This window comes from Camellia sinensis, chromosome 5, assembly GCF_055761805.1.
Source record: "Camellia sinensis isolate YWXY chromosome 5, ASM5576180v1, whole genome shotgun sequence".
Lineage (NCBI taxonomy): Eukaryota > Viridiplantae > Streptophyta > Magnoliopsida > Ericales > Theaceae > Camellia > Camellia sinensis.
In genome coordinates, this window is record NC_138965.1 from 137,732,151 (window position 1) to 137,804,239 (window position 72,089).

A 72,089-nucleotide genomic window follows, 5' to 3' on the forward strand; every position below is an offset into this window, starting at 1 on the left:
TCTTGACTCCTGTAGTTCACTTTTGCCGACTGTTTATCATTAACTCATATTGAATTTATAAGTATCAACTATTCCAAAAATATTAATAAATTTATTATTCCAACACTAATAACCTTTTTTTCAAGGATCAGCCAGTGTGGCAAGGATCTCACCGTGGAACCTATGTCTACTTAAATGACTTTGACAAAACATTGAAGGGTCAAGATTTGGCAGGCATTGTAAGTTGAATTTGTAACTCATTTAAGTAACATTTTAGTGTTTGATTTATATTAATTCCTTGTTTTGTTTTTTGTTTTCAACACAGGTAATAGATGCATATGCAGAACACTTGCTTACACAAAAACAAGGAACAACATCATTCGTATTCATTTCAAGTTGCCATGTAAGTAACTAGTTTGCTTAACTGAGGAACAACACTTGTTTTGTTTTTTATCAGTATATAACCTCTGTTTGCTTAACTGAGTAACTAGTTTCAAACATATGACACTACCTTCCCTCTTCAATTAGCCCTGTTTCCTAATTCAAAGCTTGACATGTGAAACAAAAAGTCAAGCAAAACAAACCAGAATTTCTAACTCAAATTTTGTAATCACTGTTATATATTTTGACCTTGTTATTGTGGCGCCACAGTATGAGTAAATCCCAGACTTTGATTACAAATTCTGGACACTTTTTTGGGTTTTCAAAACTACTGCATATGAGATTGAGAACTTCAACAAATATTGAGATGTGTTGAAATTGAAATAGCTTGATTATATGCTATGATGTTGCAGGACATAGTTCACTTTCATTTTGTTAGTGGTGAAGCCGCATAGAGCTCTTGTTTGATGTAATTTATTAAATAACGGACAACTTTCATTACAACAATGGAATGGAGAGAATCATGATATATATATATATATATATATTAGTAGATGTGCACGCTCACATGAGTGTACTTGAAATAAGCAGTATCGATATATAGCCTGTTACAGATCATCTATGAATATTTACAGAATGAAAGAGAAGCATAGTATAGATATATTAGGGGATATAAAGATCCATTTCACATGGAGGAGAAAAAAAGGCCTCAACACACGAATAGATGTGTTCCCTTTATATGTAGTATAGATGAATTTTGCATTGCACTAATAAATTTTGATATGGATTAATAAAATTTTGATCACAGCGACAAAAAGTTTCATACTCACCACCTATTTAATCTGAAAAAGTTTAAAGTTAAATTAACATTATTTTTTTTATTTATATTTGTTAGCACTTGTTCACTACAAAAGATGAGGAAGCAAGAAAGAGAATGCTGAACAAAATGATGCCTGGAGCCATGAAAGCAAGATACCTTCTCTTCCCAATCCACCAAAATTTTCACTGGACAATACTTGCCCTTGACATTGAAGAAGCTTCATGGAAATTCTACAATTCAATGAGACCAAGGGGAACAATGGCTAAAGATCCACACTTCAATGCCGCAAATGAAGTGGTAAAAATCTTTTCACTATCAAACTTACCATTAATCCAATACATAAATCCTGATCCATGCTTAATTATACATAAAAAATTTATACAGTAATATGTTTATCATTCTTTAAATCCATGGTTTCTCATTAATTGTTTCAACTGACTTTCTAAGAACAATTATACAAATGTATATGTTGCTGAGAGAGATTATTGAAAAATACATAAAGGATGAGAAGCCAACTCTCAGTCACCCTGATAAATTTTGATAGCAGACAGAGAACGTCATCAACAGCCCACAACAAGAAGACACATCGTAAGTTTATCAATAACAAAACACTGTTATTAAAAAAAAAAAAAAAAAGCAACAAAACCAAATTATAATATTTTGTTTTCAAAATGTTTTTGCAGGCTTGATTGTAGAATCCTTGTTTGCTATATCATCAGGCAATATGTTTCTAATAACAACATAATGCCTACATTTTCCAAGGAAGAATGCAATCAACTGAGAGCTGATATGTTAACTATCTTCTTGACTGACCAACAAGTTGCTCAACGACAAATACCTGATGAAAACATTGATGACTTGCCTCTACAATAATCAACAGATCTGGAATAGAAGAAAACAAAAGGAAACACTGATCGATTTGGTTGTTAAAATGTCAATACTTCATACATTTTGCTTCTTTGCTTGTTACAGTGTTACCTATATTTTGATGATTTTGGTTCTTACTTTCCTGCAATGAGTATTACAATGCTTCGTTGTTACAATGTCAAAGTTATGGACAGTGCTTGCTTGTTACAATGTCAAAGTTATGGACAATGCTTGGTTGTTACAATCTCAAATTTGCTTCAATGAAACATTCAATCTTTTTTAGCCATATCGCTACCAGATCTGGCTTTTGATATCTGTCTTGTTATCCAAATTTCATTCAAAACAATGATTCTAATCTAAGTATTTGTGTTGAATTTAAAGGTTAATAATAGGTTTGAAGTCACTATATTGATAAATTTATTTTTTATAGTGTTTTGTTTACCCTGATAAATTTATCACTGTTTCAAAAAATTTATCACTGTGAACACTCATAATTTTATCACTGTTCAATCAAAAAAAAAAGCGACTCTCTCTCTCTCTCTCTCTCACATTCTTTTTCCCCAATTCAAGTAAACAAAATGCTATAAAAAATAATAAAAAATTTACCTAATTGAAAATTAAAACACAAGCACTATTACATTGTCCAAATTGGAAATTAAAATAATGTTACAATTTGTAGATATTCCCAACTTTGAGAATGAATGTAAAAATATATCATCCTTGCTGATTTCTGAATAATCAAAACCATTTGATACTTCAGTTAAACAACTCAAACATCCAAAGCTAGCTTCTGAGTGACCACAAAACAGTATGTAGACTGAGAACTTGTTGCTAAACCAGATAAACATGGTAGTTGATCCAAATTTTTTTGCTTTTTAAAGCAGTTAACACAGCAGATATGCAATTATGTATTCTAGAGATTTGATCTACACCTTTGTACTGTGGAAATTTTTCATGGGAAAACTAAATAACTCCAGACAATGATAAATTTATCACTGTAGAAAAGAATATTTGCTTGGATATGACAGTGATAAATTTATCAACCACTGATATAAATGTAATAAACCATCAACTCTTCCCATAATTTATCATTCTTCAAAATAACAAAATACAAGAACCACATTAATGGTAAATTTATCATTCTTACAAAAAAATAATCCATCAACTTGTCCAAACCAACCAGTGATAAATTTATCACTTTATAAAACACCAAAAATAGCAACTACATTTAACCTAAATCAAATAATATAAATTTATAAAACTTAATCCTGTAAAAATATCAGCAAAAAATATAATTTCTGATCAACAAATTCCTCAATCATTCAATGCGAGTACCAAAATGATACATCTTTCAAAAAATACTCAATCATTCAATGCAAGTAACACCTCTCAAACAAAGTAATTCAATTAAAATCAATACAACTAAAGCAAAGTTTCTTTACATGTCTTCCGATTATAAGTTCCCATCTTTCCACACCTACTGTATCTAATTCTCTTGATTTCGCCCTTAGAAGGTATTCTCTCCGTTCTTGGACGTCCAGCTGGTCTCTTACAAAGAGGAGGTAAAACAACGTCATCATCAACAACTACATTTGGCTTCCACATACTAGGAACTGGATAGACAGAATGTGAATAAGAATCACAATAACTACTAACACGGTAATAATCATCAAGAAAGCAATTCAGATCCTTCCCACTCCTCTTTATAGCACAAAAACCATGTTTGCAAGGAAAAGAATCAATTTCCCACTATCAACAAGAACAACAACATTTCCCAATATCAACCATAACTGAATGATCCAATTGGATTTCATAAATGTCATCGCTACATTTCTTAACTAACCATGCTTTTGTATCATTAAAGGCTTCTTCCAACTTTTTCTCTGCAAAAGGACAAACAATATGATTCCACTTATTCCCAACTTTTCTCCTTCTTGAAAATTGCTCCATTAGTTTCACCCGTATAGCATCAACAAGACTAGTTGAAAACAAATGGCGTTCATCCCTAATCCATGAATTAAAAGATTTCGCAACATTTGTGCACATTTCACCATACCTCTTGCCTTGAAAATAAGCGTTACACCAACACTCATTAGGCAAATCCTCAAGAAACTTCTCAACACTACGACCACAAAAACCCTTAAATTCTTCAAATAGCTCATTAAACAACTCAATAGTAGGAGCATATGCACATCTACTAAAAAGCGTAAGCAAATACTCTTTAGATTCATGACTCTTCACTGACAAATAAGTCTTCAAGTTTGTCTTCAAATGCATTAGACAAAAAGAATGAGAAGAAAACAGAAAGACCTCAGCTAAAGCTTTCAACAAACCTCCATGTCGATCAGTAACAAACGCAATATCCCTTTCTGGAGTCATAATACCTAATAACTTTGACAAGAACCAACGCCAACTGTCATAACTTTCACTATCAACAATCGCAAAACATAACGGATATAAACCTACAAAAAAATATATATATGCACGTTATCAATAACAAATAAAAAAATTACAAAAAGAAAATCAAAACACAAAGTATATAACATATAACACTAGCCATAGATAAATTTATCATTATATAAATATAAAAATTTAACAAAAGTATACAGTATAAATTTATCACTAATAGATTGATCATACTCAATAATTAGCACTCTCTAGTAACAAAAATGATAGAATTATCACTGTTTCAATAATAATAACAAAGAGACACAAAATATACCTTGGTTACCATCTTTTGCCGTAGCAGCCAATAAACAACCTTTGTGTCTTCCTTTCAAGAAAGTTCCATCAAGCATCAACACAGGCCTACAATACTTGAAACCATGAATACATGCCTCAAAAGCGAAAAACAAGCATTTGAAATGTCTTCTTTTACTATCAATATCAAATTCCATATCAAAAACACTCCCCGGATTACAAGCATTAGCGGCATCAATATACCAACGAAGATCGTCAAATGATGATGAACAGTCACCAAAAACAAGACCCCTTGCTTTTTCAACACCCATCCAAGCTCGTCGATAAGAAACTTATGTTCCATAATAGTCCTTAAAATCACAAACCACCTCACTAACCGATGTCAAGCCTTATTACGAATACCACTTGAAATTAGCCCACCAATCATACTTGAGTCATCCTAGCATGTTTAATTGTACAAAAAGAAGATCCACAAGTATGTACATCATCAAATTGTTTAATAACAAAAGCTTTACTATAATTTTCCACTCTAGCATGCACGCTCCATAAACATCCCAAATCAGCCCTTCTCTTACAATGACCAGTGACACGATCCTTATCATTCTTAACAAAATCAAAATTAAAATCGGAATGAGTAGTATACTTTGACAGCGCATCTTGAAATTCAACAACTCCTTGAGCAAACCTTTGTCCCACTCCTTTCATACAATTAACCCACCCATCGGAGAGTCAAGGTTTCCGTTGATTTGAATAAAAATGAAGGCAAAAAATCAGTTTCACAAACAACACTACTACTACTACTACTACTACTACTACTACTAGCTTCACCATCACAAATCATATAACCTTCACCCAAAGAACAACACTTTACAAAAACATCAATACGATGAATATCACAAGAAAGTGCCAGTCCAACCATAACCTCCAAATCCTCTTCACTTTGTAGACCACAAGAAGAATGTCTAGGCATTGAATACGATATATTCAAAGAACTACCAACTAACTTACTCCACTTTGCACACAATTTATATACTAAATCTTTGAAATTAAATCCATCATTATACTTGATAACCAATGTCACACCTCTAAACTTGCACATAAGAAACAAACAATTCTCCATCACTATAAATCCTGCAAGAAACAACAATTAACATTTCAGCAAACAACTCAAACATCATAAAACAAAATCAAATACAGTGACAACATTATCAACCAACTCAAACACATCCAAAAACCAACACTGATAACTTTAACAGTTAACACCACCAAAAACCAAAAACAGTGAATAAGGCTTACACTTATTAGACATGGTAGCTCGATTTGAATCTTACTATTACATTATGCAACCTTTTCATCTCCTATTCCCATACTCACTCATAAATTTATCACTGTTGAAAAAGTTAATCCAACATCACCCCCAAAATACACAGTGATAAAATTATCACTGTATAAAATAACAAACCAACACCTGTGTTCAATCAACACAATTTCGTAACCAAAAAAAATAAAAATCTAAAATTCAATCAACATATACATATCTCAAAACTTTCAATATCATGATCAAAACACAAATTCAATCACAACAGAAACAACAAAGTAACAACACTATCACCACAAAATCAAAATCACCAACTCAAACTAAAAAGAACCAAAACATTGAAATTGAAATCAAAATCAAACATACCAGTCAACCTAACACCACAACATCGCAAATCAAAAAATATAACTATACACCAAACGCGAAATTGCAAATAGGAAGAATCACCAATGTCACGACCCAAACCCGGCCCTATGGGTTTAGCACCGTAACCGGCCAGTAATCCGAGATTACCGAAGGCCTGCAGAACAGTAATACAGTAAAACAGAGTACAGGGCCTGGCGGAAGCCAATACAGTAAATAAATAGTGTCCATTGAGCTGTGACAGTCTGTATGCAAAAGGCTTTTCATACATTTTCACATAAACAGTACAGAACAGTAAGTACAATATTTGCATCCATTCAAACTAGGGACTCAACCCTACAGAACAGTACAGAAAACATTCCGTCTGTACAAAACAGTACGGTCTATACAAAACAGTAAAAGAGTACAGAAGGGGGAAAAACAGACAAAACACCCCCAAGCCATAGCATGGCAACTCGGAACCTCGCAGTGAGGCACAAAGGCTGGCTTGACAAAACTGGAGTAACCCTGACGCCTCTAGCTGCGGTCTGGTGCCTGTACACCTACATATATATATGAGCAGTGAGCTAAAGCCCAGTGAATAACACAATATGTAAAGAGTTTAAGAATGAATGTCCTTACAGTATGAAAACAGTTCATTTCAATCAGTCATTCAGTTGTTCAGTACAGTAAACAGTCATATGTGGTACATCCATTAGCATAACAGTAACAGTAGGTCTTAAAAGACCGAACAGTAATGATGGCCATCAGTCAGTAAACAGTAGTGGTTCCACAAGGAAACCGACAGAGATCTCTGTGACAGTAACAGTAACAGTAAACCGTAGATACTAAGGATGCCACAGTACAGTTCAGAAATAAAGGACATACATTCATTCAGTAAATAATACCAGTTCAGTAAACAGTTCAGTTCAGTATTCAGAAGATAATCAGTTGAACATATCTTTACACAATTGTTACTCACAGAGTTCTGGGCTACAGTGTGCTAGAGCGTGTCTCCCCAGTTGCCAACCCTACACAGTTCACAGGTTGAACACACACTAAGCTACACAGTTGGGAAATCTTATAACTTAATCCCTAATTTGCCTTGGTGTGTTCTACAATGATATCCTCATCTAAATGTCTTAAACTAGGCCTAAGAATGCCTAGGATGGGATGAGGATGCAAAAATACACTTAGAAAACATTTTGCAAACTTTGCTGAAAATAGGGGCTTCGCTCGAGCGAGACTTTCTACGCTCGAGCGTAATTCCAAAATCAAAGGCTTCGCTCGAGCGAGGAATCCTTCGCTCGAGCGGTCTGCAAAACAGTAAAAGTACTGGATGCTGAAATTTTACGCGCGATCGTCGCTCGATGGTCGCTCGAGCGGAGCCCTGGACAAAGGTGCTCGCTCGAGCGGGGAATCCTTCGCTCGAGCGAGGAAGCCAAATCTGGAATTTCCAGATCTGCCTCCCAAGCTCAAACCAAGCATTCAACCACTCCAAACTCGACCTCTTGGGCCCAAATTCTGGAAAACATCATTAAATTCAATGTATAACAAGTTTCAAAGCTCAATTTATGAATTCAAGCCCCAAAGGTGAGTCAATTAAAACCATATTCAAACCCATTTTCAAGAACAACATTCAAACATGTCATGCATGAGTTTTAAACCAAATTAAAGCTCCAAAGCTTGATCAAATGAGCTCATTTCTTTTCAAATCAGATGGAAACATGGTCTATAACAACAATATGAGCATGCATGCACTAATGTCCATGTAATCAACCTCAAATTGCAACAATACCAACATGCATGCAAGAAATGATCTTCAATCCATCATTTATGGACCAAATCATGACTTAACTCTACAAATTAACATGAACCATGCAAGAACTAGCTCAAACACATCAATAAAGGTTGAGTTCTCTTACCTAGAGCCTCAATTACAAGTGTAGGACCACAAAGCAACAATCAACCTTCAATTCTCTAAGTTGTTTAAGCCAAATCTCAAGAACTACACAAACTCTCACTCTCTCTCTCTCTAAGTCGGCAAAGCAAGGAGAAAGGCTGATGAAATGTTTTGCTTCAATGTGTGCAAGGCTCTAGCATCACTAGGTAGTGTGCCACTAAGGGTGGCAATATGGTAAATAAACCGAACTCTTTAATTAGCTTATTTTAATCTAATTTAATCATACCTAATCAATTTTCAGATACTTATACCATAAAATCACATTAAATATGAGGGTCACGGAACATCAATCGGTTTCTAATTCGGCCGCCGATAAGGCCTTCAATTAGCAGTTTAAACATATAAACATGAACAGATAATCAGACAATCAAACAGATAGAATGCAATTAACCATCATATACTCAGTTAATTCAGATTCCAATTTCAATCAGTTAGTTCAGTACTTTACTCAGTTCAATTATCAGTCAGTTATCAGTCATTATCCGTTTCGTTTAACAGTAATCGGTGATTATCGGTAATCAATCAGTCCTTAATCAGTAAACAGTATGAGGGTCGTTACAGTCTCCCCTCCTTATAAAGAGTTTAGTCCTCTAAACTCGAGTTACCTTCATTCTGGAAGAAAACAGGATTCAGTGGAAACAGTTCAGGATATCGTTTAGCCATGTCATCTTCCCTTTCCCAAGTGGCATACACGCCACCATGGTTCTGCCAGTCAACTTTCACTAACGGGATCTCTTTGTTCCTCAGTTTCTTGATCCGTCGGTTTACAATCTGTATAGGCCGTTCCTCGTAAGTGTAGTCATCACTCAACACTACGTGGGTAGGCTCTATTACATGGAAGGGATCCCGGAGATAGTCTCTCAACATAGAAATGTGGAAGACGTTATGCATATGCTCCATTTCAGGAGGAAGCGCAACTTGATACACCACCGGATTGATTTTCTCAATGATCTCATATGGTCCGACGTATCTCGGTGCTAACTTGCCTTTGACTCCAAAACGAGCCTGGCCTTTCATTGGTGTCACTTTCACAAAAACATGATCACCCACTTCATACTCTCTGTCCCGTCTTCTGACATCTGCATAACTTTTCTGTCTACTCTGTGCAGTTTTCAGTCTTTGCTGTATCAGTTTCACTTTTTCAGTTGTTTCATACACAATCTCGGGCCCAAGCAACGGCCCATCTCCAACTTCTGCCCAGCAAATTGGAGATCTACATTTTCTGCCATACAATGCCTCAAAATGCGCCATACCAATACTCGAATGGTAGCTGTTGTTGTAGGCGAATTCAACTAAGGGCAAGTGACTTTCCCAGTTTCCCTGATAATCAAGGACACACATTCTCAATAAATCCTCCAGAGTTTGGATGGTCCTTTCTGATTGGCCATCTGTCTGAGGATGATAGGCACTACTCAGTCTCAGTTCAGTACCCAGTGCAGTTTGTAGGCTTTTCCAAAACCTCGATGTAAACTTCGAATCCCTGTCAGAAACAATAGACACAGGCACTCCATGCAGTCTTACAATTTCATCAATATAGATAACAGCCAATTTGTCCGCATTATAGATTGTCTTGACAGGTAAGAAGTGAGCAGATTTGGTTAGTCTATCAACAATAACCCAAATTGAATCCATACCTTTTCTGGAGCGAGGTAAACCAACGATAAAATCCATCGTGATATGCTCCCATTTCCACTCTGGTATGGGTAAGGGTTGCAGTAATCCGACAGGTCGTTGATGTTCAGCTTTGACCTGTTGGCAATGAAGACATTTGGATACAAAATCAGCAATTTCTTTCTTCATTCCCGGCCACCAGAAATTCTGTTTCAGATCTTGGTACATTTTCGTATTCCCCGGGTGGATAGACAATTTCGAATTGTGGCCCTCTTGCAGAACTCTTCTTTTCAGTTCAGTATCATTTGGTACACACAGTCTTTCATGAAATTTCAGTACATTATTCTCACATTTGAATCCCGGTCTCGGTTTAGATTCTCTTTCTTCGATGATCTTTTTCAAGAAGTCATCCAGTTGCTGTTTCTCTTTAATCTCCTCGATCAGTGCCGGTTGAGCAGAAATAGCAGCTAAGATTCTACCTTGTCCTCTCAAAACAATTTCTATTTCAGATTTTTCCAGGTCACAAAGCAACTCTTTCTGCCCTGTAAGCAAACAGGCTAAGTTTCCAATCGATTTCCGGCTCAATGCATCGGCAACGGTATTGGCTTTTCCCGGATGGTACAGTATCTGTAGGTCATAATCTTTAATCAGTTCTAGCCATCTCCGCTGTCTCATGTTCAGTTCTTTCTGTGTGAAGAAATACTTTAAACTCTTATGGTCGGTGTATACTTCACATGTCACCCCGTACAGGTAGTGACGCCAAATTTTCAGTGCAAATACTACTGCAGCAAGTTCCAGATCATGGGTCGGGTAATTCTTTTCATGTGGTCTCAGTTGTCGGGAAGCATAAGCTATAACCTTCCCATTCTGCATTAAAACACATCCCAAACCCTTATGAGAAGCATCACTAAATACAGTATAACCATCCGTACCTGAGGGTAAAGTCAAAACTGGTGCAGTCACGAGTCGAGTTTTCAACTCCTGGAAAGCAGATTCTCTTTGGTCAGTCCAGTCAAATGATGTCCCCTTTTGAGTTAACTGAGTCAATGGTAGGGCAATTTTGGAGAAATCTTTGACAAATCTTCTGTAATATCCAGCCAATCCCAAAAAGCTTCGGACTTCAGTCACATTTGTTGGTCTAGGCCAGTTCACCACAGCTTCAATTTTCTGCGGATCAACAGAAATTCCATCTTTGCTAACAACATGCCCCAAAAACATAACATGGTCAAGCCAAAATTCACATTTAGACAGCTTAGCATACAGTTTCTGTTCTCTTAAGGTTTGTAGGGCAAGTCTCAGATGATGTTCATGCTGTTCTATGCTTTTGGAGTAAATCAATATGTCATCGATAAATACAACAATGAAGTCATCAAGGTACGGTTTAAAAATTCTGTTCATGAGGTCCATAAAAGCAGCTGGTGCATTCGTGACTCCAAAAGGCATAACCAAAAATTCATAATGTCCATACCTCGTTCTAAAAGCAGTTTTATCAATGTCTTCCGGTTTAACCTTCAGTTGATGATACCCCGATCTGAGATCAATCTTAGAAAACACTTGTGCACCCTGTAACTGATCAAATAAATCATCAATGCGTGGCAAAGGGTATTTGTTCTTTACAGTTACCTTATTCAGTTCACGGTAGTCAATGCACAGTCTCAGTGAGCCATCTTTCTTCTTGACAAACAAAACAGGAGCACCCCATGGCGAAGTGCTAGGTCTGATGAACTTTTTATCTAACAGTTCTTGCAATTGCACTTTCAGTTCCTTCAGTTCAGTTGGAGCCATTCTGTAAGGAGCTTTAGAAACTGGTTGTGTTCCGGAAATCACATCAACGGTAAATTCAATCTCCCTGTCAGTCAAGTCTCCTGGAAGATTATCTGGAAAAACATCTGGAAATTCCCTGACTATAGGAATACAATTCACATCAGTTTTAACACTATCATCAGTAGACACAGTCAGTACAGAACACAGATATCCTTTACACCCCTTTCTAATTAATTTAACAGCTTTCACTGACGAAATCAAATACGGAGGAGGTACTACTCCACTCCCATTAAACACAAATTCAGGCAAACCAGGTGGACGGAAAACAACTTGCTTGGTCACACAGTCAATAGTGGCATGATATTTTTGTAACCAATCCATCCCCAATATTACGTCAAAATGATCAATGCTCAATGGCAGTAAATCAATAAACAGATGCATATCCCCAACAATAATTTCACATGCGGGGTACATATAAGCACATGTCATGGATCCCCCTACGGGTGATGATACGGCTAGCAGATAGTTCATGGGTTCTAAGGGTCTATCCAATTTCCGTGAAAAAGCATATGATACATAAGAATGCGTAGACCCCGAATCAATCAGTACATATGCATTTTGAGTACAGATAGAGAGAATACCTGACACAACGGTCTCGGTATTCTGCACATCTCCCGGTACTAGTGCGAACACTCGGCCTTGCCTCATAGGCTCTTTCCCGGTAGCTCTGGGGTTAGGCTTTGGTGCTACAGTTGATACTGCTGCGCTTGGTGCAGCTTTACTACTGGCTTGTGGAGCAGAGGGGCAGTCTTTAACCATGTGGCCCACCTTGCCACACCTGTAACAGGCTCCAGATATTCTGTAGCAAACCCCTTTGTGCTTCTTGCCACATTCAGAACAGGGTGGTATGAAACCACTCCCTTGGCTGGGGCTAGTTGTCAACCCCGTATTCTGTTTCTTGTTGGCTGGGTTGTGCTTGCCTTTCTTAAATTTGAAACTCTGCCTTTTTCCATGCCATTCAGTCGTTGGTGTTTCAGATTGTTTCACCGCTGCAATGTTCGACTCGGCCATCAATGCCCGGTCGAGAACACCCACAAAAGTCGGTAACTTCAAAACATTTATCCGGTCAAGTATTGCCACATTAAGGCCACCTTCAAATTTTCTGGCCTTCTTATATTCAGTATCCACCATGTGCGGTGCATAACGGGCAAGTTCAGTAAATTTCGTCTCGTATTCTGCAACGGACATTGTGCCCTGCTTCAGCTGTTCAAACTCAGTTACTTTCCTATCCCTGACACACTGAGGGAAGTACTTTTCAAAGAAGGACTCCTTGAACTGAGCCCAAGTCATAACAGTATTTGTATCACGGATTAACATCCACCACCTTCTAGCTTCTTCTTGTAAGGTGAAGGTAGCTAACAGTACTTTGTTTGCTTCTGAGCACGGAAACACTTCGAACAATTTTTCCGTTTCCAGAACCCAAGCTTCAGCTTTTAATGGTTCAAGGCCTCCCTGAAAGGATGGCGGTTTCATCTTGCTGAATTTATGGGTGAGAGCAATAATATCCCCATCATCCACATTAACATTAGGTTCCGGCTGTACCGGAGGAGGAGGAGGTGGGGGCGGTTGGTTCTGTTGTTGTTCCAGTCTAGCAGTTATCAGTTCTATCATTCTTTCCATTCTTTCCATTCTTGCCTCGGTAGACGAGGATTCAGGTTCATTTGCATTATCCATTTCACTATAAGCAGTTATAACAGTTTTAAACATAAGCAGTCATTTGTTTACCAGTTTAACACATTAACAGATATTCAGTCATAACATAACCACACACTTATTATGCTCATGAGATGCCCTAATCACTTTTCTAGGACACCCTATAGCTCATTTGGACACGTGTGTGCGGTATAACTCGTGGTTAAGTATCGCTCTGATACCACTCTGTCACGACCCAAACCCGGCCCTATGGGTTTAGCACCGTAACCGGCCAGTAATCCGAGATTACCGAAGGCCTGCAGAACAGTAATACAGTAAAACAGAGTACAGGGCCTGGCGGAAGCCAATACAGTAAATAAATAGTGTCCATTGAGCTGTGACAGTCTGTATGCAAAAGGCTTTTCATACATTTTCACATAAACAGTACAGAACAGTAAGTACAATATTTGCATCCATTCAAACTAGGGACTCAACCCTACAGAACAGTACAGAAAACATTCCGTCTGTACAAAACAGTACGGTCTATACAAAACAGTAAAAGAGTACAGAAGGGGGAAAAACAGACAAAACACCCCCAAGCCATAGCATGGCAACTCGGAACCTCGCAGTGAGGCACAAAGGCTGGCTTGACAAAACTGGAGTAACCCTGACGCCTCTAGCTGCGGTCTGGTGCCTGTACACCTACATATATATATGAGCAGTGAGCTAAAGCCCAGTGAATAACACAATATGTAAAGAGTTTAAGAATGAATGTCCTTACAGTATGAAAACAGTTCATTTCAATCAGTCATTCAGTTGTTCAGTACAGTAAACAGTCATATGTGGTACATCCATTAGCATAACAGTAACAGTAGGTCTTAAAAGACCGAACAGTAATGATGGCCATCAGTCAGTAAACAGTAGTGGTTCCACAAGGAAACCGACAGAGATCTCTGTGACAGTAACAGTAACAGTAAACCGTAGATACTAAGGATGCCACAGTACAGTTCAGAAATAAAGGACATACATTCATTCAGTAAATAATACCAGTTCAGTAAACAGTTCAGTTCAGTATTCAGAAGATAATCAGTTGAACATATCTTTACACAATTGTTACTCACAGAGTTCTGGGCTACAGTGTGCTAGAGCGTGTCTCCCCAGTTGCCAACCCTACACAGTTCACAGGTTGAACACACACTAAGCTACACAGTTGGGAAATCTTATAACTTAATCCCTAATTTGCCTTGGTGTGTTCTACAATGATATCCTCATCTAAATGTCTTAAACTAGGCCTAAGAATGCCTAGGATGGGATGAGGATGCAAAAATACACTTAGAAAACATTTTGCAAACTTTGCTGAAAATAGGGGCTTCGCTCGAGCGAGACTTTCTACGCTCGAGCGTAATTCCAAAATCAAAGGCTTCGCTCGAGCGAGGAATCCTTCGCTCGAGCGGTCTGCAAAACAGTAAAAGTACTGGATGCTGAAATTTTACGCGCGATCGTCGCTCGATGGTCGCTCGAGCGGAGCCCTGGACAAAGGTGCTCGCTCGAGCGGGGAATCCTTCGCTCGAGCGAGGAAGCCAAATCTGGAATTTCCAGATCTGCCTCCCAAGCTCAAACCAAGCATTCAACCACTCCAAACTCGACCTCTTGGGCCCAAATTCTGGAAAACATCATTAAATTCAATGTATAACAAGTTTCAAAGCTCAATTTATGAATTCAAGCCCCAAAGGTGAGTCAATTAAAACCATATTCAAACCCATTTTCAAGAACAACATTCAAACATGTCATGCATGAGTTTTAAACCAAATTAAAGCTCCAAAGCTTGATCAAATGAGCTCATTTCTTTTCAAATCAGATGGAAACATGGTCTATAACAACAATATGAGCATGCATGCACTAATGTCCATGTAATCAACCTCAAATTGCAACAATACCAACATGCATGCAAGAAATGATCTTCAATCCATCATTTATGGACCAAATCATGACTTAACTCTACAAATTAACATGAACCATGCAAGAACTAGCTCAAACACATCAATAAAGGTTGAGTTCTCTTACCTAGAGCCTCAATTACAAGTGTAGGACCACAAAGCAACAATCAACCTTCAATTCTCTAAGTTGTTTAAGCCAAATCTCAAGAACTACACAAACTCTCACTCTCTCTCTCTCTAAGTCGGCAAAGCAAGGAGAAAGGCTGATGAAATGTTTTGCTTCAATGTGTGCAAGGCTCTAGCATCACTAGGTAGTGTGCCACTAAGGGTGGCAATATGGTAAATAAACCGAACTCTTTAATTAGCTTATTTTAATCTAATTTAATCATACCTAATCAATTTTCAGATACTTATACCATAAAATCACATTAAATATGAGGGTCACGGAACATCAATCGGTTTCTAATTCGGCCGCCGATAAGGCCTTCAATTAGCAGTTTAAACATATAAACATGAACAGATAATCAGACAATCAAACAGATAGAATGCAATTAACCATCATATACTCAGTTAATTCAGATTCCAATTTCAATCAGTTAGTTCAGTACTTTACTCAGTTCAATTATCAGTCAGTTATCAGTCATTATCCGTTTCGTTTAACAGTAATCGGTGATTATCGGTAATCAATCAGTCCTTAATCAGTAAACAGTATGAGGGTCGTTACAGTCTCCCCTCCTTATAAAGAGTTTAGTCCTCTAAACTCGAGTTACCTTCATTCTGGAAGAAAACAGGATTCAGTGGAAACAGTTCAGGATATCGTTTAGCCATGTCATCTTCCCTTTCCCAAGTGGCATACACGCCACCATGGTTCTGCCAGTCAACTTTCACTAACGGGATCTCTTTGTTCCTCAGTTTCTTGATCCGTCGGTTTACAATCTGTATAGGCCGTTCCTCGTAAGTGTAGTCATCACTCAACACTACGTGGGTAGGCTCTATTACATGGAAGGGATCCCGGAGATAGTCTCTCAACATAGAAATGTGGAAGACGTTATGCATATGCTCCATTTCAGGAGGAAGCGCAACTTGATACGCCACCGGATTGATTTTCTCAATGATCTCATATGGTCCGACGTATCTCGGTGCTAACTTGCCTTTGACTCCAAAACGAGCCTGGCCTTTCATTGGTGTCACTTTCACAAAAACATGATCACCCACTTCATACTCTCTGTCCCGTCTTCTGACATCTGCATAACTTTTCTGTCTACTCTGTGCAGTTTTCAGTCTTTGCTGTATCAGTTTCACTTTTTCAGTTGTTTCATACACAATCTCGGGCCCAAGCAACGGCCCATCTCCAACTTCTGCCCAGCAAATTGGAGATCTACATTTTCTGCCATACAATGCCTCAAAATGCGCCATACCAATACTCGAATGGTAGCTGTTGTTGTAGGCGAATTCAACTAAGGGCAAGTGACTTTCCCAGTTTCCCTGATAATCAAGGACACACATTCTCAATAAATCCTCCAGAGTTTGGATGGTCCTTTCTGATTGGCCATCTGTCTGAGGATGATAGGCACTACTCAGTCTCAGTTCAGTACCCAGTGCAGTTTGTAGGCTTTTCCAAAACCTCGATGTAAACTTCGAATCCCTGTCAGAAACAATAGACACAGGCACTCCATGCAGTCTTACAATTTCATCAATATAGATAACAGCCAATTTGTCCGCATTATAGATTGTCTTGACAGGTAAGAAGTGAGCAGATTTGGTTAGTCTATCAACAATAACCCAAATTGAATCCATACCTTTTCTGGAGCGAGGTAAACCAACGATAAAATCCATCGTGATATGCTCCCATTTCCACTCTGGTATGGGTAAGGGTTGCAGTAATCCGACAGGTCGTTGATGTTCAGCTTTGACCTGTTGGCAATGAAGACATTTGGATACAAAATCAGCAATTTCTTTCTTCATTCCCGGCCACCAGAAATTCTGTTTCAGATCTTGGTACATTTTCGTATTCCCCGGGTGGATAGACAATTTCGAATTGTGGCCCTCTTGCAGAACTCTTCTTTTCAGTTCAGTATCATTTGGTACACACAGTCTTTCATGAAATTTCAGTACATTATTCTCACATTTGAATCCCGGTCTCGGTTTAGATTCTCTTTCTTCGATGATCTTTTTCAAGAAGTCATCCAGTTGCTGTTTCTCTTTAATCTCCTCGATCAGTGCCGGTTGAGCAGAAATAGCAGCTAAGATTCTACCTTGTCCTCTCAAAACAATTTCTATTTCAGATTTTTCCAGGTCACAAAGCAACTCTTTCTGCCCTGTAAGCAAACAGGCTAAGTTTCCAATCGATTTCCGGCTCAATGCATCGGCAACGGTATTGGCTTTTCCCGGATGGTACAGTATCTGTAGGTCATAATCTTTAATCAGTTCTAGCCATCTCCGCTGTCTCATGTTCAGTTCTTTCTGTGTGAAGAAATACTTTAAACTCTTATGGTCGGTGTATACTTCACATGTCACCCCGTACAGGTAGTGACGCCAAATTTTCAGTGCAAATACTACTGCAGCAAGTTCCAGATCATGGGTCGGGTAATTCTTTTCATGTGGTCTCAGTTGTCGGGAAGCATAAGCTATAACCTTCCCATTCTGCATTAAAACACATCCCAAACCCTTATGAGAAGCATCACTAAATACAGTATAACCATCCGTACCTGAGGGTAAAGTCAAAACTGGTGCAGTCACGAGTCGAGTTTTCAACTCCTGGAAAGCAGATTCTCTTTGGTCAGTCCAGTCAAATGATGTCCCCTTTTGAGTTAACTGAGTCAATGGTAGGGCAATTTTGGAGAAATCTTTGACAAATCTTCTGTAATATCCAGCCAATCCCAAAAAGCTTCGGACTTCAGTCACATTTGTTGGTCTAGGCCAGTTCACCACAGCTTCAATTTTCTGCGGATCAACAGAAATTCCATCTTTGCTAACAACATGCCCCAAAAACATAACATGGTCAAGCCAAAATTCACATTTAGACAGCTTAGCATACAGTTTCTGTTCTCTTAAGGTTTGTAGGGCAAGTCTCAGATGATGTTCATGCTGTTCTATGCTTTTGGAGTAAATCAATATGTCATCGATAAATACAACAATGAAGTCATCAAGGTACGGTTTAAAAATTCTGTTCATGAGGTCCATAAAAGCAGCTGGTGCATTCGTGACTCCAAAAGGCATAACCAAAAATTCATAATGTCCATACCTCGTTCTAAAAGCAGTTTTATCAATGTCTTCCGGTTTAACCTTCAGTTGATGATACCCCGATCTGAGATCAATCTTAGAAAACACTTGTGCACCCTGTAACTGATCAAATAAATCATCAATGCGTGGCAAAGGGTATTTGTTCTTTACAGTTACCTTATTCAGTTCACGGTAGTCAATGCACAGTCTCAGTGAGCCATCTTTCTTCTTGACAAACAAAACAGGAGCACCCCATGGCGAAGTGCTAGGTCTGATGAACTTTTTATCTAACAGTTCTTGCAATTGCACTTTCAGTTCCTTCAGTTCAGTTGGAGCCATTCTGTAAGGAGCTTTAGAAACTGGTTGTGTTCCGGGAATCACATCAACGGTAAATTCAATCTCCCTGTCAGTCAAGTCTCCTGGAAGATTATCTGGAAAAACATCTGGAAATTCCCTGACTATAGGAATACAATTCACATCAGTTTTAACACTATCATCAGTAGACACAGTCAGTACAGAACACAGATATCCTTTACACCCCTTTCTAATTAATTTAACAGCTTTCACTGACGAAATCAAATACGGAGGAGGTACTACTCCACTCCCATTAAACACAAATTCAGGCAAACCAGGTGGACGGAAAACAACTTGCTTGGTCACACAGTCAATAGTGGCATGATATTTTTGTAACCAATCCATCCCCAATATTACGTCAAAATGATCAATGCTCAATGGCAGTAAATCAATAAACAGATGCATATCCCCAACAATAATTTCACATGCGGGGTACATATAAGCACATGTCATGGATCCCCCTACGGGTGATGATACGGCTAGCAGATAGTTCATGGGTTCTAAGGGTCTATCCAATTTCCGTGAAAAAGCATATGATACATAAGAATGCGTAGACCCCGAATCAATCAGTACATATGCATTTTGAGTACAGATAGAGAGAATACCTGACACAACGGTCTCGGTATTCTGCACATCTCCCGGTACTAGTGCGAACACTCGGCCTTGCCTCATAGGCTCTTTCCCGGTAGCTCTGGGGTTAGGCTTTGGTGCTACAGTTGATACTGCTGCGCTTGGTGCAGCTTTACTACTGGCTTGTGGAGCAGAGGGGCAGTCTTTAACCATGTGGCCCACCTTGCCACACCTGTAACAGGCTCCAGATATTCTGTAGCAAACCCCTTTGTGCTTCTTGCCACATTCAGAACAGGGTGGTATGAAACCACTCCCTTGGCTGGGGCTAGTTGTCAACCCCGTATTCTGTTTCTTGTTGGCTGGGTTGTGCTTGCCTTTCTTAAATTTGAAACTCTGCCTTTTTCCATGCCATTCAGTCGTTGGTGTTTCAGATTGTTTCACCGCTGCAATGTTCGACTCGGCCATCAATGCCCGGTCGAGAACACCCACAAAAGTCGGTAACTTCAAAACATTTATCCGGTCAAGTATTGCCACATTAAGGCCACCTTCAAATTTTCTGGCCTTCTTATATTCAGTATCCACCATGTGCGGTGCATAACGGGCAAGTTCAGTAAATTTCGTCTCGTATTCTGCAACGGACATTGTGCCCTGCTTCAGCTGTTCAAACTCAGTTACTTTCCTATCCCTGACACACTGAGGGAAGTACTTTTCAAAGAAGGACTCCTTGAACTGAGCCCAAGTCATAACAGTATTTGTATCACGGATTAACATCCACCACCTTCTAGCTTCTTCTTGTAAGGTGAAGGTAGCTAACAGTACTTTGTTTGCTTCTGAGCACGGAAACACTTCGAACAATTTTTCCGTTTCCAGAACCCAAGCTTCAGCTTTTAATGGTTCAAGGCCTCCCTGAAAGGATGGCGGTTTCATCTTGCTGAATTTATGGGTGAGAGCAATAATATCCCCATCATCCACATTAACATTAGGTTCCGGCTGTACCGGAGGAGGAGGAGGTGGGGGCGGTTGGTTCTGTTGTTGTTCCAGTCTAGCAGTTATCAGTTCTATCATTCTTTCCATTCTTTCCATTCTTGCCTCGGTAGACGAGGATTCAGGTTCATTTGCATTATCCATTTCACTATAAGCAGTTATAACAGTTTTAAACATAAGCAGTCATTTGTTTACCAGTTTAACACATTAACAGATATTCAGTCATAACATAACCACACACTTATTATGCTCATGAGATGCCCTAATCACTTTTCTAGGACACCCTATAGCTCATTTGGACACGTGTGTGCGGTATAACTCGTGGTTAAGTATCGCTCTGATACCACTCTGTCACGACCCAAACCCGGCCCTATGGGTTTAGCACCGTAACCGGCCAGTAATCCGAGATTACCGAAGGCCTGCAGAACAGTAATACAGTAAAACAGAGTACAGGGCCTGGCGGAAGCCAATACAGTAAATAAATAGTGTCCATTGAGCTGTGACAGTCTGTATGCAAAAGGCTTTTCATACATTTTCACATAAACAGTACAGAACAGTAAGTACAATATTTGCATCCATTCAAACTAGGGACTCAACCCTACAGAACAGTACAGAAAACATTCCGTCTGTACAAAACAGTACGGTCTATACAAAACAGTAAAAGAGTACAGAAGGGGGAAAAACAGACAAAACACCCCCAAGCCATAGCATGGCAACTCGGAACCTCGCAGTGAGGCACAAAGGCTGGCTTGACAAAACTGGAGTAACCCTGACGCCTCTAGCTGCGGTCTGGTGCCTGTACACCTACATATATATATGAGCAGTGAGCTAAAGCCCAGTGAATAACACAATATGTAAAGAGTTTAAGAATGAATGTCCTTACAGTATGAAAACAGTTCATTTCAATCAGTCATTCAGTTGTTCAGTACAGTAAACAGTCATATGTGGTACATCCATTAGCATAACAGTAACAGTAGGTCTTAAAAGACCGAACAGTAATGATGGCCATCAGTCAGTAAACAGTAGTGGTTCCACAAGGAAACCGACAGAGATCTCTGTGACAGTAACAGTAACAGTAAACCGTAGATACTAAGAATGCCACAGTACAGTTCAGAAATAAAGGACATACATTCATTCAGTAAATAATACCAGTTCAGTAAACAGTTCAGTTCAGTATTCAGAAGATAATCAGTTGAACATATCTTTACACAATTGTTACTCACAGAGTTCTGGGCTACAGTGTGCTAGAGCGTGTCTCCCCAGTTGCCAACCCTACACAGTTCACAGGTTGAACACACACTAAGCTACACAGTTGGGAAATCTTATAACTTAATCCCTAATTTGCCTTGGTGTGTTCTACAATGATATCCTCATCTAAATGTCTTAAACTAGGCCTAAGAATGCCTAGGATGGGATGAGGATGCAAAAATACACTTAGAAAACATTTTGCAAACTTTGCTGAAAATAGGGGCTTCGCTCGAGCGAGACTTTCTACGCTCGAGCGTAATTCCAAAATCAAAGGCTTCGCTCGAGCGAGGAATCCTTCGCTCGAGCGGTCTGCAAAACAGTAAAAGTACTGGATGCTGAAATTTTACGCGCGATCGTCGCTCGATGGTCGCTCGAGCGGAGCCCTGGACAAAGGTGCTCGCTCGAGCGGGGAATCCTTCGCTCGAGCGAGGAAGCCAAATCTGGAATTTCCAGATCTGCCTCCCAAGCTCAAACCAAGCATTCAACCACTCCAAACTCGACCTCTTGGGCCCAAATTCTGGAAAACATCATTAAATTCAATGTATAACAAGTTTCAAAGCTCAATTTATGAATTCAAGCCCCAAAGGTGAGTCAATTAAAACCATATTCAAACCCATTTTCAAGAACAACATTCAAACATGTCATGCATGAGTTTTAAACCAAATTAAAGCTCCAAAGCTTGATCAAATGAGCTCATTTCTTTTCAAATCAGATGGAAACATGGTCTATAACAACAATATGAGCATGCATGCACTAATGTCCATGTAATCAACCTCAAATTGCAACAATACCAACATGCATGCAAGAAATGATCTTCAATCCATCATTTATGGACCAAATCATGACTTAACTCTACAAATTAACATGAACCATGCAAGAACTAGCTCAAACACATCAATAAAGGTTGAGTTCTCTTACCTAGAGCCTCAATTACAAGTGTAGGACCACAAAGCAACAATCAACCTTCAATTCTCTAAGTTGTTTAAGCCAAATCTCAAGAACTACACAAACTCTCACTCTCTCTCTCTCTAAGTCGGCAAAGCAAGGAGAAAGGCTGATGAAATGTTTTGCTTCAATGTGTGCAAGGCTCTAGCATCACTAGGTAGTGTGCCACTAAGGGTGGCAATATGGTAAATAAACCGAACTCTTTAATTAGCTTATTTTAATCTAATTTAATCATACCTAATCAATTTTCAGATACTTATACCATAAAATCACATTAAATATGAGGGTCACGGAACATCAATCGGTTTCTAATTCGGCCGCCGATAAGGCCTTCAATTAGCAGTTTAAACATATAAACATGAACAGATAATCAGACAATCAAACAGATAGAATGCAATTAACCATCATATACTCAGTTAATTCAGATTCCAATTTCAATCAGTTAGTTCAGTACTTTACTCAGTTCAATTATCAGTCAGTTATCAGTCATTATCCGTTTCGTTTAACAGTAATCGGTGATTATCGGTAATCAATCAGTCCTTAATCAGTAAACAGTATGAGGGTCGTTACAGTCTCCCCTCCTTATAAAGAGTTTAGTCCTCTAAACTCGAGTTACCTTCATTCTGGAAGAAAACAGGATTCAGTGGAAACAGTTCAGGATATCGTTTAGCCATGTCATCTTCCCTTTCCCAAGTGGCATACACGCCACCATGGTTCTGCCAGTCAACTTTCACTAACGGGATCTCTTTGTTCCTCAGTTTCTTGATCCGTCGGTTTACAATCTGTATAGGCCGTTCCTCGTAAGTGTAGTCATCACTCAACACTACGTGGGTAGGCTCTATTACATGGAAGGGATCCCGGAGATAGTCTCTCAACATAGAAATGTGGAAGACGTTATGCATATGCTCCATTTCAGGAGGAAGCGCAACTTGATACGCCACCGGATTGATTTTCTCAATGATCTCATATGGTCCGACGTATCTCGGTGCTAACTTGCCTTTGACTCCAAAACGAGCCTGGCCTTTCATTGGTGTCACTTTCACAAAAACATGATCACCCACTTCATACTCTCTGTCCCGTCTTCTGACATCTGCATAACTTTTCTGTCTACTCTGTGCAGTTTTCAGTCTTTGCTGTATCAGTTTCACTTTTTCAGTTGTTTCATACACAATCTCGGGCCCAAGCAACGGCCCATCTCCAACTTCTGCCCAGCAAATTGGAGATCTACATTTTCTGCCATACAATGCCTCAAAATGCGCCATACCAATACTCGAATGGTAGCTGTTGTTGTAGGCGAATTCAACTAAGGGCAAGTGACTTTCCCAGTTTCCCTGATAATCAAGGACACACATTCTCAATAAATCCTCCAGAGTTTGGATGGTCCTTTCTGATTGGCCATCTGTCTGAGGATGATAGGCACTACTCAGTCTCAGTTCAGTACCCAGTGCAGTTTGTAGGCTTTTCCAAAACCTCGATGTAAACTTCGAATCCCTGTCAGAAACAATAGACACAGGCACTCCATGCAGTCTTACAATTTCATCAATATAGATAACAGCCAATTTGTCCGCATTATAGATTGTCTTGACAGGTAAGAAGTGAGCAGATTTGGTTAGTCTATCAACAATAACCCAAATTGAATCCATACCTTTTCTGGAGCGAGGTAAACCAACGATAAAATCCATCGTGATATGCTCCCATTTCCACTCTGGTATGGGTAAGGGTTGCAGTAATCCGACAGGTCGTTGATGTTCAGCTTTGACCTGTTGGCAATGAAGACATTTGGATACAAAATCAGCAATTTCTTTCTTCATTCCCGGCCACCAGAAATTCTGTTTCAGATCTTGGTACATTTTCGTATTCCCCGGGTGGATAGACAATTTCGAATTGTGGCCCTCTTGCAGAACTCTTCTTTTCAGTTCAGTATCATTTGGTACACACAGTCTTTCATGAAATTTCAGTACATTATTCTCACATTTGAATCCCGGTCTCGGTTTAGATTCTCTTTCTTCGATGATCTTTTTCAAGAAGTCATCCAGTTGCTGTTTCTCTTTAATCTCCTCGATCAGTGCCGGTTGAGCAGAAATAGCAGCTAAGATTCTACCTTGTCCTCTCAAAACAATTTCTATTTCAGATTTTTCCAGGTCACAAAGCAACTCTTTCTGCCCTGTAAGCAAACAGGCTAAGTTTCCAATCGATTTCCGGCTCAATGCATCGGCAACGGTATTGGCTTTTCCCGGATGGTACAGTATCTGTAGGTCATAATCTTTAATCAGTTCTAGCCATCTCCGCTGTCTCATGTTCAGTTCTTTCTGTGTGAAGAAATACTTTAAACTCTTATGGTCGGTGTATACTTCACATGTCACCCCGTACAGGTAGTGACGCCAAATTTTCAGTGCAAATACTACTGCAGCAAGTTCCAGATCATGGGTCGGGTAATTCTTTTCATGTGGTCTCAGTTGTCGGGAAGCATAAGCTATAACCTTCCCATTCTGCATTAAAACACATCCCAAACCCTTATGAGAAGCATCACTAAATACAGTATAACCATCCGTACCTGAGGGTAAAGTCAAAACTGGTGCAGTCACGAGTCGAGTTTTCAACTCCTGGAAAGCAGATTCTCTTTGGTCAGTCCAGTCAAATGATGTCCCCTTTTGAGTTAACTGAGTCAATGGTAGGGCAATTTTGGAGAAATCTTTGACAAATCTTCTGTAATATCCAGCCAATCCCAAAAAGCTTCGGACTTCAGTCACATTTGTTGGTCTAGGCCAGTTCACCACAGCTTCAATTTTCTGCGGATCAACAGAAATTCCATCTTTGCTAACAACATGCCCCAAAAACATAACATGGTCAAGCCAAAATTCACATTTAGACAGCTTAGCATACAGTTTCTGTTCTCTTAAGGTTTGTAGGGCAAGTCTCAGATGATGTTCATGCTGTTCTATGCTTTTGGAGTAAATCAATATGTCATCGATAAATACAACAATGAAGTCATCAAGGTACGGTTTAAAAATTCTGTTCATGAGGTCCATAAAAGCAGCTGGTGCATTCGTGACTCCAAAAGGCATAACCAAAAATTCATAATGTCCATACCTCGTTCTAAAAGCAGTTTTATCAATGTCTTCCGGTTTAACCTTCAGTTGATGATACCCCGATCTGAGATCAATCTTAGAAAACACTTGTGCACCCTGTAACTGATCAAATAAATCATCAATGCGTGGCAAAGGGTATTTGTTCTTTACAGTTACCTTATTCAGTTCACGGTAGTCAATGCACAGTCTCAGTGAGCCATCTTTCTTCTTGACAAACAAAACAGGAGCACCCCATGGCGAAGTGCTAGGTCTGATGAACTTTTTATCTAACAGTTCTTGCAATTGCACTTTCAGTTCCTTCAGTTCAGTTGGAGCCATTCTGTAAGGAGCTTTAGAAACTGGTTGTGTTCCGGGAATCACATCAACGGTAAATTCAATCTCCCTGTCAGTCAAGTCTCCTGGAAGATTATCTGGAAAAACATCTGGAAATTCCCTGACTATAGGAATACAATTCACATCAGTTTTAACACTATCATCAGTAGACACAGTCAGTACAGAACACAGATATCCTTTACACCCCTTTCTAATTAATTTAACAGCTTTCACTGACGAAATCAAATACGGAGGAGGTACTACTCCACTCCCATTAAACACAAATTCAGGCAAACCAGGTGGACGGAAAACAACTTGCTTGGTCACACAGTCAATAGTGGCATGATATTTTTGTAACCAATCCATCCCCAATATTACGTCAAAATGATCAATGCTCAATGGCAGTAAATCAATAAACAGATGCATATCCCCAACAATAATTTCACATGCGGGGTACATATAAGCACATGTCATGGATCCCCCTACGGGTGATGATACGGCTAGCAGATAGTTCATGGGTTCTAAGGGTCTATCCAATTTCCGTGAAAAAGCATATGATACATAAGAATGCGTAGACCCCGAATCAATCAGTACATATGCATTTTGAGTACAGATAGAGAGAATACCTGACACAACGGTCTCGGTATTCTGCACATCTCCCGGTACTAGTGCGAACACTCGGCCTTGCCTCATAGGCTCTTTCCCGGTAGCTCTGGGGTTAGGCTTTGGTGCTACAGTTGATACTGCTGCGCTTGGTGCAGCTTTACTACTGGCTTGTGGAGCAGAGGGGCAGTCTTTAACCATGTGGCCCACCTTGCCACACCTGTAACAGGCTCCAGATATTCTGTAGCAAACCCCTTTGTGCTTCTTGCCACATTCAGAACAGGGTGGTATGAAACCACTCCCTTGGCTGGGGCTAGTTGTCAACCCCGTATTCTGTTTCTTGTTGGCTGGGTTGTGCTTGCCTTTCTTAAATTTGAAACTCTGCCTTTTTCCATGCCATTCAGTCGTTGGTGTTTCAGATTGTTTCACCGCTGCAATGTTCGACTCGGCCATCAATGCCCGGTCGAGAACACCCACAAAAGTCGGTAACTTCAAAACATTTATCCGGTCAAGTATTGCCACATTAAGGCCACCTTCAAATTTTCTGGCCTTCTTATATTCAGTATCCACCATGTGCGGTGCATAACGGGCAAGTTCAGTAAATTTCGTCTCGTATTCTGCAACGGACATTGTGCCCTGCTTCAGCTGTTCAAACTCAGTTACTTTCCTATCCCTGACACACTGAGGGAAGTACTTTTCAAAGAAGGACTCCTTGAACTGAGCCCAAGTCATAACAGTATTTGTATCACGGATTAACATCCACCACCTTCTAGCTTCTTCTTGTAAGGTGAAGGTAGCTAACAGTACTTTGTTTGCTTCTGAGCACGGAAACACTTCGAACAATTTTTCCGTTTCCAGAACCCAAGCTTCAGCTTTTAATGGTTCAAGGCCTCCCTGAAAGGATGGCGGTTTCATCTTGCTGAATTTATGGGTGAGAGCAATAATATCCCCATCATCCACATTAACATTAGGTTCCGGCTGTACCGGAGGAGGAGGAGGTGGGGGCGGTTGGTTCTGTTGTTGTTCCAGTCTAGCAGTTATCAGTTCTATCATTCTTTCCATTCTTTCCATTCTTGCCTCGGTAGACGAGGATTCAGGTTCATTTGCATTATCCATTTCACTATAAGCAGTTATAACAGTTTTAAACATAAGCAGTCATTTGTTTACCAGTTTAACACATTAACAGATATTCAGTCATAACATAACCACACACTTATTATGCTCATGAGATGCCCTAATCACTTTTCTAGGACACCCTATAGCTCATTTGGACACGTGTGTGCGGTATAACTCATGGTTAAGTATCGCTCTGATACCACTCTGTCACGACCCAAACCCGGCCCTATGGGTTTAGCACCGTAACCGGCCAGTAATCCGAGATTACCGAAGGCCTGCAGAACAGTAATACAGTAAAACAGAGTACAGGGCCTGGCGGAAGCCAATACAGTAAATAAATAGTGTCCATTGAGCTGTGACAGTCTGTATGCAAAAGGCTTTTCATACATTTTCACATAAACAGTACAGAACAGTAAGTACAATATTTGCATCCATTCAAACTAGGGACTCAACCCTACAGAACAGTACAGAAAACATTCCGTCTGTACAAAACAGTACGGTCTATACAAAACAGTAAAAGAGTACAGAAGGGGGAAAAACAGACAAAACACCCCCAAGCCATAGCATGGCAACTCGGAACCTCGCAGTGAGGCACAAAGGCTGGCTTGACAAAACTGGAGTAACCCTGACGCCTCTAGCTGCGGTCTGGTGCCTGTACACCTACATATATATATGAGCAGTGAGCTAAAGCCCAGTGAATAACACAATATGTAAAGAGTTTAAGAATGAATGTCCTTACAGTATGAAAACAGTTCATTTCAATCAGTCATTCAGTTGTTCAGTACAGTAAACAGTCATATGTGGTACATCCATTAGCATAACAGTAACAGTAGGTCTTAAAAGACCGAACAGTAATGATGGCCATCAGTCAGTAAACAGTAGTGGTTCCACAAGGAAACCGACAGAGATCTCTGTGACAGTAACAGTAACAGTAAACCGTAGATACTAAGGATGCCACAGTACAGTTCAGAAATAAAGGACATACATTCATTCAGTAAATAATACCAGTTCAGTAAACAGTTCAGTTCAGTATTCAGAAGATAATCAGTTGAACATATCTTTACACAATTGTTACTCACAGAGTTCTGGGCTACAGTGTGCTAGAGCGTGTCTCCCCAGTTGCCAACCCTACACAGTTCACAGGTTGAACACACACTAAGCTACACAGTTGGGAAATCTTATAACTTAATCCCTAATTTGCCTTGGTGTGTTCTACAATGATATCCTCATCTAAATGTCTTAAACTAGGCCTAAGAATGCCTAGGATGGGATGAGGATGCAAAAATACACTTAGAAAACATTTTGCAAACTTTGCTGAAAATAGGGGCTTCGCTCGAGCGAGACTTTCTACGCTCGAGCGTAATTCCAAAATCAAAGGCTTCGCTCGAGCGAGGAATCCTTCGCTCGAGCGGTCTGCAAAACAGTAAAAGTACTGGATGCTGAAATTTTACGCGCGATCGTCGCTCGATGGTCGCTCGAGCGGAGCCCTGGACAAAGGTGCTCGCTCGAGCGGGGAATCCTTCGCTCGAGCGAGGAAGCCAAATCTGGAATTTCCAGATCTGCCTCCCAAGCTCAAACCAAGCATTCAACCACTCCAAACTCGACCTCTTGGGCCCAAATTCTGGAAAACATCATTAAATTCAATGTATAACAAGTTTCAAAGCTCAATTTATGAATTCAAGCCCCAAAGGTGAGTCAATTAAAACCATATTCAAACCCATTTTCAAGAACAACATTCAAACATGTCATGCATGAGTTTTAAACCAAATTAAAGCTCCAAAGCTTGATCAAATGAGCTCATTTCTTTTCAAATCAGATGGAAACATGGTCTATAACAACAATATGAGCATGCATGCACTAATGTCCATGTAATCAACCTCAAATTGCAACAATACCAACATGCATGCAAGAAATGATCTTCAATCCATCATTTATGGACCAAATCATGACTTAACTCTACAAATTAACATGAACCATGCAAGAACTAGCTCAAACACATCAATAAAGGTTGAGTTCTCTTACCTAGAGCCTCAATTACAAGTGTAGGACCACAAAGCAACAATCAACCTTCAATTCTCTAAGTTGTTTAAGCCAAATCTCAAGAACTACACAAACTCTCACTCTCTCTCTCTCTAAGTCGGCAAAGCAAGGAGAAAGGCTGATGAAATGTTTTGCTTCAATGTGTGCAAGGCTCTAGCATCACTAGGTAGTGTGCCACTAAGGGTGGCAATATGGTAAATAAACCGAACTCTTTAATTAGCTTATTTTAATCTAATTTAATCATACCTAATCAATTTTCAGATACTTATACCATAAAATCACATTAAATATGAGGGTCACGGAACATCAATCGGTTTCTAATTCGGCCGCCGATAAGGCCTTCAATTAGCAGTTTAAACATATAAACATGAACAGATAATCAGACAATCAAACAGATAGAATGCAATTAACCATCATATACTCAGTTAATTCAGATTCCAATTTCAATCAGTTAGTTCAGTACTTTACTCAGTTCAATTATCAGTCAGTTATCAGTCATTATCCGTTTTGTTTAACAGTAATCGGTGATTATCGGTAATCAATCAGTCCTTAATCAGTAAACAGTATGAGGGTCGTTACAACCAAGCACGCAATCGCAAATCACAAATCGCGATGATACACCAAGCGCGAAATCAGAAATCACGAAGCTCCACAATAACACAGTAGCAAATAGTGAAGTTCCACAGAAATTCAAATCACAAACACAATATTTTGATGGAAAATCCAAACAGAAACGCGCCAGAACAAGGGATGGGTAAAACGGTACCAAAAAAAAAAGGCTCAGGACCTGTTGGTGCACAAGATCAAAACTCAGGACTATGAGGGGAATAAGTGCAAAACTCAAGACTGGCCAGTAAAAAATCCCTCTTTTTACCCCTTACATTTAGTTGAGTGATTTTACCCTAAACCCAAACACACCCCTATCTCTATTTCTCTCTCTTCTCTCTCTCTCTCTCTCTTTCTCTTATTTCTATCACTGGCACACCATTTTTTCCTCCTCTGCCTCCTCCATCACCAACCATCATATCCTTCTCCTTTGTTTTTTGTCATTGGCACACATTACAACAAAACTAAGTATTTACGGCATCATGTTTACAACATGCATTAAATGCATGTCGTAGTTAGTACATTCTACGGCATTTTTTTTTTTTTTGTAAGCCGTTAATGTTTTGTCAATAACAGAATACATATCATGTAAGTCGTTGATTCATATATTTATAGCATGCAAAAGTATGCCGTAAAAAATGTATGTTTTTACGACTAACAAAAATATGTCGAAAATATTTACATTTAAGACGACATACATTTCATGTTGTAAAATATTATAACTTTAAACGGCATACATTAACATGTCGGGAAAACTTTTACAAAAAAAAAAAATTCAATCCAAATTTTTTTTATGGCATGCGAAAGCATGCCATAAAAAATGTATATTTCCACAGCATACAAGAATATGTTATAAACTATTTGTACTTAAGACGACATACATTTCATGTCGTAAAATATTATAACTTTACACGACATGCATTAGCATGTCGTAAAAACTTTTTATTAAAAAAAAATTTTAATTAAAAAAAATAATTTATCCATTATTTTATAGTTTAGTGTGTTCTTTTATGGGATAATTAATTGCACCTGGTGGGATTTTATAGTTTAGTGTATTCTTTTCAGACGAAGAACAAGATATAGAAGAAGAGGACAACAACGACGAACTAGAAGCTGAAGAAGAAGAAGAAGAAGAGGAGGAGGTTAAGAATGGAGACACAATCGAAGAGATCGAGGTCGAGGTCCCTATTTAGGCACAGTGATAGTTAGTTAGGTCTCCTCTCTCACATACAACAAACACAACAAATCGACTATTTAGACAGTGATCCATCTCCGTCTCCGTCGCTGATTGGGTCTCTCTCTCTCTCTCTCGATCCCTCCCCCATCGAAGACACTTGCAAAGTCTCGACCTTCTTATTCTCAAGGTAATTTCTATATCTTTTATCTATTCTTCATCGATTGAAGTTTGGGAAATCGAAACCCTAGTTTCGAGTTTTTCCATGATTAGAGCTTAAATCATGTATACTTGACGTGAGAGTTATTTTTCTGTGTTCTTGCTCATCATGGATTTTGTTTTTCTCTGATGTGATCCCAATTTATGGTGATTTTCTTGGATTTTCTCATTATCTCTGATCAAAGCATTCATAAGATCGCAAGGTTGCAATCTTAACAATCTTGAAATTAATTGTTATTACTTTTTAATTTCAATTGTAAAGTGAGTTCTTCTCGTTCGATGTTGCTAATGCTAAGTTTGTGTTTGTGTATTTTCCAGATTCCTCCTTTGTGGATCCTTGTTTGGAGATTTGATTTTTAGTTCTAGCGGCATTGGTGCTGAATGTTGATGGAGAGAGCACTGAGAATGGTCAGCTTTTCGCCAATTCCCTCTGTAAGTGATAATTGTTGTTCTATTTGCCCCTTTTGTATTATTATGTGACTGTTTGTGATACTTTCTATTTTGCAATTGAAGTTCTAATAAATAAACTACATTTCCCATGATAATCCCATCTGGTTTCATATTAATTGCATATTCTATTGTTGTACGTAGAAGTTGATTCTAGTATTTGATTATGGTGGAGCTCATAGGGTTGAGTGATTTTGTATGGTTAATAAACTTGATTTTGCTGATATGTTAGTAGCATTGGCATCTTTTGTAGGTTGTAATTGTTTATAAGAGTTCTAATATTTCATTCAAGTACTGAGGTGTCATATAGATAGGGGAAAAATCATATCACGAGGCTTTTCACCTAAAGAGGATCAAGCTTTTTTGACACAATGACCAGGATTATTGAGCAAGTGTGATTGTTTGGTGGATGTAAGTTTTGAAAACTTTTACTTATGGCTTTAACTGTTAGTTAAGCACTTGAGCTAAGCAATCCTCTTTAGGCTCAAGTATTTGCTAGAGAACGGATAATCTTTGACCAAGAGGATGGGAAAGCTCCCCATAGGTCCTTTGTTAGTTTGTTTTGAGAAGAAATAGTTCTGAGGGATGTTGGAAATGTAGGAAGGCTGGTCATTTTGAGGTTAACTATGTGATTTGTTTGTCTTGTCTATGTCCACTAGCACAATTTCTAAAATGACGACAAAGTGAATTGTATTTGGATTCTTGCTGAAGTAGGTATGCATGTTGATTTAATGTGTCTTTACATCAACAAATGAATATAATCAATTCTGGAAAGATTCGGTTATTGATTCAAGGTTCCCATATTTTCTGACAAAAATATAGATGCTACTTTGTGAGCCCTAAGGAAGTAGAAAAGAATGAATAGTTCTCGACTGAAAATTATTTATATAATAACTATATCTGACAGCTAAATTGAAATTGTGCTTTCATGATAGAATTAGATTATGATAACATGATAGGGAAAAAAATTGTTGGTAAAGGAAACTTATCAAAATCTTTTGAAAGGAAACTTTTCCTTTCATTATTTTTTTATTTATTTTGGGTATTGGTAGAATGTGTATTACATGCTCTACTTTATCAGTTGTCTTAGCAAAATACATATTAGTTTTTTTAATAAATTTAAATTACAGGGGAAATTTTCCATGACGTGGTTGGAAGCCTATACATGTTGCACCTGAAGTTCTAAATAAGCGTTATAGTTCAGAAGCAGATGTTTGGAGCACTGGTGTGATGATTTACATTCTCCTCTCCATTTTGGGTGGGTAGGATTTTTTCATTATCAGACTTAACAAGTGCCATAATTTTCCTTTCTTGTCTTTCCTTCCTTTCTTTCTTTCTTTCATTTTGCTATTTGGTTATTACATTCATATTTATTTTACATATATATGTGTGTGTGTGTGTTTCTTTTCGATTTTGATACAGAAACTGAACACGAAATATTTGAAGAGGCATCTCTGAAAGTGCAAAAGATTTAGTCAGGAAAATGCTTGTTAGAGACCCCAAAAGGCGACTAACTGCACATGAAGTTCTATGTAAGTTGTTATGTTCTATTTTTCACCTCTTTTTGTTGATATATATGAAGAGAATTAGCTTATCAAATCTTTTTACCACTAACAAATGTAATGGGCACATCTATGTTTTCTTTGAACTGATTGGGCATATATTTAAAAACTTACAATAACTAAAAAAAAAAAAAAAAAACTCAAAAACTCATCGTCCTTGTGCCGCCCTCCCACTTTCCTCAATGTCGTTGCTCTCGGCAATACTGTGAGTTGATTGATTTCAGAATCAATGATATATTGTATCGATGTTGAAATTTGATGCTTTTGTGTATTGATTAGATCTCTGGATCTAGCTGCATTTTTTGTCTTGATTTTGATTTGAATAGGTGCATCTGAGTCAGATGTAGAGAGAATTGTGTATCGATTTTTGGTGAACAAGTAGTTAGGAGAGAACCAAGTCAAATCAAGCATTTTTTTTGTTGTGTTGATTGTGTAATTGCTTATTGGATATCTTATGATCTTTGGGTATTATTGCTCTCTCGGCATTTTGGTAGTAGTGCCTCAAGTATTGTTGATTCGATGAATTGAGTAGTATTATGAATGTAATTTGGTATACTAGCTAATGTTATTGTTCACTTTGTTATTAGATTGAGTGAATTGTACTGTCCTTGCATGAATTGTAATTGACATTTTTTTTAATCTTTAATTTTAATTTTTATCTTGTGCTTCATAAGCTCATATTTCTATTTTACTGTTTTATTAAAATGTAACATGTATGTGTGAGTGAATTTTGTAACGAGTATAACTAGTGTTTATGAAATCTCTGGTGATTCTGGTTTGTTGATACAACTCTTTTGTTTTATTGCTCTAGCTTACACATGTCACTTACACTTTTGAATATACTATTTCAAGGATTTTGTAGAAGCCATTACAGTGTAAAGCTATGTAGACTTCGATTGGACTACTATGGGCAGGAGTATAGAAGCAGTAGATTTTGGAGGCTTAGGGTGTATATAATGTTAACACAATACATTCATTACACAATCGAACTATGAAACTCTACTCAACTCTACTTAGCAATATCTCAATCATAGTACTTATGTTAGATCCAAACCCATGATGAAGCTTGAATGGATGATACCTTTGCTGTTTCTCTGCTTTTGGCTGGCTGTTGTGAAACTCTGTTTGTTCTGGTTTTTTGTTTTTCTGTTGGTTACCTATGTTGCTGGTCTGCTATGCCTCTGATATGGCTGTTATGTCTCTGCTGCTGGCTTGTTTTGTTCTGGTTTTCCTGTTTGTTCTGGTTTTCTGGTGTGAACAGCTGTTGTAAATTTGCTACTCTGATTTAGCTGTTGTGAAACTATGTTTGCATATCTATTCGATTAATTTGATTAATTCGATTCTAAGCCTGGAATTTATGTGTTCCGATTCTCCTCTTTCATCTCTCTTTGATTGTCTTTTCCTTGGATTACTTTTGACTGCTATGCTTTCTGCCCAGTGACTGCAATGTCAGGTTTAGTATATTGGATTCATAAGTCAATGAGTTTCATACTTGCATGCCCACACACAGACGAAGAGAGAAAAAGGGAGATGGAAACTGAATACAGAAAACAGGGGGTTGGGGCAACACTTCTACTTTGTACAAAGATGGAAATCAAAAGGGCATTTAGAGAAAATGTGGTATGACATTAAAGAGATTATCATGGGTATTTTCAAAGAGAAAACAATATAACAGGGTATAAGCTTTGTTAATTTGGCCTATGTCCGATGTATGTAGCCTTGCCCCCATTTTTGGGGACAACCTTTCAGTGACTTGAATTTGTGCTACCAGGGACGCTAATGGCAAGTCTTACCATTGGGTCATGCCACCCTTTTTCCATTTCATACCCCCTAATTACTAAAATATTCTGCTGCTGAGCTTTTTTGTGGTTTTGCTGCCCAACTTTTTTGTGGTTCCTCGAGGTTAACTATTATGACCATTACACATTATGTTTTTTTCATAAGCCCGTTACTCATTTATTTATCTTTTTCAAGTTTTTGTGAATGGAAGAAAGCTCATGGTTGTCAAACTGTATTTTGACAGCAAATCATGCGCTTGGGTTTTGATTGGGACTCTACTGACATAAATATTCTGCTACTTGCTAAGTTCGTGAAGCCTTTAATGGGAACTTCCCGGATAGTCATAAACAACATCCACATCAAGGGTGAAGTATGTAGTTTTCTTCTCTCTTTTTTACTTACCTTTTATATCTAAAATTCTCAGTCATCGTTCTTCTCTTTTTGGTAAATGAAGAATTAAAGTCACATCTATGAAATTGAAGAACTGGTAATCGTTCTTTGCCACCGCTAGAGTAAATCAGGTAATGTTCCAAGCTCAACTCCTCATTCGCATAGTGAAAATAGGGGAAATAAAATAAATAAAAAGAGATTTTTTTCTGTTATTTTTTGGGAAGTGGAAATTGCATCAATAAAATATCTAAATTAATTAACTAAACTATGCTAGGTGATATTATGTTTCGTTCTGTTTATATGTGTGTGTGTTTTAGTGGTGGACATATAGAAATGTTGTTTTAAAGGGACAAGAGTTTTTTTAAAAAAATTCCTTTTACCTAGTTCCAAATACAATATTAAAGTGAATTTTTGACACGAATGTCTGCTTGATATAGTGAAGAGCATGTATGTAAGACTCTCTAGCTATAATTTGATACAGTGTTTTCATCTAGGCTCAGTTACATTCAGACACTTAGGCTATTAAAGCATGAGAACATGCGTTAAATTTGATGTTATTCATTTCATTCAAATAATACCAGAGCTTTGCTTAGTACTCTCAATCTACTCCAAGTACCTTGCTTTGTTGTAGTGTTGATACAATTTATGTAGTCGGTGTGTTTTACCTCTTTTGTTGCTGATCTGATTGTTATTGTTACTGATCTGATTGTTAATGTGAATGCCCATTTTCTTATTAACAGTTGAATCGTGAAATTGTCAACTAGCAAGATGAGTGAAGAGGTACTTTATTTCTCATTTAGCATAAAATTGAATTTATAACCAATTGTTGTCCACATTATTTCTTATTTTTTCTTGCGTATTGCACAGAGTTCAAAAAAAAAATTGAGAAAAGAATTAGGAAAAAGCGTGAAGCTATAATTGCTGCGACAATGGATGATCTTCAAGATGTAATAGAAAGTACAGTTGCATGGACTAGTCAATTCATTTTTTTAGACTAAATATTAGAATAATTGATTTACAGTTTGTAGTTATGCTTTTTGGATGTTTAAAGTCATATTTTGAAGATTAGTGAATCTTATAATTTGGATATATTTTCTTGGTTTGTATGTTTGAGGTTGTTATCAACTTGATATGATAGAAGTTGAGGACAGAAGTTAGTATGCAGATTGTTTGGTGTATGGATATTAGATTTTTTTACTTACTTTATAGTTGTTGCTTTTGCTTGGTTTGTTCACAGGTTGCATTTTATAAGCTACTGTTTGCATACTATTAGGCAATATTATATTCCTGTATATATATATATATATGTATATATATATTAAAAATAACCTTCTATGGCATATAAAATTATGTCATAAACAGTGTAATGATTTATGACATGCAAGAAAATACTGTAAAAGATTATATACAGCATACAAAGTATGTCATAAATATATTAAAAATGACCTTCTACGACATACAAAATTATGTCGTGAAATGTAATGATTTATGACATGCAAGAAAATGCCGTAAAATATTATATACAACATACAAAATATGTCATAAATATATTAAAAATAACCTTCTACGACATGCAACATTATGCCATGGAAAGTATGGTAATTTATGGCATGACAAAAATGTCGTAAAAAATTATCTACGACATACAAAGTATGTTATTAACGTTTAATTTATTATTTTTTACAACTTTACCTGTATGCTGTAAATGACGTTCAACTTTTCACGGCATGTCATATAACGACATTTGTATGCATGTCGTGGAAGAGTTTTTACGGCATGCATTGCAAGCCGTAAAAAATCAATTATGTTGTAGTGACACCATTTTCTCCTCCTCTACCTCCTCCATCACCAATCATCATCTTCTTCTCCTTTGTTGCCATCACCGTTGCTCCTCCTCAATCATTCATCTGTTAGTTTCAACACCGTAATCCTCCATCATCGATCTACCATCTTCGACATCGTTGTTGCCACAATCTTCCTCCATCACCGATTTGATATGCAAAGTGCCTAATCAGTGCATTGAAAGGTGTTGTTGATCTTCTACAGACGTGTAACTGATCTGATAAATTTGTTACTTAATTCAGTGATAAATTTGTTACTCAATTTATGAATGATAAATTTCTCTCTATCTCTCTCTCTCTCTCTCCCCTTATCTCTCTCCTATTTATGTCACTGGTACACTATTTCCTCCTTCTCCTCCATCACCAACCACATCTCTTTCTCCTTCGTTGCCATCACCATTGCTCCTCCCCCATCATTCATCTGCTAGCTTCAACACTGTAATCCTCCATCATCGATCTACCATCTTCGACATAATCGTTGCCACCATCTTCCTCCATCACCAATCTATCATCTTCGACATCGTCATTGCCACCATCTTCCTCCATCACCGGTTTAGGATGCAAAATGTCCGATCAATGCATTGAAAGGTGTTGTTGATCTTCTACAGACGTGTAACTGATCTAATAAATTTGTTACTTAATTCAGTGATAAATTTGTTACTTAATTTATGAATGATAAATTTGTTACTTAATTTATTACTTGATTTAGTGATAAATTTGTTTTGATGCCCCCCCCCTCTCTCTCAAATCAAGTATGCTATATGTAAATTTTTTAACAAATTCATTAGTGATAAATTTATTACTGGTTTAAACAAATTTATCACTGGTTTAAACAATACAGAGCTTCGAACTTGTCAATGTCGACACACTCATCTCCATTCATGTCGATTTTCTTGATCTCTCTCAGATCTAACATCATCTCTCTCGAATCCAAGGGCCACAGAAATAGTTCTCATGTTCACCAACACTAACGAATTCATCAATGGCTCTGGAACTCGTCAATGTCGACACACCTCATCTCTATTCATGTTGATTTTTTTTATCTCTCTCAGATCTAACACCATCTCTCTCAAATCCAAGGATCACAGAGGCAGTTCTCATGTTCACTAACACCAACGAATTCATCAATGGCTTTGGCAATTCTCATGTTCACCAACACCACTAATTCATCAATGGCTCTGGTAGTATAACAGTCGGGGCAAAATCCGGATAAAAAAATATAACAGGACTTCCTGATACATGAGATAGAAACTTAAAATCTAATGAATAATAGATTCAATTATTGGGACTAACAGTTAAAAAACCCTTTATTTTAATGGTTAGTTACTTCCAATCCACTGGCTCCACTACCCATTGCGGCCCAATAGCCTTTTTCACTGCCTCTCTTCTATTTTCTCCTTAACTGGCCACCTACAAAAAAAAAAAAAAAAAATTGTTAAAAAACATTTTTTTAAACACCACAGGGAGAGCTATAGACAATATATTAGAAAGGAATTGAATTTTCAAATTTTTTCCTAAAAATGTAGAACAAGGCATAAATTTAAAATTGGTAGGATATAATTCACATTTAAAATGATTATAATTATTTTTCTTGTGTATGTGTTATTATTGATGAGGTCAAAAATACTTGGACTATATGAGTTGGAATTTAGATGAAAAACAGGACATTTTTGTCATTTTGACTCTAGATTTTATTCTACACTTTGATATCCAGAGTGAGACCTACTGTTGAATAGTCGTAGGCCCAAGAAAATAAAGGAAAATTGCAAATCCATAGGATAGTTGAACTTTATTTTATCATGAATGTAATTTTTTTTTATGCGACTCTGATATATAAAATGAATTTAAATTAGTCATAAGAATAATTTGTACTATAAATATAAAAAAATTATATTATTACAAAAAAATATAAATAAATTTTGTCTCATTGTTCAATTAATTAGTGATTTCTCGAAAAGCAAACATCAGACTGAATGATTAAATGGACATTTTGTGGGAACACATTGTACCTAACAGTGACACAAAGTTTTGAAATTTCACAAATGGACATGTTCCAGATTTGCTATTGGCTGTCCTTCCATTTACTTGACACCTCATTGTCGGCTACTACAATCCACCCAACCCCACAGCTTGTTTTGTTTATGGGGCTGCTTCGAGTTCAATCACGGATTATAGAGTTTTGTTAAACTCGTATAGGTTTATTATAGATCTCATTTTAATAATTTAAACTGTTTAATATATAAGATTTGTCGAATACTAAATATTTGTAAAAAAACGCTGATTGAATATTGATAATTATCTCATTGGATCAAATTTTTATTAATTATTTATTTTTTTATCGTTTATTTTTTATACAAAATTGATTTGATCACATAAGTATCAATATCTGATCAATGTAATTTTTTACAAATATATAATACTCAACAATCTCTACATATTAACAGTTAAGATTATTAAAAAGAGACTGACTCCCATAGGCTAAACAATATCCCCCACGTGTCCTTTCCTCTGCCACTCCACCGCCCACGTGTCGTACCCCTTCAACTCCACCTCAAATTACAATTATGCCACTCGTATCTATCTCTTTAGTTGTTTGGTAACGGTCACCGTCGTCCAATCATTTCTTATTTTTGACTTTTCTGTCATATGTATACGTTATGCGTGGTACCTTAAAATTATGATTTTTTTTCGTACTATGTAATTTTATTGTGTGTTTATAATATCACATTAACGATATTATTGTTACATTAAATAGAGTTAGTAATTACAAAATAAAAATTAAAAGCATCTTTATTCTTATTTTTATAACAATCAATTTTGTTTTGTTTGGTTTAGTTTAGTTTATTGAAGTCATTTATACATAGTAAGTTAACAGAGAAAAATTATACTAAATAGCTCCTATAAAACAATTTATAACTTTTTATTTTAAAATTTTATACTTTGATGTAACTTTTACTTACCGTTTAAGAGTTAGAAATAATTTAAATAAATTAAAAAAAAAAATTGCTTATAGAGAAGTAAAGGAAGAGGTATTATCAAATTCTCTTTTTTGAATTTTCAGCTTGTTGGAAACTATAGCCTCGTTAGGGTGCATGCTTTTTTAGTGATTTTTTGATTTTTTAGTTAAAATGTGATATAAAAAAAATAGTATGTTTGTGATAACTTTTTATGAAAAGATGTACAAAAAGTAGAGAGAAAAAAAAATCTTTGACTTTTTGGTATAAATTGTTGGCTTTTTGATTTTTTTTAATAACTTTTTAGCTAAAAAAGGCACTTGCCAAACGAGGCCTAAATCCAACAAGTACATTATTAATTGCTTAAATTTAGAGAAGGGTTTTCTCTTAACCTCTGGGATTTTTATTTATCAATAAAAGTCAATTGTTAATTATTAGATTAGCATTAATGGGAGTTAGTCTCCCCACTTTTGTAAGTGTTTGCCTCATAATTCAATTTTTCCTGATGAAAACCCGTGACTTCCCATTGGAACTAAACCCTTAAAAGAGTCATAGTGGCCAACTAAGTTAGGGATCAAGATCTGGGGCTTAGGATGGGCTCTTTTCAAAATTTCAAGTTCCACACCTTCGAAGTGCATATAATTTATTGGCCATCCATACAAGGCAAAGTCCTAGCTATAATTGGGCCTCCCATAATTGGACTGTAGGATTGGTCCTGCCATAGTCGATATCGAGTTATTAAAAGAAAAAAAGAAAAAGAGAGAGAGTAGGGTTTTGTAACAACCCCCATACTGTTTACTGATTAATGACGGATTGATTACCGATAATCACCGATTACTGTTAAACGGAACTGATAATGACTGATAACTGACTGATAATTGAACTGATCAAAAGTACTGAACTGACTGACTGAAAATTGGAAACCGAATTGATTGAGTATATGTTAGTTAAATTGCATTCTATCTGTTTGATTGTATGATTATCTGTTCATGCTTATATGTTTAAACTGCTAATTGAAGGCCTTATCGACGGCCGAATTAGAAACTGATTGATGTTTAATGACCCTCGTAATTAATGTGATTTTATGGTATATTTACCTGAAAATTGATTAGGTATGATTAAATTAGATTAAATATTAATTAATCGCATAGTTCGGCTTAATTACCATCTCGCCACTTAGTGGCCACCGCCTCACACCTCATGAACCTTGTATACACTCCACGTATTTGATTAAACCATCATTTCTTCTCACATTTTGAGCCTCAACCGACCTTAGAGAGAGAGAGACTAGAGGAGTTGGTTTTCATCTTGAAATTGTTTGGAGAATTGAAGGAATTGAAGTATAGATTGCATATTTGAGCTCCTAGTCTTCTAATTCAAGCTCTAGGTAAGGATCCTATCTTCTTATTGATGCTATTGAACTAGTTCTTGCATGGTTCATGCTTCATTGTAGAACTAAGTCATGATTTGGGTCATTAATGGTGAATTGAAGCTCATTTCATGCATGCATGTTGGAATTAATGAGTTTGGAGTTGAATTCATGGTAATTGGTGCATGCATGTTCATGTTTATGTTAAATCCATGATTTCACCATGTTTTGAAAAGAATTGGCTCCTTAGAGCATCAAATTGGAGCTTTGAACTGATTTGAATTCATGCATGTTTGCATGTTCTTCCTATTCTTGAATAATGGTTTGAAATTGAGTTTGAATTAAACACCCTTGGACTTTGATTTCTCAAATTGAGCTTTAAAACATGTTATTCTATGTGTTTATAAATGTTTTCCAGAAAATGAGCCCAAGAGAATCGATTTTGATGCTTTTTGACTTGAGTTTTAGCTTGGAGGTGCAATCTGGGTTTTCCAGATTTCGCACTCCCGCTCGAGCGGGTAAATTGGCGCTCGAGCGGAGAATCCGAGCATCCTGTATCTCTGCACTGTTTTACAGTACGCTCGAGCGGAGGATTGGGCGCTCGAGCGGAATCATGTGTCTCAAGCTCGAGCGGGCGTCGAGCGGAGATTTCACCCATCCAGTACTTTTACAGTACGCTCGAGCGGGAAAAGTTTACGCTCGAGCGTGTACCTTTGTTGCATGTCCGCTCGAGCGGGGAAACATACGCTCGAGCGTGACTCTGTTTTTCTGAAAATTCTGAACATGCTTTTGAATGTACATCTTTTCATCCTCATCCCATCCTAGGCATTCTTAGGCCTAGTTTAAGGCATCTTGTTGAGGATATAGATGTAGAACACACCAAGGCAAATGAGGGATTAAGTTATGTTATTTCCCAACCGTGTAGCTTAGTGTGTTCAATCTGTTAACTGTGTAGGGTTGGCGACTGAAGAGACACGCTCTAGCATACTGTAGCCCGAACTCTGTGAGTAACAATTGTGTAAAGATATGTTCAACTGATTATCTTTTGAATACTGAACTGAACTGTTTACTGAACTGGTATTATTTACTGAATGAATGTATGTCCTTTATTTCTGAACTGTACTGTGGCATCCTTAGTACCTACGGTTTACTGTTACTGTTACTGTTACAGAGATCTCTGTCGGTTTCCTTGTGAAACCACTACTGTTTACTGACTGATGGCCATCATTACTGTTCGGTCTTTTAAGACCTACTGTTACTGTTATGCTAATGGATGTACCACATATGACTGTTTACTGTACTGAGCAACTGAAATACTGATTGAAATGAACTGTTTTCATTACTGTAAGGACATTCATTCTAAACCCCTTTACGCTTTATGTTATTCACTGGGCTTTAGCTCACTGCTCATATATATATGTAGGTGTACAGGCACCAGACCGCAGCTAGAGGCGTCAGGGTTACTCCAGTTTTGTCCAGCCAGCCTCTGTGCCTCACCGCGAGGTTCCGAACCTAACGTGTTAGGGCTTAGGGGTGTTTTACAATTCCCCCTTCTGTACTGTTTCACTGTTTTGTATAGACGGAATGTTTTCTGTACTGTTTTGTAGGGTTGAGTCCCTAGTCTGAATGATTGTAAATATTGCACATTGTTCTGTACTGTTTATGTATGAATGTATGAAAAGTCTTTTTCATATAGACTGTCACAGCTCATTGGACATTGTTTAATTACTGTATTGGCTTCCGCCAGGCCCTGTACTCTGTTTTACTGTATTTCTGTTCTGCAGGCCTTCGGTAATCTCGGATTACTGGCCGGTTACGGTGCTAAACCCATAGGGCCGGGTTTGGGTCGTGACAGAGTGGTATCAGAGCGATACTTAACCACGAGTTATACCGCACACACGTGTCCAAATGAGCTATAGGGTGTCCTAGAAAAGTAATTAGGGCATCTCATGAGCATGATAAGTGTGTGGTTATGTTATGACTGAATATCTGCTAATGTGTTAAACTGGTAAACCAATGACTGCTTATGTTTAAAACTGTTATAACTGCTTATAGTGAAATGGACAATGCAAATGAACCTGAGTCCTCATCTACTGAGGCAAGAATGGAAAGAATGGAAAGAATGATAGAACTGATAACTGCTAGACTTGAACAACAGAACCAACAGCCTCCTCCTCCTCCGGTACAGCCGGAACCTAACGTTAATGTGAATGATGGGGATATAATTGCTCTGACCCAGAAGTTCAGCAAAATGAAACCGCCATCCTTTCAGGGAGGCCTTGAACCGTTAAAAGCTGAAGCTTGGGTTCTGGAAACAGAGAAACTATTTGAAGTGTTTCCGTGCTCAGAAGCGAATAAAGTACTGTTAGCTACCTTCACCTTACAAGAAGAAGCTAGAAGGTGGTGGATGTTGATCCGCGATACAAATGCTGTTATGACTTGGGCTCAGTTCAAGGAGTCATTCTTTGAAAAGTACTTTCCGCAGTGTGTCAGGGATAGGAAAGTAACTGAGTTTGAACAACTGAAACAGGGCACCACGTCGGTTGCCGAATATGAAACAAAATTTACTGAACTTGCCCGTTATGCACCGCACATGGTGGATACTGAGTATAAGAAGGCCAGGAAATTTGAGGGCGGCCTTAATGTTGCAATTCTTGATCGAATAAACGTTTTGAAACTACCAACTTTTGTGGGTGTTCTCGACCGGGCATTGATGGCCGAGTCAAACATCGCAGCAGTGAAACAATCCGAAACACCAACAACGGAATGGCATGGTAAAAGGCAGGGTTTCAAATTTAAGAAAGGCAAGCACAACCCGTTGAACAAAAAGCAAAACACAGGGTCAATGACTACTTCTAGTCAAGGAAACCGTACAATACCGCCCTGTTCTGAATGTGGAAAAAATCATAAAGGAGTTTGTTACAAACTATCTGGAGCCTGTTACAGGTGTGGCAAGGTGGGCCACATGGTTAAAGATTGTCCTTCCGCTCCTCAGGGCAATAGCAAAGCTGCACCAAGCGCAGCAGCATCAAATGCTCCACCAAAACCGAATCCTAAAGCTACCGGGAAAGAGCCTGTGAGGCAAGGCCGAGTGTTCACACTAGTACCGGGAGATGTGCAGAATACCGAGACCGTTGTGTCAGGTATTCTCTCTATTTGTACACAAAATGCATATGTATTGATTGATTCGGGGTCTACACATTCTTATGTATCGCATGCTTTCTCACGGAAACTGAATAGACCCTTAGAACCTATGAACTATCTGCTAGCCGTATCATCACCTGTAGGGGGATCCATGACATGTGCTTATATGTACCCCGCATGTGAAATTATTGTTGGGGATATGCATCTGTTTATTGATTTACTGCCATTGAACATTGATCATTTTGATATAATATTGGGAATGGATTGGTTACAAAAATATCATGCCACTATTGACTGTGCGACCAAGCAAGTTGTTTTCCGTCCACCTGGTCTGCCTGAATTCGTGTTTAATGGGGTTGGAGTAGTACCTCCCCCGTATCCGATTTCATCTGTGAAAGCTCTAAAATTGATTAGAAAGGGCTGTAAGGGATATTTGTGTTCTGTACTGACTGTATCTACTGATGATAATGCTAATGTGAACTGTATTCCTATAGTCAGAGAATTCCCAGATGTTTTTCCAGACAATTTGCCAGGGGATTTGATTGACAGGGAGATTGAATTCACCGTGGACGTGATTCCCGGAACACAGCCAGTTTCTAAAGCTCCCTACCGAATGGCTCCAACTGAACTGAAAGAATTGAAGGCGCAATTGCAAGAACTGTTAGACAAGAAGTTTATTAGACCTAGTACCTCACCATGGGGTGCACCGGTTTTATTTGTAAAGAAGAAAGACGGCTCACTGAGACTGTGCATTGACTACCGTGAATTGAACAAGGTAACTGTAAAGAATAAATACCCATTACCGCGCATTGATGATTTATTTGATCAGTTACAGGGTGCACAAGTATTTTCCAAAATTGATCTCAGATCCGGATACCATCAGTTGAAAGTTAAATCTGATGACATTGATAAAACTGCTTTTAGAACGAGGTATGGACATTACGAATTTTTAGTTATGCCTTTTGGAGTCACGAATGCACCAGCTGCATTTATGGACCTCATGAACAGAATCTTTAAACCATACCTTGACAATTTTATTGTTGTATTTATTGATGACATATTGATTTACTCTAAGAGTATAGAAGAACATGAACATCATCTGAGACTTGCCCTACAAACCTTAAGGGAACAGAAACTGTATGCTAAACTGTCTAAATGTGAATTTTGGCTTGACCATGTTATGTTTTTGGGGCATGTTGTTAGCAAAGATGGGATTTCTGTTGATCCGCAGAAAATTGAAGCTGTAGTGAACTGGCCTAGACCAACAAATGTGACTGAAGTCCGAAGCTTTTTGGGATTGGCTGGATATTACAGAAGATTTGTCAAAGATTTCTCCAAAATTGCCCTACCACTGACACAGTTAACACAAAAGGGGACATCATTTGACTGGACTGACCAAAGGGAATCTGCCTTCCAGGAGTTGAAAACTCGATTAGTGACTGCACCTGTTCTGACTTTACCTTCAGGTACGGATGGTTATACTGTATTTAGTGATGCTTCTCATAAGGGTCTGGGGTGTGTTTTAATGCAGAATGGGAGAGTTATTGCGTATGCTTCCCGACAACTGAGACCACATGAAAAGAACTACCCGACCCATGATCTGGAACTTGCTGCAGTGGTATTCGCACTGAAAATCTGGCGTCACTATCTGTACGGGGTGACATGTGAAGTATACACCGACCACAAGAGTTTAAAGTATTTCTTCACACAGAAAGAACTGAATATGAGACAGCGGAGATGGCTGGAACTGATTAAAGACTATGACCTACAGATATTGTACCATCCGGGAAAAGCCAATACCGTTGCCGATGCATTGAGCCGGAAATCGATTGGAAACTTAGCCTGTTTGCTTACAGGACAGAAAGAGTTGCTTTGTGACCTTGAAAAATCTGAAATTGAAATTGTTTTGAGAGAACAAGGTGGAATCTTAGCTGCTATTTCTGCTCAACCGGCGCTGATTGAAGAGATTAAAGAAAAACAGCAACTGGATGATTTCTTGAAGAAGATCATTGAAGAAAGAGAATCCAAACCGAGACCGGGATTCAAATTTGAGAACAATGTACTGAAATTTCAAGAAAGACTGTGTGTACCAAATGATACTGAACTGAAAAGAAGAGTTCTGCAAGAAGGCCACAATTCGAAATTGTCTATCCACCCGGGGAATACAAAAATGTACCAAGATCTGAAACAGAATTTCTGGTGGCCGGGAATGAAGAAAGAAATTGCCGACTTTGTGTCCAAATGCCTTCATTGTCAACAGGTCAAAGCTGAACATCAACGACCTGCCGGACTATTGCAACCCCTACCCATACCAGAGTGGAAGTGGGAGCATATCACCATGGATTTTATTGTGGGATTACCTCGCTCCAGAAAAGGTATGGATTCAATTTGGGTTATTGTTGATAGACTAACCAAATCTGCTCACTTCTTACCTGTCAAGACGATTTATAATGCGGACAAATTGGCTGTCATCTATATTGATGAAATTGTTAGACTGCATGGAGTGCCTGTGTCTATTGTTTCTGACAGGGATTCGAAGTTTACATCGAGGTTTTGGCAAAGTCTACAGACTGCATTGGGTACTGAACTGAGACTGAGTAGTGCCTATCATCCTCAGACAGATGGACAGTCGGAAAGGACCATCCAAACTCTGGAGGACTTACTGAGAATGTGTGTCCTTGATTTTCAAGGAGATTGGGAAAGTCATCTGCCATTAGTTGAATTCGCCTACAACAACAGTTACCATTCGAGTATTGGTATGGCGCCTTTCGAGGCATTGTATGGCAGAAAATGTAGATCTCCAATTTGTTGGGCAGAAGTTGGAGATGGGCCTTTGCTTGGGCCCGAGATTATTTATGAAACAACTGAGAAAGTGAAACTGATACAGCAAAGACTGAAAACTGCACAGAGTAGACAGAAAAGTTATGCAGACGTCAGAAGACGGGACAGAGAGTATGAAGTGGGTGATCACGTTTTTGTGAAAGTGACACCAATGAAAGGCCAGACTCGTTTTGGAGTCAAAGGCAAGTTAGCGCCGAGATATGTCGGACCGTATGAGATTATTGAGAAAATCAATCCGGTGGCGTATCAAGTTGCGCTCCCTCCTGAAATGGAGCATATGCACAACGTCTTCCACATTTCGATGTTGAGAGACTATCTCCGGGATCCCTTCCATGTGATTGAGCCTACTCGTATAGTGCTGAGTGATGACTACACTTACGAGGAACGTCCTATACAGATTGTTAACAGACGGATCAAGAAACTGAGAAACAAAGAGATCCCGCTAGTGAAAGTTGACTGGCAAAACCACGGTGGCATGTATGCCACTTGGGAAAGGGAAGATGACATGGCCAAACGATATCCTGAACTGTTTCCACTGAATCCTGTTTTCTTCCAGAATGAAGGTAACTCGAGTTTAGAGGACTAAACTCTTTATAAGGAGGGGAGACTGTAACAACCCCCATACTGTTTACTGATTAATGACGGATTGATTACCGATAATCACCGATTACTGTTAAACGGAACTGATAATGACTGATAACTGACTGATAATTGAACTGATCAAAAGTACTGAACTGACTGACTGAAAATTGGAAACCGAATTGATTGAGTATATGTTAGTTAAATTGCATTCTATCTGTTTGATTGTATGATTATCTGTTCATGCTTATATGTTTAAACTGCTAATTGAAGGCCTTATCGACGGCCGAATTAGAAACTGATTGATGTTTAATGACCCTCGTAATTAATGTGATTTTATGGTATATTTACCTGAAAATTGATTAGGTATGATTAAATTAGATTAAATATTAATTAATCGCATAGTTCGGCTTAATTACCATCTCGCCACTTAGTGGCCACCGCCTCACACCTCATGAACCTTGTATACACTCCACGTATTTGATTAAACCATCATTTCTTCTCACATTTTGAGCCTCAACCGACCTTAGAGAGAGAGAGACTAGAGGAGTTGGTTTTCATCTTGAAATTGTTTGGAGAATTGAAGGAATTGAAGTATAGATTGCATATTTGAGCTCCTAGTCTTCTAATTCAAGCTCTAGGTAAGGATCCTATCTTCTTATTGATGCTATTGAACTAGTTCTTGCATGGTTCATGCTTCATTGTAGAACTAAGTCATGATTTGGGTCATTAATGGTGAATTGAAGCTCATTTCATGCATGCATGTTGGAATTAATGAGTTTGGAGTTGAATTCATGGTAATTGGTGCATGCATGTTCATGTTTATGTTAAATCCATGATTTCACCATGTTTTGAAAAGAATTGGCTCCTTAGAGCATCAAATTGGAGCTTTGAACTGATTTGAATTCATGCATGTTTGCATGTTCTTCCTATTCTTGAATAATGGTTTGAAATTGAGTTTGAATTAAACACCCTTGGACTTTGATTTCTCAAATTGAGCTTTAAAACATGTTATTCTATGTGTTTATAAATGTTTTCCAGAAAATGAGCCCAAGAGAATCGATTTTGATGCTTTTTGACTTGAGTTTTAGCTTGGAGGTGCAATCTGGGTTTTCCAGATTTCGCACTCCCGCTCGAGCGGGTAAATTGGCGCTCGAGCGAAGAATCCGAGCATCCTGTATCTCTGCACTGTTTTACAGTACGCTCGAGCGGAGGATTGGGCGCTCGAGCGGAATCATGTGTCTCAAGCTCGAGCGGGCGTCGAGCGGAGATTTCACCCATCCAGTACTTTTACAGTACGCTCGAGCGGGAAAAGTTTACGCTCGAGCGTGTACCTTTGTTGCATGTCCGCTCGAGCGGGGAAGCATACGCTCGAGCGTGACTCTGTTTTTCTGAAAATTCTGAACATGCTTTTGAATGTACATCTTTTCATCCTCATCCCATCCTAGGCATTCTTAGGCCTAGTTTAAGGCATCTTGTTGAGGATATAGATGTAGAACACACCAAGGCAAATGAGGGATTAAGTTATGTTATTTCCCAACCGTGTAGCTTAGTGTGTTCAATCTGTTAACTGTGTAGGGTTGGCGACTGAAGAGACACGCTCTAGCATACTGTAGCCCGAACTCTGTGAGTAACAATTGTGTAAAGATATGTTCAACTGATTATCTTTTGAATACTGAACTGAACTGTTTACTGAACTGGTATTATTTACTGAATGAATGTATGTCCTTTATTTCTGAACTGTACTGTGGCATCCTTAGTACCTACGGTTTACTGTTACTGTTACTGTTACAGAGATCTCTGTCGGTTTCCTTGTGAAACCACTACTGTTTACTGACTGATGGCCATCATTACTGTTCGGTCTTTTAAGACCTACTGTTACTGTTATGCTAATGGATGTACCACATATGACTGTTTACTGTACTGAGCAACTGAAATACTGATTGAAATGAACTGTTTTCATTACTGTAAGGACATTCATTCTAAACCCCTTTACGCTTTATGTTATTCACTGGGCTTTAGCTCACTGCTCATATATATATGTAGGTGTACAGGCACCAGACCGCAGCTAGAGGCGTCAGGGTTACTCCAGTTTTGTCCAGCCAGCCTCTGTGCCTCACCGCGAGGTTCCGAACCTAACGTGTTAGGGCTTAGGGGTGTTTTACAATTCCCCCTTCTGTACTGTTTCACTGTTTTGTATAGACGGAATGTTTTCTGTACTGTTTTGTAGGGTTGAGTCCCTAGTCTGAATGATTGTAAATATTGCACATTGTTCTGTACTGTTTATGTATGAATGTATGAAAAGTCTTTTTCATATAGACTGTCACAGCTCATTGGACATTGTTTAATTACTGTATTGGCTTCCGCCAGGCCCTGTACTCTGTTTTACTGTATTTCTGTTCTGCAGGCCTTCGGTAATCTCGGATTACTGGCCGGTTACGGTGCTAAACCCATAGGGCCGGGTTTGGGTCGTGACAGGTTTTCCCCTGGTTTTATAGTATACTAACTTACACTACTAGAAAAGTGACCTTTTGCTACTATATAATTGCGACCATTTGATTACCCGTCGCAAATAACCAATTCATTCCTTTTTATTTTTTTTAATTTTTTTTACCCTTTTACCCGTTTTCCTTATATTTGCCCTAGTTCTAGAAAAATTCAAACACTGATCGTTCTCTCTCTCTCTCTCTCTCTCTCTCTCTCTCTCTCGTATCACAGACCTGTATAGCTCTGCTCTCTCGCTCGCTCTTTCACTCACCATTGTCGTCTGAGATATCCAGCGGTATGAATCTCTCTCTCTTCCTCTCTCCCAATTTCTATCTCTCTCAATCTCTCTCTCTGCGCCTATACATACATATTTACATGTATCTATGAAGTATGACTCAGATTGTGTAGTGTGAAGTTTAAATGTTAGTCGGCAAAGATTGGGTTGATGTTGATATAAATGTGTTTCGGTGAATTTGATTGAGGTTTTTGTGAATTGGATTTTGAAAATTGAATCTAATTGCTCAAGGTTGTGGAATTGTTTTAGATGGATTTGAGTTTGTCAATTTCTAATTTTTTTTTTAATGTGAAATTAGTATTGTTCAATTGTTTTTTGTGCTAATCGAATTGTGCTATTCCGAGATCCGTGTTCATGTAGAATCTGAAATTTGAGTTTTATATGTATATACCTATGAAATATTCAGAAGATTCGAGTTATATTTTATTGATGGAGATGTTGATTTTATGACTCCTCTATTTTGCTTTAGTGTTCTCTATAGAGGATTGATTTTGGTCCTATGTGGCACACTCTTTTAAAATTCACATCTGAATTTTTTTTCTCTGATATTTTTTATCACAAATATTTCTGTTTCAGCTCCATGTTTATTATTATTTTTTTTTATCACAATGCATTATTCTAATAATGCATTCTTCCATATTAACTAAGAAGGCTAGTGGAAATGTTAAAAATGTTTGTTAAAGTGTATTATATGACAAAAAGTGGAGTCCAATTTTGTATGTTAAGGGTTTGTTCATGAAGTAGTTTATATGGGTGTTCCAATGGAGATGTTAAAATGTGTTGTCCTCTTAGCCTCGGCTACTTCAACTCTGCACAACCTTTTTATTTGTGGAACATTTCCACAAAGCTTAAAAATGACAAACCAAAATAAAAACTTTTAACTTCTTTGTATATAAATTCATAATATATTGAATTTATCCTTGTTATGGAGTTTTTTACATAATCTTTCATAGCCATATCAGTTCTGGCTTGTTTTCCTCTCATCCAAAGTGTCATGATTCATGAATTGAACATTAGGCACATTTGCTTTGCAGATGATTTCTTTGTTCTTTGTTATCCTAATGATCAGTCCTTTTAAATAGTTTATAATGCTCTTCTTAAATTCAATAAATTTTCTGGCTTTCCGCCAAAAAAGAGCAAAAGCAAGATTTACATTATTGGTATTGATGATCAATCTAAGATAGTTTTTTTGCAATTTAATTCGGGTTCAACTTGGTTCCCTTCCGGTCAAATACTTAGGAGTGCCCCTTATTTCTAGTTAGCTCTCAGCTGATAATTGTAAAGGCCTCATTGATAAAATTAGTTTCTTTCCTACACTGGTAGACTTCACATTATCCAATCTATTCTCTTCAGCAAGTTTTTTGGTCTATGCACTTTATCCTCCTCAAGTCAGTATGCTTGCATATAGAGCAATTGCTTAGGATTTTTGTGGACAGGGACCAACTCTTACCTTCATTCTAATAAATTCGCTTGAGGGACTCTTCGCTTGCCCAAAATAAAAGGAGGTCTTGGCATAAGAAAGCTTCTAGATTGGAACCATGCTTATTTCCTCAAGCATATTTGGGTCATTTACTCTAAACATCATTCAACTGTGAATTCAATTAGGGGTGTAAGCGGTTTGGTTCAAGGGAAAGTTTAGTACCAAACCAAACCTTTCGGTTTTGTTGGTTAAGGAACCAAAGCAGACCACATTCTACGGTTCAGTTTTCTCGATTTGGTGTAGAGAAGGGAACATGAGATTTTAAAAGGGTTTTATAAAAACTTGTACAATCACACATTGAGAACAAAGGAAGTAAAATAGTGAAAATTGCTCTATAAATGTCTTCCTCCCTAATTTTTATTAGAAATTGTGTATTGTTAGTCAATTATCTTCTAATGCTCAAAATTTTTAAATATAATATTTCAGTCGTTTCAGTTTGTATGAGTGTATAAAATTTTAAATCCACAACAGATCGCACGTTATGAAAAATAGATCACAAACCAAAATTTCAATTGATCTTGAGCAGTCAGTCTAGTTTCATTGGTTTTTCTTACACCCATAAATTCAATGGTGCTATAGATATCTTATTAGAGGCAAATGCTTTTGGGCTTTTACAGTCCTTTCTGACTTCTCCTAGACTTGGAGAAAGGTTCTTAATCTTAGATCCATTGCCAGACCTTTTGTTAAGGATATCGTTGGACTTGACTTTTCCCTCCCTCTCTAATGCCTTCCTTTTAGCCCAATTGTTCTAGAGATGATGAGGTTCAGTGCATTATTTCCTCCTCTCTTAAATACAAAGCTACAACACTTGGGATGCTATCAAGCCTCATTCCCTTTCTGTGATTTGGCATAAGATTATTTGGTTCCCTAAGTACATTCCCAGACACGGCTTTGTTTTTGGATGGCTATTAGAGGCAGGCTTAGGACTAAGGCAGGCTCAAAGATTGGGGGGAGATTGATTCACTACTTGTCTCGTTTGTCCACAAAGACAATGAGTTTCTTTCTCATATTTCTTTAATTGTTCATTCTCTAGAGCAATTTGGGAGCAGATTTGCTGCTTTTCTAAGGCTCAACATTCTAGGGATAATTAGATATCATGGATTGCTAACCAATTTAGTAGGAATTTTTTTTTCCATATAGTGAGGAAAATTGCTTAGGCTGCAATGGTATACTAAATCTGGTAAGAGAGAAATCATGGGCTTTCAAAGGATGTCATAGGCCTACATATTTGATGAATCAGATTAATTCTGATATTAGAGTTCAATGTTCTCAGTTTGCATCTATTAAGCAATCTTACTCTAATCTGCTATTGTGTAAAAACTGGTAGATTTCTAAGAGAATTTTTGCTCCAAATTAGTCTAGCTGCTTCGTGTTTTTCTTGATTTTGGTATTTGAAAGGTATGCCTCCCTTGATTTTTGTATTCTTTGTTTCTTTTAATGAAATTCTCACATACCAAAAATATATATATATATATATATTCATAATAGGATGACCTTAAACTAATTTTAAGCTTTTAATTGATTTAAGTGCAATTAAATGGCCATTCACTTAAGTGTAAATTTTAATAATCCCTAATAAAAATGAAATGCCCAAACAAAAACTTGAAACACCTAATTCAATTCATTCAATTTGATATCACTCTGCATCACTACTTAGTGCCTTTATGATGATTGAATTGAAGCTTGATTAACGAGCCCACTAAGAAAAAAAACAAATGATATATATATCTATATATATATGAATATATATATATATATATATATGTTTGTATACTCACCAAAACAAACCTTAGTTCACTAGTCTGCAACAGACTGATTAACCTCGTGGGCTATGAACTCATAAACATGTAAAACACTCTTGCTTCAAGTTTTAAACCTTTCACTAAATATTTGATTCATATTTCTAGTACTCTACATAATTATGTATATTATATGATCAAAGATTTTGAAATTAGGTTTGTATTTTTTTCTCCCACGGATAAAACTATTGGACTGATTCATCTCACCTGGACTAAGATTCTAAAGCTAAAAGTTGTAATCATTCATCATGAAATGCTTATGGATTAGCTATCTCCTATAGTAGAGACTAGAGAAAAATGTGATTAGTTTTGAAATGTTCCATATGATACATGATTAGGAGTTCAACTTTCGCTGTCATTTCTTGCTATTGGTGGAGCAATCCATGTTAGCTGAAATTCTTTTAGCTCTCATTGTTGCTGATTATTTGTTCTCATTCTAGTACTTCAAAGATCTGCTGTCAAATTATAGAAAGGCTTGTACTAAATAAATTGTCAAATTTGAAATGCATCAAACAGAAAGTGACCACTGCCCACTGGCATTTGGCACTGTGTAACAATTGACATTATTGAAGTAACAGAAAGTTGAAATGATCAACTAATTTATACTTCTAACATGGATTGTCAAATTATATGGTAACAGAAAGTTGAAGTAATAGAACAATACATGCTTAGTTGATTCATTTCGCTGACATGATTATTTGATTCATTTCGCTGTCATTTCTCATCATTCCAAATTAGTAGTAGACCCGGGAGGTACGTTCATTGCAGTGCGTTGCTCTCTTTTTATTAATGTTTTAGTAATAACTCATAATGATGTATGCTTCCCTGTGAATGATGGCAAAGAGTGCTCTGGATGAGAGAAGTCATCGGAGGGCAGCACTTGAAGCATCTCTTCATGAGGTTTTATTTTAGATAATAAAATTTGTGAATAGGAAAAAAGATCACATTCCACCCATACCGAATCTTGAAGGTGTCTCCTTTCCCTATGAAATTACTGTCTCAAGGTGAGCTGTTTTATCAATGACATTGTTCTGGTGATTATTTTTCAATACAATCGTAGTTGTTTCAATATTTAGCACCTTTCTTAAAGGGTAGCTGTCATATATCATTTTCTCTGTTGAATTTTACAGGCTTCTACCTTCCTTGTTTCTTTTTCTTTTTTATTGTTATTTAATCTGTTTTCATGTATTGATGTGGTTTTATTTTTAATTTTGTTTTTTCAATGCATTTGATATGTTTATGAAAAAAGAAACATTATGCTTTTGGAGTTGTTCTTTGTGTGCATGGATTTTGCATTTGTACCAACTCAAAAAGAAGAAAAAAAAAAGAAAAATATCTTGTATTTCAGAGTACATGCAACCTGAACTTTGTTTTTGGCAGCTCTTTTGTTCAAAGGCAACACTTCTTACTGGAATGATTGTGCTTATGAGTTCTCATGATGTGAAATCGTGAGATTTTATAGTTGTGTTTGTGGGGATGGGTTTTGGACCCTAATTTTTCATGCAAGGTGTCTTCCTTAATTATACACTTTGCAAGATGCAAATTAATCTTTTGAGTTGTTGCAATGTGTTTAGTTGATTAATGCATCCAATTTTTTAGTTCTTGTTATTGTAAAAAGATCACAAGATTAACAACCTTGGAATGATGGATGATAATAGTTGCAGATGTGCTGCTTACTCTGTAACAGTGGCATTGCCTCATCCATCACCATTTCTTGAACTCCCCATATATATGACATAAGGCTGCATTATGATATTAACAGCTCTAGGTAGTGATTAAATACAAATTTATTCAGCATTTGTATGGTGTCTGATAGGGTTATGTGCTTGGACTATTATTTGAATGCCCCAAAGTATAGATATAAATTAGTAGAAAATTGACTTGCTCTGTTTTTTTTTTTTTTTTTTTGGCAGGATGAAAATCGAACAGCTTGGATTTAGCCCACATACATAGCATTCAACTTTTCTAGGAACCTAAGAAGAAGATTTAAGGTACACATTCTAGAATAGTGAACACCAGCATTGAATTATTTTGCTGTTTTATTAAGTTTTCTTTATTTATTTGCAATCTCTGCATTTTCTCCGCTCTACTTGAGGCTTTATGTCTAAAGAAAGATCTAGAAATTGGATATTCTATATTCTGATCTATTTCTCCTCATAATGTGTATTGATCAGGTGCAAGCTTGGATTTGAGGAACATGTATCTCCATGGTAACAAATTGGAACTCGACTGGTACCTTGTACAGTGGTGAACACCAGCATTGTAAATTTTAACTTTACTAGCATTTTATCTAGATTGTATATTTTTCATAAAAGAACTTTTCCCAAGTTTTTAGTTGTAATAACTTTCACATATGGCTCCAATTTTGAGACTCAAATGGAATGCCTGATTAAACTACAATGCTATATTGTCTAAATTCTTGTCATTGTTATTCCTAGAGTGCTTAACGTTGCACTTTTATGTTTCTTGATTTTTTTTTTTTTTTTTTTTTTTTTTTTTTTTTTTTGCGACTGTAACAAGATGGTTGTCAAAAATCATGTGTTGTTCTTTGTTTTTTGCGACGGCAAAATAGCGGTCGCCATAAGTAATTTAGGCGGTTGCAAATAACTTGCGACCATTGCTTTGCCGTCGCAAAAAGTATTTGCCACCCCCACATTCGCGACCCCCATTTGCCGTCGCATAGGCTGTCGCAAAAAGTCTTTTACGACTATTTTTTTATTATTTGCGACGGTTTACAGCAGCCGCAAAAAATGTTTTTTTTAGTAGTGTTATCACCCGTGCTATGCACAGAATAATTATAGATATTTATATTTGTTTTAAATTTTTTAATATATAAATTATGTTTTTTAAGATTTTTTATAAAAATAATTTAACAATCTTATCACTAACCATAGTGTATGAAAGAAGTTGAAACAGGTACTGCAATAACTATACATGGATTGTATCTATAATTATTTGTATGAGGAGATTTTAAATGCTGATTAAAGGATTTTGACCAAATCAATAAATGTAAGCATGTGGATTGAAAAAAGTTAATAAATGTTGATCAGGAGATTTTGACCAAATCAATAAATGCTAAGATTTTTTTTTTAATCAAAAAATCAAGAAATTAGGATTGACATATTGAAGCTCTCACAAGGCTTGGGATTAAAAATCTCATTTTACTTAGAGGGTAATTTTTGGGAAAAATTGGGCCGAGCTGCGAGTTGGGCTTTGAGGCCCAAAACGCGAAGGGCTAAGTAAAAAGGGCGTAATGGATACTCCGACCCAGGAGAGCAGGGTTATTCCGGCCTTGGAGAGACAAAGTTATTCCAGCCCAAGGAGGTGAAATTACTTCGGCTCACAAATGATAAAGTTACTTCGATTAGAGGATTGTAAATGTACTTCGGTCTGGGAGCAACTTGAAGTTATACCGACCTTAGAGGTATACCAGTTTGGGAGTTATACCGGTCGAGAGTCGTTGGTTCGGTCCAAACACACCATGGGTTGAACAGATGAGAAACCGATATAAGGAAGAGTAAAGGGAAGGGCTGAACTAAGGTTAGTTCGACCTACTTTACCTCGGTCAAATGGTAGTTCGGCCATGGAGAAAACCATCCCACTTGGTTTAAGCAGTGGGGGAGGGTGTAAAAGGATAAGCATTATCCTTAGGAGTATGAATCCTAGGAGGACTCTGCAAGTAGAAATACAAGTACTACTAGGATTGTGCCACGGGAAACTTATAAAAACCCACAAACATCACCTTGGAGGAGGTAATTAAACATAATTCTTTCTGAGAGCATAAAACTTTGTCTATTTGTCAAGCTTACTGACTTAGGCATCGGAGAGGTTTCCGGCACACACCCGCCGGCTAGTTTACGTTTGTGTTTTCAGGTAACAAAGCGACGTCGTACGGAGGAGCGTGAACTTGGTCAACAGGATTATACGAGGAGAATTATTTCCTCCCCGTACAATTGGCGCCGTCTGTGGGAAGAACAGACAAGGACAAAAACCTCTTGACTAAGCTTCTCCTTTTTCTCAAATCAATGGCACACATTGAAGAACTACCGCAGTCCGTCGTCGACGGACTAACTCCAGACGGAGGCGCAAGGCGCGAAGGATTACCCTCTATCCCTCCTATGGCAGATCTGGAGCCCCAACAACATAACTCCAGGAGGAGTGGCAGGGGAAGGCGGAATAACAGCCCTCGTCACTCTCAAAGTCCTGACAGGCAAAGGAGGAGGATTGATCCTCAAGCCCTGGAAGATCGCGTGAAGGAACAAGATGAACTAATTAGGAAGATGGCGGCGGACATGGAAGCATTAAAACGCCAGATGAAGACTAAAGAGGTGGCGACAGGAGAGGGGCGCAAGCACAAGACGCCCCCTCGCCACTCAGAGAATCGTAGTAGGAATACTACACCCTCCCAAGGAGAGAGCAGAAGCCTCAGGTCAGGCGACACACATTCCTTATCTTCCAGGACTCGTCACTCCAGGTCTGAGAGGACGAGATCCGAAAGATCATACACTGAAGGAAGCACGTATTGGCCTTCACATTCACACCAAACCAGATCTAGACAAACAGAGCTACCCAAGTCATCCGACTTACGAACCGTGCTCGAAGAAAAAGCACGATGCAAGGAGGATGCCAGGGCAAGGGATCCACACCGAGTTTCGGCCTTACAACGGTTGGCTCCGCAGACGCATGGAAGCGTCGAGGTTGGAATGCCAATACCGCGACCGGCCTACGAACCAACGGACAAGGCATTGGCAAGACTACAGACTTCGCCGTTTGTCCCAGCAATCGAAAACGCACCCCTACCATTAGGCTTCCTTCAGCCGAAATTCACCACATATGAAGGGAAGACGGACCCGTATTCACACTTGAGCCACTTTCGCCAAGTCATGGCTGTGTACAGGCGAAACGAGGCCTTAATGTGTATACTCTTCCCGTCAAGTCTTGGCGACCTAGGCTTGACTTGGTTCGAAAAGCTCCCAGAGGGCAGCATAGCCTCCTAGGCCCAATTGGCAGAAGCGTTCATAACGAGGTTTCGAACAAACACTAAAACGCCGGTGGAGATAGACCAGTTACTCTCCATCGACATGGGTGAAAAAGAGACCCTCAGATCTTACAATAGTCGCTACTGGGAGACATTCAACCAGATTGGAGACTGCCCCACCAATCTCGCCATTGCACAATATAAAAGAGGCCTACCAGTAGGGAACAGACTAAGGGATTCGATTACCATGACGCCACCCCTCACCATAGAAGCCCTGATGGAAAGAGTGCATCAGCACATCAGGGTAGAAGAGGATGGCGCACGTGCAAAAGCAAAATCTAGTGCAACCGCAGTACCAGAAAAGAAGACCTCAGCAAAGGTCAATACAGTAGATCGACAGAATAAAAACGGGCGTGGCAGACGAGATAACGGGGAAGACCCAGACAAAAGATGGTTAAGAATCCGCACTGCCATAACAACGGTGTTCAAAAAGCCAATATATCGAATTCTGAGCGAAATAAAAGATGATCCTTTCGTCAAGTGGCCAGCCAAGCTAGGGGAAGGTCAGAAAAATTACGACGACAGATCACAGTGCACCTTCCACAAAGAAAAGGGGCACCAAACTGAGAATTGCACGCCACTGAGACAGCACTTGGAAGAATTGGTGGCAGCAGGCCACTTGGACAAATACATTGAAGGAGGAGCGCAGCCGGCCCCCCAAGATCATAATGACCATCCCAACAGAATGCCAATCGATGCACCACCTCAAGGCATTATCAATGTAATTCATGGAGTTTTTGAACCTGAGCGCGTATGCGAGCTCAGAGGTTCAATCAAGAAGGCTGAGCACTTTAGGGAAGTATTAAGTGCCCAACCTGCCATCAAGAAGGGGAAAACAGAGGCAACAAACGTCATGTCTTTTTCAGATAAGGACCTGGATCGAATATACTGTCCTCACAATGATGCTTTGGTTGTCACTCTCCGAGTCAAAGATTTTGACGTCAAGCGGATTCTGATTGACCAGGGTAGTTCATGTGAGATCATGTACTATGACACATTTAAACAACTGAAGCTGCAAGACAAAGACCTGGCGCCTGCAGTTTCTCCCCTGATTGGATTCAACTCCATGCCAGAGTGGCCTGTCGGCAAAATAATTCTTCCAGTCAGAGCAGGGAGTGTAACAAAACAAGTGAAGTTCTGGGTATTGAAGGTCCCCTCCACATACAACATCATCTTGGGCAGAACATGGCTGCATGCCATGCGTTCGGTAGCGTCATCATACCATCAGGTAATGCGGTTCCCCAATGACACCGGTATAATTGAAGAAGACTATGGCGATCAGATCATGTCAAAACAATGCTTCGCCACAGCAAATGGAAGCTGAGCTGCCAAAGGATACGTTCATTCGGTGGAAGAACCAGAGAGTAATGAACTATTCGCGGACGTCGGCAAAGAGGATGATCAGAAAGCGGTAGAGGACTTGGTGGAGGTAAAAATAGACGAGAAGAACCCGGATAAGTTCTTCTTGCTGGGCTCATCGTTGTCCAGCACTGAGAGATTAGAGGTCTTGGAATTCTTGACCTCTAATATCGAAGTGTTTGTCTGGACACCTTACGACATGCCAGGCATTGATCCAAACTTCATCAGTCACCAACTCAATGTCCACCCGTCCGCCAGACCTGTCATTCAACGCACACGCAGATCGGCACTCCACCACGCCGAAATAGTGGCAAAAGAGGTAGGCAACCTGCTGGAGGCAGGAGCAATAAGGGAAGTGCACTACCCAAGATGGATCTCCAACACAGTCGTAGTGCCAAAAAAGAATGGTAAATGGCGTGTCTGCGTCGACTACAAAACAGTCAACAAGGCATGTCCAAAAGATAGCTTTCCTCTACCAAGGATAGATCAACTGGTGGACCTAACGGCAGGGCATAACCGACTTAGCTTTCTGGATGCATACAGAGGCTACCACCAGATCGCCATGCATGAACCAGACCAAGAGGTCACATCCTTCACAACACCAAGGGGATTATATTGCTACAAGGTCATGCCCTTTGGCCTAAAGAACGCAGGGGCGACATTCCAAAGGATGGTCACCAAGATGTTCGAACCATTGTTAGGCAGAACAATGGACGCTTACATCGACGACATGGTGGTCAAAAGCAAGAATGAGAATGACCATCTTAAAGACCTAGGCGAGGTGTTCCAGATCCTGAAGAAACACAAGTTGCGCCTCAATGCGTCCAAATGCGCATTCGGAGTTGGATCTGGCAAATTCTTGGGCTTCTTGGTGACCAACCGAGGCATAGAAGTAGACCCCTCTCAGATCAAAGCAATCCAGGAGTTGGAGAGACCAAACTCAGTCAAAGAAGTGCAGCATCTCACTGGTATGGCAGCTGCGCTCAACCGGTTCATAAGCAGGTCATCAGACAGACTACGACCATTCTTCCAAGCTTTAAAGGCCAAGTTTGAGTGGGATGAAGAATGCGACCGAGCTCTGGAAAGCTTGAAGGAGTACATGTCCTCCCCACCACTACTTGTTACTCCAGTACCTGGTGAAGAACTCTTTTTGTACCTGGCAGTCTCTCAGCACGCAGTCAGCGCAGTGTTGGTTCGTGCAGAAGGAATACAACACTTGCCCATCTTTTATGTCAGCAAGACATTGTTGGGAGCCGAAACAAGGTACTTGCCCTTGGAGAAACTAGCATTAGCATTAATGATGGCATCTAGAAAATTGGCACACTACTTTCACGCCCACACCATAGTCGTCCTCACAGCTTTTCCACTAAAAGCTCTATTCGAAAGGGCGAACTTTAGTGGGCGAACTTTGAAGTGGGCAGTAGAGTTGGGACGATTCGACATTAAGTTCCAACCCAAGACCGCAATAAAAGCCCAATCTTTGGCAGACTTCGTCGCATAGTTTACTCCTGGAAGTCATCATATCTGCCCAGTCGACCTAACTGACACAACCGAACTAGGGACGGAAGTTGACGCCGGAATAGCGCAACCCCTAGTGGAAGGTGGTCAATCAAGTACCAAGGCAGACCATACTAAGGACAACAAGGAAGAGGCAAACAAAGGCTCACCAACAGTTCAAACAGAAGACGAAGGGCAGACAGCCAACATGGACCTGGAAGAAAACACCGTTCTTGACCTCACGACATCATCTGATCCTTCCACTTGCTGGAAACTATTCGTTGGAGAGATGTGGAAGCTCTTTGTGGATGGAGCATCCAACCGACATGGTGCAGGGCTTGGCATAGTCCTCATCTCTCCAGACGGCCTGGTTATAGAGCAAGCAATCAACCTTGGCTTCCCAGCATCCAACAATGAAGCGGAGTATGAGGCGCTTCTCGCAGGACTCAAGTCAGCACACTTCATGAAAGCAAACAAACTAATGGTATACAGTGACTCTCTACTGGTGGTAAACCAAATTTCTGGCGAATACGAAGCAAAGGACGACAAAATGGCCAAGTACCAAGAGTTAGTCAGAACAGAGATCAAGAAGTTTGATGTGGTAAGGATAGAACAAATTGGCAGGGAGGAAAACTGCCGAGCGGACGAACTAGCAGGCCTGGCCTCAATAGCAGACACATCAATCCCTCATCCATTACTCATCGACTTCTTACCAAGACCAAGCATAGAAGACCAGAAGCAGAAGAAGTATGTTGCGCAGAATTAGGCCCTTCTTGGATGGATCCCATCATCCTGTTCCTGAAAGACGGCATCCTACCAGAAGAGAAAAAAGAAACCAACAAAATAAGAGCAAAGTCGCAGCGATTTTGGCTATCTCCATCTTTGGCATTATACAAGAAGTCATTCTCTGGGCCTTACCTCAAGTGCGTTCATCCCAGCAAAGTAGAAGCATTCTTGTTCGAAATACACGAAGGGGTCTGTGGAAGTCATCAAGGGGGAAGGTCGCTCGCTTACAGGGCTATTTCGCAAGGATATTGGTGGCCATATATGCAAGCAGACTCAAAAAAATATGTAAAAAAGTGTGAAAAATGCCAAAAATTCGCGCACCAAATACATCAACCAGCAAGGGAACTCCTACCATTAACTAGCCCATGGCCTTTCGCAATGTGGGGCTTGGATATAGTAGGACCACTTCCAACAGCGCCCGGGGGCAGAAAATTCTTTCTCGCAGCAACAGACTACTTCACAAAGTGGGTGGAAGCAGAAGCATTGGCGTCAATCAAAGAAAAAGACGTGAAAAAGTTTGTTTGGCAGAATATCATCACTCGGTTTGGTATACCAAAAGCACTAATCTCAGACAATGGAACTCAGTTTGACGGCAGTATCTTTAGAAGCTTTTGTGAAGAATACAAGATAGAGTTCTACAATTCTACACCGGCATATCCTCAAGCAAATGGGCAAGCTGAAGCATCAAATAAAGTCGTCTTGGATGGCCTAAAGAAAAGGCTAGAGAAAGCAAAAGGCAAGTGGGCAGATGAACTTCCTCACGTCTTATGGGCTTACCGCACCACGCCTCGGCAATCAACTGGAGAAACACCATTCTCCTTGGCCTATGGAATGGAAGCAGTGATCCCACTAGAAGTCGGCCTCCCTACAATTCGAAGCGAAAATTTTGATCCAGACCTAAATGGAGAAGCCATAGCCTTAGAACTCGACCTTGCAGAAGAAAGAAGAGAAAGAGCACTAGTCCACATCGCCTCATACCAACGAGAGTTAATCAGAAAATACAGCAAAAAGGTACATCCAAGACAATTCAAGATCGGGGATTGGGTACTACGCAAAGTAATGGGAAACACCATGATCCCAGGAGACGGCAAGTTAGGCCCAAGTTGGGAAGGTCCTTATAAGGTGGTTGGGTTAGCAGGCAAAGGGGCATACCACCTAGAAGACAAGGATGGCAAGGCAATCCCTCGGCCATGGAATACGGCCAATCTCAAGTTATTTTACTTTTAGCTTTTCTTCTTCAAACATATGTAATTTCTTTTTCCTTCAATAAAACAAGCAATTCTTTTTCAGCACAAGTTATTCTTTGTAAGAGTTAGCCTTAGTATAGATTAGGTTTGATACAGGCATTTTATAGTTAGCTGGAAAAACTAACTTAGAGGTTGGCTGGAATAAACCAACACTTGTTACTCTTCAGCCGAAGTAAGTGTATGGCTGAAGAGTGGTTGGCTGGAATAAACCAACACTTGTTACTCTTCAGCCGAAGTGAGTGTATGGCTAAAGAGTGGTTGGCTGGAATAAACCAACACTTGTTACTCTTCAGCCGAAGTAAGTATATGGCTGAAGAGTGGTTGGCTGGAATAAACCAACACTTATTACTCTTCAGCCGAAGTAAGTGTATGGCTGAAGAGTGGTTGGCTGGAATAAACCAACACTTGTTACTCTTCAGCCGAAGTAAGTGTATGGCTGAAGAGTGGTTGGCTGGAATAAACCAACACTTGTTACTCTTCAGCCGAAGTAAGTGTATGGCTGAAGAGTGGTTGGCTGGAATAAACCAACACTTGTTACTCTTCAGCCGAAGTAAGTGTATGGCTGAAGAGTGGTTGGCTGGAATAAACCAACACTTGTTACTCTTCAGCTGAAGTAAGTGCATGGCTGAAGAGTGGTTGGCTGGAATAAACCTACTCTTGTTATTCTTCAGCCGAAGTAAGTGCATGGCTGAAGAGTGGTTGGCTGGAATAAACCAACACTTGGTACTCCTCAGCCGAAGTAAGCATATCGGCTAAGGAGTGGTTGGCTAGTAAGCATATTTTAACCAGCCAAAACCGTAATAACAGTTGAAGTCTTCTAATTACAAGTGCAAGCATACACATCAAAACCGGAGTAAGAGTTGCGTAAAATTTTCTTTCAGAGAAAAGTCATTACAAGGGGACTTAGTTCGGTTACAAAGAAAACAAAAAGTACAAAATCAGGAAAAAAGTTCCTCAATATCAGCATCAAAACCTGCATCGCCACCAACTTGAAGACCGGTTTCTGGAGGGAGCTCATTCACAATGGTAAGAGTCGCTTCGGCTGGAACCACGGTTTCACTGGGAAGATCAGCAGTTAGGTCTTCAACAGTGGGCACCGACCGAGCTGGCTGGTCCACATTATCGACCGGAGTATCTTCAGAAGAGGAGTCATCGGAACCTGAGTCTTCCAGAAACTCTTGCTGCAGGGTATCGGCATACTCAGCAAGGGACTTCGGTATAAAGTAGTCTGGAGGGTTGAAGACCTCGGTCTGTTGATCATGACCGAGCTGCTCAACAGCCGCCCTCCAGCCACATTTGAAGAACAACTCCTTGGCAGCATCGCATTGTTTCACATAGGCTTCCTCTGCCTTCTTATAGCCCTGCTTGTAACCCTGCTTTTCGGCTCCCTCCACACTCTTTTTTAGTTGGCTTATTTCGGTATTGTTTCTCTTTTCTAGCTTTAGCAGCTCACGCAGATATTTGTCTTTCATAGCAATGGCCGCTTTCTGCCTTTCTGCCTCGGCCGAACTAACCAGATCGACAAGACGGCCGTTCTCCGCTTGTAGCTCGGCCATTCTCTTTTCGGCTTCTTCTAGCTCGGCCGCTTTTGCTTCGGCTTCAGCCATTGCTTGCCTTGTGGTTTTTCGGAGTTCTTGGACTTTCTTGTAAGTGATGTTGTTCTTCTGTAAGGCCTGACAAAACAAAGAATTCTCTTAAGCCGAAGTAAAGGTTGGAAAATTCAAACAAGAAAAAATGGACAGTTACTTACCAAAATCATGAACTTGGATGCAGACCGAATTGACTTCATTTCGGAGTTCAATTGCTTTAAGTGGTGCTCCATGTCCTTGGGGAGGCACACACTTTTGGCCAGGTTAAAGGCCAATTGGTGATCTTTTTCAGCCACGACCGAGTCAGTAGCTTTGATGTCTCGGTCGTTAAAGGTCAGCGGCGGAGCCCACTTCGGAGATTCGGCTCAGTCAGTTTGCTCCGGTTGGGGGGAAGGTTGAGGACTTTGGGGGATGGATTCAACCTCATCGACAAGTTGCTGTTCGGTCGATGTAGATCGGGCGCGCTTGGAAGGGCGAGATGAAGAAGGCCGTTGAGAGGGGAGGGCCACAACGGCAGGTTGCGCCTCAATAGTTGGTGGTACTTCGGCTCTGGTTGTTGCGGTCAGAAGGGCCCTAACTCTGCTTTTCATTGCCATCTCCTCTTCAGCAGTTAATGGGACAAGTCGTATTTCGGGCAAGGTTGGGTCCGGTTCTGGTGCTTCCTCAAGAAGGAAATCGGTTACTCTTGCTTTACGGCGGCCGCTATACCGATAGGTCGGCTCAAAATTTAGAAGCTTAGCCCAACTCCGTTCTTAACACCGTAGTGCGGCGCGCAAAATTTCAAGGTTGGGATAGCTATATAGGGAACGGAGGTGGGCGAAATCTGCAAAAAAGAAGTGTTAGTTCGGTCAATAGACTAAAAACTGAGATAACAAACAAGAAAGAAGACCGAAGTTAAATTACCAGGCTCTCCCTTTTTCCAATTTATAGGTCGGCCAGGAATTTGGGCTTGAAAATCCTCAAAGTTCCCAGAGACCCAGAAGAAATCATCGTCGTTAAGATCTTTGTCCGGTGTGTGTTTAACTATCTTCTCTCGACGGCGGCGAATCCTAAGGTAATAGACCCACCCAGCATCTTTTGAGCCGATGGAGTATTGATGGAATATTTCGGCCAGACCAAGGTTTAGTCCGGTTTGGTGGTTCAGTGCTGCTATCCCCATTATAATACGGTATGTATTGGTGGACAGTTGGGTGGGGCATAATCTAGTCTGCCTAAGGAATTCGCAGATCAACGGTTGGACAGGAAACCGTAGTCCGGTTTCGATAATGGATTGAAGGGTAAAAGGGACGAACCCTTCATTTTCCCAAGGAATAACATCTTTTTTGGCCAACGTCAGATGGACGTCATCAGGAATTTGGTAATCTTTCCTAAATTCGGCCATACCACCAGGGGTCTCAACTAAATACCTATACTTACCCATCTGATGAATAAATTACTTATAACTTATATCGGTGCAAAAATCGTGCTCAGTAGCTCGGTTGAGCGCACGCAGGAGTGCCTGGGTAACCTAAGTCTGCAAAGTGAAAAAAACAGAGGGGGTTAAAGCACTGATCAACGGACCGTGCTACAATTTAAAAGCAAGGTATAAAAGCCCTACTTCGGCCTCAAAGAACTGGTTCTTTCATCAAAAGGTTTGGTAGCTCGATTTGAGCAGTTTGCTCGGTAGACCGGTTTAACGCCTAGGGGCAGCTTTCTGAGTTCGGTCTAAGAAACTAAGAAAGCTGGTTTAGCCCCAAGGCCTAAATCGGTTGCAGTGTGAAGAAAGTTACTTCGGTTGAACCCCTTGGGGCGGCTTTTTGAGTTCAGTTTAGGAACCAAGAAAGCCGGTTTGGCCCCAAAAACTTAGTTCGGTCGACAACCGAGGTTCCTAGTTTGCTATATTCAAAACTCGGTGATCTTATTTCGGCTCAAGAAAGTCAGGCTCTGGTAACCTTTTGAAACTTTTAAGTTCTAGTTCGGTTATTGACTACAGAGATCTACGTATTTGGGGCAAACAGGATCCTAGTTCGGTTGCTATGTGATTTTGGATCTAAGACTGGTTTTTCTACATAATAGTTCATACACGTACAAGTTCTATGGTTTTTTCATGAAAATACAGAAGCAAACCAGAAATGGACAAAATGTTTGCAAAAAACATACGAAACAAGATATACAGGTGCATAAAACGAATGTGAAAGCAAAAAAAAAAAAAAAAAAAAAAAAAAAAAAAAACATGAAGGGAAAGTGGATTTGCTTACCAGGTTAAAGAAGAAGGGACTGAAGTTGAAAATCTGTTGCAGTAAAAGGAAGAACACGAGCAGCAAGAGAGCGGAGAGAGAAGATGAAGGAATAGCAAAAGTGAAGGGACCCTAGCCTCAGGGATTGTTTTTGTTAGAAAGCCCAAAATTTGGGCGGGACTGTTTAAAATTCACGAAGTACGAAAGACGGCGTGACAGCCGTCCTCAGCCTATCAGAATCTGCCACGTGTCATTGGAAAGGGAAGCGTTACAGTCGCTGTGATTGAAGAGACGTTTTGACCGGACATAGTGAAGCCCGAAGTAAAATTAGCTCGGTTGGAGAGCCCGAGGGTTTTTCGCTCGGCTGGAGAAGCTAAAGGGTTTTTAGCTCGGCCAGTAGATTGGTAATCCCAATCATGTTGCGCAGATGGAATTAAGGGGCAATTGAGAGGGTAATTTTTGGGAAAAATTGGGCCGAGCTGCGAGTTGGGCTTTGAGGCCCAAAACGCGAAGGGCTAAGTAAAAAGGGCGTAATGGATACTCCGGCCCAGGAGAGCAGGGTTATTCCGGCCTTGGAGAGACAAAGTTATTCCGGCCCAAGGAGGTGAAATTACTTCGGCTCACAAATGATAAAGTTACTTCGGTTAGAGGATTGTAAATGTACTTCGGTCTGGGAGCAACTTGAAGTTATACCGACCTTAGAGGTATACCAGTTTGGGAGTTATACCGGTCGAGAGTCGTTGGTTCGGTCCAAACACACCATAGGTTGAACAGATGAGAAATCGATATAAGGAAGAGTAAAGGGAAGGGCTGAACTAAGGTTAGTTCAGCCTACTTTACCTCGGTCAAATGGTAGTTCGGCCATGGAGAAAACCATCCCACTTGGTTTAAGCAGTGGGGGAGGGTGTAAAAGGATAAGCATTATCCTTAGGAGTATGAATCCTAGGAGGACTCTGCAAGTAGAAATACAAGTACTACTAGGATTGTGCCACGGGAAACTTATAAAAACCCACAAACATCACCTTGGAGGAGGTAATTGAACATAATTCTTTCTGAGAGCATAAAACTTTGTCTATTTGTCAAGCTTACTGACTTAGGCATCGGAGAGGTTTCCGGCACACACCCGCCGGCTAGTTTACGTTTGTGTTTTCAGGTAACAAAGCGACGTCGTACGGAGGAGCGTGAACTTGGTCAACAGGATTATACGAGGAGAATTATTTCCTCCCCATACATATAGTATAGATACTTCATGCGGATAGTTGATAATTATAAAATAAAAGCACTTATCCTTCTTTTAACGTTAACTTATTTTTGGTTAGTTTTCTCTTATAAATTATAATAAAAAATCACATAAATATTTTGATATAAATTTTTAAAATAAAAAATTATAATCAATTTAAATAAATTGTACTATACAAGCCTTTAAGTATTACATAATACCACGTCAATAATTTTATAAATTAAAAATTCAAATTCAATCATTGATTCACAGGACTTATTAATTCAGATATTATCCATTACATATCTAAAACACTTCATTAAAATTTAAAATTAACAATTTATAATTATTATATTAATTTATATTTTAAAATCTCTCTTAGTTATTTTATTAATTTAAAATAAATATAACATTCAGCACCGCTATGTCCATACAATTTGTTTCACCCAATGCACACAATTGAGATTCTGACCGGGAAAAAACCCCGTTTTAAGGTTACTTTTTGGTCAAAGTTTCAATTACATGCATACAAACGGAACAAATTGTGTGGATAAATCATTTCACTATAATATTGATGTGATTTTTTTTATAACTATTGACCGTGAAAGGATTGTGATCTGCCTTTATTTTATTGAATCTAAATTTGTATACAATAAATATACATTTCTAGAGAGGCTTTTCTTCAGCCTATTATGTAAACTGGAGCGTACTGTTAGATCTGTAGAGCCTATCACAGGTTTTATTTTGATAGTCCAAACCGTTTAATATGTAGAGCTCGTCGAGTCTTTCATACATGCAAAACATCATGTTGATCAGATATCAGTAGCCCTTTGATTGGAACACATTTTTGTCAATGATAAGTATGATTTTTAAAAATAAATTGTTAACAAAAATGTGTTCTGATCAAGGGGTTACAGATATCCGATAAACATGATTTTTTGTAAGGATGAAATACTTGATGAGTTCTACATATTAACAGTTCGGATTATCAAAATGAAATCCATGGTATATCCCACAAACCTAACAATACACTTCCATCCCCACAGTATATTGGAGAAAAATATCCCCTTATATTTAAACTTGAATAATATTAGGGATCATGAAAAAAATATCATGAAATGTATGATGAAAAGTTTTCATCTTTTGATTAGTGTGTGGTATTGTATTATATGTATAATTCAAAGGTGAAAAATCTTTCATGATCATTTTCATAATATTTTTTTCATAATTCCTAACATTACTTTTTAAACTTTGACTTTATAAAAAAATATTAACATAGCATCATACTTTGGTATAAACTATTTGATTGGGATCCGAATTAATTCCAATCCAAACTAGTGAAGTCATAAAATCAAAGGGTACCTCGAGAGAGAGTGTGCATAAAGCTAGAAACCCTAGTGATATATATACCTAACGTTTCAAGCCGGAAACCCTGGAATATAAATATCCCCATCTCTCTCGCTCTCTCTAAATCTATGTTTTTTCTATTATGTAATTCGTTTGTGCTTAATGTTGGGTGTCCCATCAACCATGAGAGGTGGACTAGTACTCTTCCGTCTTGAACCAGGGCAACACGGCTGACCCTTTTCTTTTTTCTCCATCGTTTTCTTCTAGAATTTTCTCGGGAAAAAAACAAATAAAGGCGGAAATAAAAAGGCTAGGTTTTGTCGTTTGTTGTTTTTGTTTCCTTTGATTTCGCAGATATGGGTAGCAGAGAGAAGAGTCTGCTGAGCTTTAATCTCCACCGTCCTCACCACCACCATCAACAACCACAACAAGGGAAGGTTCCCAAAGGGTGTTTGGCGATCAAGGTGGGCCAGGGTGATCAACAGCAGAGATTTGTAGTCCCTGTGATGTACTTCAATCACCCACTGTTCATGCAATTGTTGAAGGAGGCTGAGGAAGAGTATGGCTTTGATCAAAAGGGTACAATCACTATCCCTTGCCACGTGGAAGAGTTTCGCTACGTTCAGGCAATGATTGATCGAGAGCACCACCACCGTTATGGTGGTTGTTTTAAGGTTTGACCGATATCAGACAGTATCAATTAATATATTTGTAAATGTCAGTATCAAAAATTTGAAAACCCTAGATATAATACTTTAACACTTTTTGTTAGTTCATGTTTGAAAATGCATATTTGAGAAGTTTTAGTCCTTTTTTTGTGATTTTTCTAAATAATAATATGGCAAGGTAGTTATGGTGAGGTGAGGGTGATGGTAATGGTGAGGACTATTGTTGATGATGATGACGACAACAAAGTTTTTTTGCAAACTAGATGATTCTATTTTTCCTTTTCTTCCATTTGTTTTTTT

The 72,089-nt window shown here is 38.9% G+C and overlaps 3 protein-coding genes and 1 long non-coding RNA gene across 10 annotated transcripts; 3 read left to right on the forward strand and 1 right to left on the reverse strand.

Annotated features, from left to right (window-relative positions):
- Nucleotides 1-3,469: 3,469 nt before the first annotated feature.
- On the reverse strand, nucleotides 3,470-5,058 carry LOC114267027 (uncharacterized). The gene is made up of 3 exons (XM_028208008.2): nucleotides 4,770-5,058; nucleotides 3,839-4,509; nucleotides 3,470-3,796 (listed from the first exon to the last, which is right to left on the reverse strand). Exons 1-3 carry the CDS (start codon nucleotides 5,056-5,058, stop codon nucleotides 3,470-3,472), a joined length of 1,287 nt encoding a protein of 428 aa, XP_028063809.2.
- A 26,383-nt stretch (nucleotides 5,059-31,441) lies between these two features.
- On the forward strand, nucleotides 31,442-37,198 carry LOC114318019 (uncharacterized). 7 transcript variants are annotated; one of them, XR_014330189.1, is made up of 9 exons: nucleotides 31,442-31,827; nucleotides 32,175-32,288; nucleotides 33,434-33,565; nucleotides 33,726-33,835; nucleotides 35,304-35,485; nucleotides 35,889-36,014; nucleotides 36,099-36,165; nucleotides 36,775-36,814; nucleotides 36,902-37,198. XR_014330189.1 is itself a non-coding variant. In XM_082869860.1 (8 exons), exons 4-7 carry the CDS (start codon nucleotides 33,787-33,789, stop codon nucleotides 36,796-36,798), a joined length of 381 nt encoding a protein of 126 aa, XP_082725986.1. In that variant the 5' UTR covers nucleotides 31,442-31,827; nucleotides 32,175-32,288; nucleotides 33,434-33,561; nucleotides 33,726-33,786; the 3' UTR covers nucleotides 36,799-36,814; nucleotides 36,902-37,198. The 7 variants fall into 7 exon arrangements, 1 of the variants encoding a protein (XP_082725986.1); XR_014330188.1 differs by having other exon boundaries at nucleotides 33,434-33,561; XR_003648847.2 differs by lacking the exon at nucleotides 35,304-35,485.
- Nucleotides 37,199-55,463: 18,265 nt separating this feature from the next.
- On the forward strand, nucleotides 55,464-57,246 carry LOC114318020 (uncharacterized). Its single transcript, XR_003648848.2, has 3 exons — nucleotides 55,464-55,827; nucleotides 56,737-56,814; nucleotides 56,998-57,246. It is a non-coding gene; the product is annotated as an uncharacterized LOC114318020 (long non-coding RNA).
- Nucleotides 57,247-71,114: 13,868 nt separating this feature from the next.
- Nucleotides 71,115-71,930, forward strand: LOC114261143 (auxin-responsive protein SAUR32). The gene has a single exon (XM_028201359.2). The coding sequence runs from the start codon at nucleotides 71,478-71,480 to the stop codon at nucleotides 71,799-71,801; it is 324 nt and encodes a 107-aa protein (XP_028057160.1). The 5' UTR covers nucleotides 71,115-71,477; the 3' UTR covers nucleotides 71,802-71,930.
- The last annotated feature ends 159 nt before the right edge of the window (nucleotides 71,931-72,089 follow it).

Excerpts from the sequence above, each read along its gene's own strand:
- LOC114267027 (XM_028208008.2), bottom strand. The coding sequence starts at position 5,058 with ATGGGTGTTGAAAAAGCAAGGGGTCTTGTTTTTGGTGACTGTTCATCA. Across the intron at positions 4,510-4,769 it reads GGCAAAAGATGGTAACCAAG|GTTTATATCCGTTATGTTTT; the intron begins GTATATTTTGTG and ends ATTTTTTTGTAG. Across the intron at positions 3,797-3,838 it reads AAATCCAATTGGATCATTCA|TGGGAAATTGATTCTTTTCC; the intron begins GTTATGGTTGAT and ends TCTTGTTGATAG.
- LOC114318019 (XM_082869860.1), top strand. The coding sequence starts at position 33,787 with ATGCTTGTTAGAGACCCCAAAAGGCGACTAACTGCACATGAAGTTCTA. Across the intron at positions 35,486-35,888 it reads GGGCATTTAGAGAAAATGTG|CAAATCATGCGCTTGGGTTT; the intron begins GTATGACATTAA and ends GTATTTTGACAG. Across the intron at positions 36,015-36,774 it reads ACATCCACATCAAGGGTGAA|TTGAATCGTGAAATTGTCAA; the intron begins GTATGTAGTTTT and ends TCTTATTAACAG.
- LOC114261143 (XM_028201359.2), top strand. The coding sequence starts at position 71,478 with ATGGGTAGCAGAGAGAAGAGTCTGCTGAGCTTTAATCTCCACCGTCCT.